We start from the raw sequence: 72,089 nt of genomic DNA, 5'->3' as shown, positions 1-72,089 counted from the left end.
CATGAGTCTCATGAAGATTGCAGGGGCGTTCATCAATCTGAACGGCATGACCAACCATTCGAAAAGGCCCTCCTTGGATTTGAAGGCAATCTTCCACACATCGAAGGGTTCAATAGGAACCTGGGGATAACCTGACTTCAATTCATTCTTGCTGGAATATTTGGCCCCCTTAAGCTGGTCCAAAAGGCCATCAATCTATGGGATTGGGTACCTATTCTCAACAACGATCTTGTTCAACACCTGATAGTCAATATAGCGTCTCCAGGCCCCATCCTTCTTTTGTACCAATACAATCGGGCTCCCACAAGGTGATGAGATTGGCCTAATGTGACCTTTCTGCAGTAGTTCCTGAATCTGCCTCTTGATATCATCGTTCTATGGAACAGAGCATTGATAGATCGGTCCATTGGGTAGCGATGCGCCCAGAGTTAGATCGATGGAGTGCTTGACCTGACAGTGCAGAGGTACCCCTGTGGGTGAGGTGAAAATGTCCCCCTGTACTCCTCCACAACCTTGTCCATCTACTGCTGTTGTGTAGAGGAGCCTTGCTTGGAAGTTGTGGCCACAACCTTCTTCTTGCCTTGGGGGTGAGTCATAAGGAAAACAAATTTCCTATTCTGGGAAATGAACTTACTGCATTGCTTTGAAGTGATCAAAGAGATGGCGGTAGGCGGGGCTGCCTCCGGTATCCTGTACAACTTATTAGCCAAAGTAATAATCACAGAGCGAGGTCTAGACTCATATATAGCATGTTGCTTCCACAAGTATGGTTGTCCTAAAATTACATTAGAAACTTCAAGAGGAGCAACGTCTCACAATACCTCATCCATGAAGGGCTTGATGCTCTAGGGAATGCAACACTGATGGTTGACGCGAAGATCTCCTCCTTGGTGAAGCCACCCAATACTGTACGGCTATGGATGTGCTATAGTCTTTAGGCCCAGCCGCTTCATGGCTTTTGCTGAAATGAGGTTCTTTTGGCTCCCATTGTCGACAATGAACTGCAGTGGGGAACCATTCACCCACATCTGTGAGTGGAAGAGGCATTCCCCCTCCTCTGGATCTTCAAGCTCAATTCTTTGGATCTTTGTGGTGGCCACGGTAACACTAGGCTCGGCATCAATGATCTACTTCCCTTTGTCATTCCCCTGATCAGGTTCTGATTCAGAGTCAGAACCTGCGTCTGATTCAGAAGCCTTCATCTCGGCCACCAATGATTGCTTGGCCCAACACTCACTTGTATTGTGAGTGGAGCTCTTATGGAACTCACACCATTTTCCCATGTCCTTCTTCGTCTTTGTGGTGTTGTTCTTTAATTTGGGCTTCGACGAGTTTTCCTGGGTAGCTCGCCTTGGCTTGGTCCCTTGTTCTATGGTTTGGGGGCGCCTTTTCATTGCTTTGGATTTGCAGCTCCAAAGTCCTACATCTTCTGTTTAAACTTCTACTCAATCTTTATAGCGTAACGATACACCATGTCAAGCGAGGAAATGTATAGGAACTCCATCTTGTCCTCGATTGACTTGTGTAGACAACTGCAGTACTTGAGCACCAAATGCCGCTCAGTATCCTTGATACCCAGCTTCGTGCGAAGGGTATGGAAAGTATTTGTGAACTCCAACACATATTGGTCCCTTCCCTGCCATAACATGGTCCACTTTATGCATTTATCTTCATAGCTCTCGACAGGGTAATATTGTTCCTTGATGGTGTCTTGGAAAGAATTCTAAGTGGGTGCAGCTGAAAAAAGCGAGGGTTCACTCTCTTCCTTTTGTTCACAGTAGGTTCCCCACCTGTCCTTTACGTGTGGGGTGACTTTGAGAAGTGCAAACGTAACCTTTTCCCGATTGGAAAAGTCATGAACTGAAAAATATCCTTCCAATATATTTAACCATTTATCTACGATGTTTGCATCTATCAGGCCTTCAAATATGGGAATATTGGAGTTAACTTGTACCTTAAAAGGAGTGGCGCCTCCAAAGTGGCTACTGGATGAAGATGCATCACCTGTGGGTAGTTGTCAAAGGATCTGGGCAAAGTTATCCATCATCGTGTCCCTCTATCACTCGAGAGCTTCCTCGAGCAACATTTTGAAAGGATCTCCTACCCCTTGTCTTTATTTTCTTCCGCCATGGGAGGTCGTTCGGTATTGCGAGGTTGATCCTGCAATGGTTCAACCAGATTGAGCCCTAATTCCTTATACCCTAACCTTGTTGGGGACATGCAAATAAAAACAAATAAAGAGCAGACCGCTCTGATACCACTGATCTGAACTTAAACATGAATGCAACAACTTACAAATATAATCATAAACACAGAGATGTGGTAGAAAAACACTTCATTTCATTAATGGAAAAATACTAAACTATGCTTACAAACAAAATGGAAATAAGATAGCTTGGGCGATGTTAACTTATCTCTGAGGAGTGATGTGGCGGCTACATGCCTCTGAACTATGTTACAAAGAGGCTCAAAGGCCTATTTATTATTGAGAAACAATGGAAAACCCTATACATCCAAAAACCTAACCCTATGAGATGAAGTGCCAAAACTGTGGGCCCCGTTTGGGTAAATTGGTACATCAACTTCCCGGGGTTGCAAATTTTTCATATGATCTCTGTTTAGATATCATAATACCTCATTTCAAATATCTCGAAGAGAAGGCCAAGAATAAACATGCGAGTTGATTTGGGACATTTTCAGTCTCTCTGTTTTCCCTAAAAACACCGTTTAGGGCCTCAAAACAGATCCAGAAGTTCAGGACCCGAAAAACTACCAAAAATAGGAAACTGTGCTACAACTAAGGAAACTAAAAGAGACAGTTTTGGGGGTCCAACTAGAATAGGCATGTGGCCACCAATATCCACCTAGATCATTTTCGTTTCCTTCCTTCGAATACCTAAAACAAGCAAAAAAACAACAACAACAAACATGATAGCATACAAATTTCATTCAACCTACTTAACAAGTCAAGGAACATTAAACCATCAAATGTAAGATAACACTTCAATGTAGGAAATCAATCAATAGTTGTATTCATATAAATTCAAAAAGAGATTACAACCAATGCCTTGACGTCGCTGGTGACCATACTGCTAATGTTCTTCTCGTCTCCTCAGATTCTCATGAACCGAAGAGTGACCCTCCTGTCTCAATTGTTCAGGAGAGTCCTTCTCCTATTCCTGTAGAGCATGGGGGAAATAATATGATACCCCCACCAAGTAGTTCTATCATTTCTTTTGATTGGAGTAAATTGACTGCTTTCCACCTTCCATCTTATGTGCCTTTCTAGATCACAGTACAAGCCTATAATATGGTAGTACAGGACACTATATTATATGAAGGCGCATATGTTAGCATCATGTCTTCTACTACTTGGCAAGCTTTGGGTTCTCCATAGCTTGTGCCTGTCACTGAGAATATGTTGGCTTTCAACGGAGGAACCAGTCAACCCTTAGGGATCCTTCCAAAGTTCCCTATTACTTTGGGGGGAAAGACAGTCTATATAGACGTGATGGTAGTCCAAGGTCCCTTAGATTTCAATATTCTCCTTGAACGTGACTATGTTTATGCTATGGGAGATCTTGTTTCTTCACTTTTCCGTGTGGTTTTCTTTCCGCATGAAGGGAGAGTTGTGAATATTGATCAACTGTCATTCATCGGTCACCAGGGGCCTCATTTGCAACCATCATCCCCTATCGGCTCTTGTTTGCAGGCAGTACTTCCCCGCCACAAGTCAATTATGTGGCTACCCATTCCGTCTCCACATCTGCTGATGATCAAACGGATTTAATTGTGCATTATGTATTGGGGGCATTGGAACCCGATCTGTCTTAGGTACCAAATCACATGTATTCCTCCCAAAGCGTGGTTCTTCCATCAAGTGACGACCTCTTGGGAGACATGCTCTCTTATGGGTCATGAACAGATGTCATGAGGATAGTTCCTAGTCTTGTGTCAACCTCGTTAAAAAATGAAACAAGGAGTCATGAGGGTGGTTCCTTGTCTTGTGACAACCTCATTAAAAAATGAATCAAGGAGTGCGAACATAGTTCCTTGTCTTGTGTCAAGCTCATTAAAAAATGAAACAAGGGTCTCGAGGATAGTTCTTTTACTGTGTCAACCTCATTAAAAAATGAAGCACCTCCCTTTTCCAAATCGAGTCTTTGATTAAGATCTCATAAAATCCCAGTCGAGTCTTTCTTGGATCTCGAAAGTGAACCTTCATTCCATTCACCTAGTTGAATGAAATGAAGCTTGGGGGGCATGTACCTCGAATTGAGTCATTATGTCGGGGGCATGCAAACTTATCTCAAGCATAGTTTTTCGTTTCAAGCTTGTGTAAACATGAAACTAAATCCAAGCAGAGTTCTCCATGGTTCAAGCTTGTGTAAAAATGAACCCATGCCCAATTTACATCTTGTGATTGTCGTTTTAATCAACTAATTTCTGCTAGATGAGCCTTGGTTGTTTTATTCCATCGCAACCATCTCATTGGCCCATCATATGCTTTCACTTGGTTTTTTTTCCTTTCCAGAGGAATTGCAGCAATGAGTGGTTTTATTAGCCAGCGTCTTGACCATTACATGTTTTAAGTAGTTCTTCCATTGTCGAAACCATTTTATACCCTTTATACCACTCATTCCTCCACGACGAGTCACCTTTAAGATATTTTCTACCTCGTAAAAGATGAAAGATTGTCGAGTATTTTTTCCCTTTTTTGACTCGTTAAAGAGAATAAAAATGGGGGGTCTACTTTCAGCTCTTTTCCGACTCTTAAAACATGAAATGTTATGAAACCAACTCACAAAAAGATAGAAAAGATAGATCAATGCCTTAGAATTCAGCCACTTCGAGGGGGAAACCTCCTTTACATTACACAAATGAACAATTCTTGGATGATTCAAATGAAAAAACCTCCTTCCTATATACAGGAGTCTAAGGGTTCATAATATAACCAAGCCGACATAACAATAATAATATAAAGGCACAAAAATAACAATACAGGGATTCTATGGGGCACAATAATAATAATATGGGGACAATAGGGGCACAACAATAACAATAAGGGATACAACGACGATAGTAATGGGGGAATCACTAGTATTCTAGGGACCTAACATGTCCCTCTCCTTCAAAAAAGTGTTGTCCTCAATGCTTGAGTAGTTCTAGATGCTTCTGTGTAAAATTCTCATCCTCCCATGTGGATCTTTAACAGGTAAGTTTGTCCACTTGATGAGATACTCTGAAATTGATTGATTTTGTAGCTGTCGAGTTCTTGTTTCTTTGACTGCTTTAGGTTGCAATATGATTTTTCCTTCTTCATCAAGTTCTGGCAATATTGTTTGAACTGGAAGCTTGTCACCTATAACCTTCTTTAAGCATGAAACATGGAAAACTGGGTGCACTCGGGAAGCTGCAGGAAGCTCCAATTTGTATGCAATAGTACCTATCTTTTGCAACACCTTATATGAACCATAATACTTTGGTGATAATTTATTATCCTTCTTAGCTTGCTTGAGGGACATTTGTTTATATGGTTGTAGCCATAGGAATACCCAATCACCTACATACAAACTTCTTTCGTTGTGATGTTGATCTGCCTGTTGTTTCATTCTATTTTGTGCCAAGGTGAGGTTATCCTTTAAGAGTTGGAGAACTTATTGCTGATGCTCTATGTGATCTTCCACTGCTTGAACCTTAGAATTTCCTCTTAAATATGATGTGATGGATGGTGGATGATATCCATAAAGTGCCATAAATGGGGTCATTTTTGTTGTAGTATGAAAGGAAGTGTTATACCACCATTTAGCCAGAGGCAACCATTTGACCCATTGTGTCTATTTATCATATACAAAGAAACAAAGATATCCTTCCAAACATTTGTTTACTATCGCAGTTTGCCCATCAGATTGAGGATGATAAGATGAGCTATGAGCTAACTGAGTATCAAGACAAGAAAATAATTCTGTCCAAAAATTTCCAGTGAAAGTGGGATCTCTGTCACTTACAATAATCTTTGGGTTTCCATGTAGCTTTTGAATTGTTTCCATAAATGCAGTAAAAACCATACTTTCTTTAAATGGATGAGATAATGCACAAAAGTGTGCATACTTGGTAAGTCTATCAACTACCACCATGATAACACTCTTTCCTTTGAACTTGGGTAAACCTGTGATAAAATCCATTGAAAGCTCCTCCCAACGTTGGCTTGGAATGGACAAAGGTTGTAAAAGTCATGGGGTCTTAATTGTTTCAACTTTATTTTGTTGGCAAACCAAACATTCCGCCACAAACTTTTGAATATCTGATTTAAGGCCATCCCAAAAAAAATCCTTCTTAACCCTGTGGTAGGTTTTTAGAAATCCTGAGTGCCCTCCTAAGGGAGAGGTGTGCAATTCCCTAAGAATCTTTTGTTTGAGTTGGGAATTCTTACATAGGTATAATCGATCCTTGTACCATAACGAATCATTTTTCCAGCTAAATGTATCATATGTACTGGGATCTTGTTGTATCTTTTGAATGAGTGCCCACACTTCCTCGTCATTCTTCCATTCATCCCTTGCTTCGTTTATCCAATCTGGTTGGACAATAGAAATGGCGCAAAGAAATGCTTCCACATCCTCATCCTTTCTTGAGAGTGCATCCGCTACAACATTTTGCTTCCCTTTTTTGTAGATGATTTCAAAGTCATAACCCAACACCTTTGTGACCCATTTTTGTTGCTCTTCTGAAGATAATCTTTGTTCTAAAAAGTATTTAAAACTATCATGATCTGTTTTTACCTTGAAGTGTCTTCCCATTAGGTAGGGTCACCATTTATTAAGTGCATGTAGTATTTCCAACATTTCCTTCTCATAAATAGATTTGTGTAAATATTTTCCTTTGATTGGACAACTTTCGAAAGCAATGGGGCTTTCTTCTTGCATTAAAACAACACCGATTCCATTTCCTGAGGCATCACATTCCACAATAAAGGTTTTGGTGAAGTCCGGTGTAGCTAAGACTAGTTCTTGGCACATTGCCTCTTTAAGATGTTCAAAGGCCTTCATTGCTTCTGGAGTCCTTGAAAATGCATATTTATTCAATAATGTTGTTAGAGGAGCTGCTATTCTCCCATAATTCTTAACAAACTTGTGATAATACCTTGTCAACCCGAGAAATCCTCGTAGATGCTTTATGGATGTGGGGATTTTACATTCCTTAATGGTTTTATTCTGCTAGGGTCTACCTTAACACCTTCATGAGATACAATATGACCCAGATATTCCACCTCTTGTACTCCAAAGAAACATTTGGGGATTTTTGCATATAATTGTTTCTCCTCCAATAGTTTGAGCACCATGTCAACATGTTGGACATGATCCTTCCAAGACTTGTTGTATATTAGTATATCATAAAAAAATACGAACACAAATTTTCTAAGGGTTTGAAAATGGAATTCATCAAAACTTGAAATGTAGAAGGTGCATTAGTAAGGCCAAAAGGCATGACCAAAAATTCATAATGACTCTCATGAGTTCTAAATGCAGTTTTTGGAATTTCTTCAGTCTTCATTATGATTTGATGATATCCTGAACAAAGACCCAACTTGGTGAAGTAAATTGATCCATGCAATTCATCCAATAATTCATCAATGACTGGAATGGGAAATTTATCTTTAATAGTGAGATTGTTGAGCTCCCTATAATATGGACACATGCGCCATGATTCATCCTTCTTGTGAACCAATACTATTGGAGTAGAGAAAGAACTTTTACTAGGTTGAATTATACCAGCCTCTAGCATTTCTGCAACCATACGTTCAATTTCACTCTTTTGGACATAGGGATATCTGTAAGGCTTGATGTTTGGAGGAACACTTCCTGGAATCAAATTAATATCATGATCATGATCACGAATAGGTGGGAGGCCTTTGGGAGTCTCAAATACCTTGAAATGATTGTCCAAGACTTTTTGGAGATCTGAAGAAATGGATGATTTCGATGTGGGAACCTCTAGTGAGCATAATTGTGTAATTATGCCTCATTGTTCTTTCTTTATAAGCTTTGTCATTCTGCTAGAGCTGATTATCTTTCCCAGTTTCCATGCGATACCCCTTAATTCAACTTCCTTTCCTTCTGAAGAGAATTTCATGAAACGTTCTTGAAAATTAAAAGCTATTATACCCAAGGAGTGTAGCCATTGGACTCCTAGTACAACATTAGCACCACCCATTGGAATGGAAAGCATTGGGCTATTCAATACATATTCTCCCATGGATAGCTTGATATTATGGCACTTTCCTGAGAAATTTATGGTTCCTCCACTTACAACCATCATTTGACACTCTAGTGTTGGATATAGGAAGCAATTCAATTCCTTGACTATCTTACAATGATTATGGGTACTTCCCGAATAAATCAACATTATTACCTTTTTCTTCTTGATATGCCCTTCTATCTTGATAGTTTGAGGAGTGGTAATTCCAACCAATGCATTACAAGATATGGTCAGATTCATTTCTTCTTTTTCTAGGGTTTTTTCCTGGTGTATATCCTCTTCTTTTGAAATTTATTGTTCATTTTCTTCCTCCTCTTCACAATCTATGTAAAATAATTTCTTCTTAGCAAACTTATGACCTTTAGTGTATTTGTTATCACAACTGTAACAAAGCCCTTTTGCTCTTTTTTCTTCCAATTGTTGTGGTGTCAACCTTGTAGGTTGTGGATGGCTAGGGGCAGTAACACTTCCATCTTTATGATTGTGAGTGGTAGGCTTCCTTGTTGTCATAATTTTTCTTTCCATTTTTCATGCCAACCTGAATGCCTTCTCTAATGAATCTGGTTCCCAAAGGTGAACCTCATGTTGGATGTTATCTTTGAAAATCCCTATGAACACATCAATCCTATGCTCCTCTGGAATATATTTTACCCTTATATTCAATTTTTGGAAGTCCTCAATGTGCTCCATCATTGAACCCTTTTGTTTGAGATTTATCAATTGGCTAAAAAAAGTGTTGCTTCTTGTATCCTCATAATGTGCTATCATTTCATCCGTAAAAATGGCCCAAGTGACAATTTGTTTATGAGAGCAAAGCCATTGATACCATACAAACTGATTTGGTTCCAAATATAAAGTTGCAATGCATACCTTTTATGTGTTTTGCACATTATGGAGATCGAAAAATTGCTCCATATGTAGTATCCATGTTCCGGGATCCTTTCCATCAAAATTCCTCATATCGATCTTTGGAACATGGTGATTCTTCGATCCAATGTTAGAGTCTATGAAATCATGATTAACATTTATTTTGTTCTCATCATGAGTTTCCTTTACTATCCTTTCGCCATTAGTAAGCATTTCTTGTAGAAACTTTGTCAAATCTATCTTCAAATTTGTCTGCGAATCTTCCATGCCTTTCTTTAAATCATCCATCTTAGCTTCCACGCCATCCATATTAGCTTCCACTCAGTCCATATTAGCTTCCACATCATTCATCTTAGCTTCTACGCCTTTCTTTAAACCATCCATCTTAGCTTCTACGTCTTTATTTAAACCATCCATCTTATTTTCTGTTACTTTTTGTGTGAGTGAAATTTGTTGGACTTGGTCTCGTAATTTTGATAAATCATGTTGCAATTCTTCCTCTTCTTCATGAGTCATGCTAGAGATTTCAGGTTGCTTACTAGGCGTTTCCATTTTATTTCTTCGGGGCATCAATTACCGATAATAATGCTTCACTATTCCCTTTGAATTCCTTCAAACTAATTTTTCAAACCAAGCTTATGCAAAAATTTTAAAAAAAACTACACACCTTTTTTTCACTTTTTAGGAGCTCGATATTGAATCTGATGTATTTCTGTAATTTTGGATCTCTCGGGTCTAAAATTGCTTCCTGCAGTAACACTCTGAGTAATCTCTCTAACCCTGCATGTCTGATCAAGATTGGATTCTCCAATGAAGAGTTATGCCAAATCTCCCACGATGACCTGAGTACAAACTGGTTCAGTAGAGCGAACTTGTACGACATGCCATGGGTCATTGTTTCACCCTTAGGTTCTAAAAATGATACCAAAACAAACTACAGTCTGTCCTCTTTCTGAAATTTCTTACAAAAATTCAATCTGATGCTCAGAGCGAAAGTTATGACAATTTTCCCAAGGTGACATGTTTGGAATGTAATTCGGGGGTTTTCAAAAACCCTAAATTCCTCGTATTATATCTCCGAAAATGTAGCGAGACAGGATCTGAAATTCGGAGCCAAGGTTCATATCGATTTCTTCTCAAATGGGTTTCTCTTTAGCTTTTGAAACTTCATAGTGAAAGAGTTATAGTGAACATTACACGATGACCTATTTTAGATGAAATTCTGGAGCTTGCAATAACCCTAACTTCCTTAGATCATATCTCCGAAAATATAGCGAGAAAAAAATTGAAATTCAAACTAGAGGTTTAGCAAGATTATTCTCAAATGAGTTTTTTTTAGCTTATGAAACATCGCAGAAAACAAGTTAGAGCGAAAATTCCACGATGTCCTGTTTGGAGCAGCAAAACCCTAGAATCCAAAGCTCTGATACCAAATGTTATGAAACCAGCTCACAAAAAGATAGAAAAGATAGATTAATGCCTTAGAATTCAGCCTCTTCGAGGGGGCAACCTCCTTTACATTACACAAATGAACAATTCTTGTATGATTCAAATGACAAAACCTTCTTTCTATATATAGGAGTCTAAGGGGTCACAATATAACCAAGCTGACCTAACAATAATAATATAAAGGCACAAAAATAACAATAGAGGGATTCTATAGGGAACAATAATAACAATATGGGGACAATAGGGGCACAACAATAACAATAAGGGATACAATGACAATAGTAATGAGGGAATCACTAGTATTATATGGACCTAACATGAAAAGATTGTCGAGCTCTTATTGTTTTTGAACTCGTTAAAGGTTGTGAAACATTATTTACCTAGTATACGTTTACCCCTTTTTTCGAGTTGGGATGAACTCTTTATGAAAAGGTACTCCTTGACTGAAATGGTCAAGCGGTTTTCTCAAGTATTTTTTTCTACCTGTTCGGGCTCGAAAGACCCAAATGTATGAAAAGGGACCTTGTGGAGTTTTCTTTTCCGTGTCTTTTTCAAACTCTCTAAACATGAAAAAGATGCCGAGTTACACCTTTGTCAGACTCATAAAAACATTGAACGACATCGGATTCATCACCATGATGAACATGAGCTTCTGTTTCCTAGGGCTCATTAAGCTTACTAGGTCAGATTCATCCGAAGGATGAACTTACAGTGCAAGCACATGTTATCCCCTTCAAGCTCGCGATTAAAAAATAATTGGGGTACCTGCCAAAAATGGTGGGGGGAAATGGGAAATTCTATCAGTTGTGTCGGCAGCTCACTCTTGAACATGACACTTTCTGCTTCGTGTCGGGTTGGGATATCCTCCTTTTCACCATTGACCTTCCTGGGTTGGGTCACTCATTTTTTCCTTGCATTTGATCTTTGCCATGTCATCATGACCACTTGCAGTTACACTGACTCCTGATTCTCTGTATCATCTGAAATCATTACATCCCTTTGTCTCATGTCAATGATGTGGGATACATCATGGGCCTCCTTCAACACGGTCACCTCCTCTCGACTTCAACTCATTATCCAGGATGTTGGCCGAGAGACTCCCTTCCAGTACCTTAGATCTTGCATGCCCTAATGGCAAGTTCTTCACACTTGACGACAAGTTTACCTCATTGGCTTTCGATCGGGTGATTTCATGGGTGTTCGACTTCAGTTCCTTTATTCACATTCCGTGAACTGTGCCGGTAGTACCTTGAGAGCCATTGTCACTATTGATGGTTTCTCTTGCACTTGTTAACAGTTCACATCATTGACCGGTAATCAAGCGACTTTCTACCATGTTCCACTTCAACACATTCATTCACATGTTAGGATTTGTACTTTTATCGGGTCGTGTTGGCGCACAAGACCCTGGGCTTAGATTACACAAGTCCAAGTTACAAGGCGATGTGACATGATAATGCTAATATACATGTCTCTTTCAGATGGATGGCTGCGACCATACCATGAGTTGTTATGTGATCCTTCTCATTATTGGATAGTTGCGACCATACCTTGGTTTCGATATGATCCTCTCTATTGGATGGTTGTGTTCATGCCTTGGATCCATTTACATGATCATTCTCTAGTTGGCTGCATCCATACCACGATTCATGTATCATTTGTCAGAGTTTTCAGTGATGTATATGTATCTATGCTTGCTTGTAGGTTTTCCGATGATGGACTCTAGTTCCTTGCATCTACTTGTAAAGCATTTCACCCCTCACTCTAGTTCGGCCTTCACGCTTTAGGGGGTATCTGTTACACAACATTTTTCATTGTCCCTGTACTCCCCGTTCCATGATCTTGGAAGACCTCTACAACGGACCCTACATGCTTTCCCATCATGAAGAAACTCCCAGTATGTCCCTCTTCATACGTAAAATGATTCCCTTTTGCATCATTTCCCAAGAATCTTCCTTTTACCCTAATTTACAAGATCGGTGCTAATGACCAGTTTCCTCCTCGCGCCGATTTCTAGAGATTAAAACCAATACTAGCGTTGTATGGCACTACTGAGCCTTTTCTGAGTCGCGCCAATCCTCTTTTGGCAAGTTTTTTAAATATGGAGTTGAAGCTTCAAAGTCCAGAAGCTTCGTAACGGAAGTATGGTAAATGGTTGGGCTGGATGGAGCCGAGGAAGTCAGTTTGGGCTCCTTTCCCCTATTAGGATGGAACCAATCCAAGAGATAAGGCCTTCTCCAATGATAAGAGGAACCATCTCCCCTCCATCCAAGCTATATAAACCCCTCCTTTTACAAGATACACTAGTTTTCAATCTTATTATTTTTGGAGCTTGAAGAATCAGTAAGACATCTATATCTTGTAGCTCCCTAGTTTATTTTTGAGGGAGAATTGTGTGTTTGGCTTGGTTTGAGACTAAAGGGAAGAAGCCTTAAAACTTCCATTATTGGGGCTATCCATGGAATGCTAGCAGAAGTATGGGAACCCAAATACGTCGGAGGAGACCAACAATGTCAAGGCATTGGTTGTAATCTCTTTCTGAATTTATATGAATACAACTATTGATTGATTTCCTACGTTGAAGTGTTACCTTACATTTGATGGCTCAATGTTCCTTGACCTTTTAAGTAGGTTGAATTCAATTTCTATGCTATCATGTTTGTTGTTGTTGTTTGTTTTCTTATTTCAGGTATTCGAAGGAAGGAAATGGAAAAGTAGCTGGAGTAAGGAAGCAGGATCATCACCAAGCGGAATAACATTCTAAGAGGTAGGCCCTCTTATTTGATTCTAGCTCAATGAATTTTTCCATAGATTGTTTGTTTGTGGCTAGACCCGCTCTCTCGGGCTAGAGGAATTGTTTGTGTCTGCACTGAGAATTTACCTGCACCACAAATTGGCGACTCTGCTGGGGACCCAATCCTTCTGTCTGATTGATTTTCATTTCATGGTTTTGTGTGAACTTTTCTAGTATCACCATTTCCCTTTAGTTTTCTCTGCTTTTCCTAGTTTACTGCTCTGATTCTTAAATTTACAGTGGCAAGTCTAGTTTTGGACTTTGATTTTTATTTTTTTCTTGAATCCCTCGATCAATGCTCTTTTTGGCCAAATAGTCGCATCGATCAGGCCTATCAACGCTAGTTGTAGTCTGTTCAGTCGTGCCAATCAGTGCTTGTTGTCAATTAAGAAGTAGTGTCGATTCCTGTAGGTGAAGATCAAGGTTTCTCCTAGATCATAACCAATGTGTATTCCCTCTTAATTTCCACCTATTAGCTCATTTTGCCTGTGTTCTCCCTTACCGAAAAGCTTCATTGGCTTGGTTTGTGTGCTTGTTTGGTTTTCCTTCTTTTACTTGATTTTTTGAGTCTTTGGATGGGTTTTGGCCCTAGGGCATCTAAGTCGTCATCCATTCAGTTGTTTGTGTGCTCAGCAAGTCAAGTTGTTGGTTAGCTGCTCCATGCATTTTCATTTTTTACTCCTTTTATCGCTTTGATTTCAATTAAACAACTTTGAAAAGTTTCGTTTGTTCTTCTCTTGATTACGTGTCTCTTTTTGGGCATATATTACATTTCTCATCTTGTTATTTATTGAATCATTGCATCATTGGTTTGGAAGGAATTCTCTTGTCATGCTTTCCATTTGATTGATGTTGATTGTTTTGAAAAAAATTCATTGAAGTGTATGTGAAAGATTCATATTATCATTCCAATGAAAAATGCATAATTCTAGTTTGATGAATCAATATGTTACATTAGCTAGCATCACTGAAGACTAGAGTCACATAATCATTTGTATTTGAAAAGAAATGAATTCTCTTTACTATTAAAAGGACTAGTTGAAGTGCATTCGATAGGAAGATTCAATGCATTTTGGAGATTTATTATTGAAATATTTTATTCTTTGATTGTTGCATTGATTGTGTGTTCTTATCTCCCAGATAATGTTAACTGTCATCGAAGACAAAGATTTCCTTCTCATATAGCTGCATCTAGGAGTTTTTTCAATTGACCGCGGTAGGGCCTTGTAATTGAAACCTAATTCAAGATCAACCGTTAAAATATATTGAATTAAACTAAGGAAGAATTGAAACTTAATGCTTATATTTATAGGTCTAGGCTATAGACATGTTCCAGCATCTTTAAACCTAGCAGCTGTCATTTGCTTCGGCATTAGACAGCACTAGTACAGACTTATGCTCCCTGTACCGTCACGTATATAAAGGGAGACCCCACTAGGTTTGCAATCATTTATCTATAGGAAGTCGAGTTTGTCGCCTTGTAAACGTGATACACCTAACACAACATAAAGGGAGATTGTTTGCTCTTACTTTTTGGTTAACCGAGAGGTATTCTGCAGTTCATGGTTACCTAGTAATCCATTTTGCCTAGATTATCCTGAGTAGTCATTTTGGTCTTTTTGACTCTTTAAATTTAAAAGATCACCGAGCGCTTGTCCTTTTCTCGACTCTTAAAATCTGAAAAGGCAAAGTTTTGTTTTAGTGTCTTAAAATTAACTACCCACAAAATATTCCTAGTTAAAGTTATCTTCCTTAGTGATTCTTTAGGGTTGTTTCCAATGGAAACATTTCCAGAGTCTACTAGTCAAGGATTCCCCTCAAATGGGAATCCTGGTCCTTTTCCTTCTTTTGGAAATGTTGGTGCTCCTTATATGGCAACGTTATCCCTCCCTTGGTTAACCATTGGTTTACCTATCTAGTTATTTTCGACCTCAGTGGTCCCGAGTGTCCCAACTTTTGTCTAGCCATCTCCTTCATCTGAACCACATCACGTTGATTCTAGGGCAAACCTCTCACCTTCTTCCCCTATTTACTCACTTTCCTCTTCTACTTCTCCTAGTGAAAGTTTGAAATCCAGTAACTAGGAGGCTAAGAAGAACAAGAAGAAGAATATAGATAAGCGAGAGGCCAACCGTGCAATTATTACTCCAAATGCACCTTCCATAGACAAACCTTCTAATCCTACACGAAAAGTAAAATTCCCTTGCAGGCTATGTAAGGGTGACCACCTCCTTCGAGATTGTCCTGGAATTCCTAAAGTCTTAGAGGTATGGTCTCAAGACCTAAATTGACCATCCCCGCTGACCTCTGGAGATCATGTCAATGCTACACCTTCAACTAATGATGGTAAGAAGAAGGGAAATATTAGATTCCCCTATAGGTTATGTGAAGGGAAGCATCTTATTCACCTTTGTCCTCTTATGGATAAAGCTTCCAAAATTTTGGAAAACCTTACAACTCCTCAACCCCAACTTCCTGTTGGTTATAAAAGGCTTTCTTCTAACCCTCTCCTAGTTGGTAAAGAGATTAATTTGGATTCATCTCTTTCCCATCCTAATCTTCTTGAGAATGACTCTCTTATGTCTGTTCCTAACCAACCATTGGTCGAAAAGAGTGTCGACTTGGCTCTACCTTCAGTTGTTCACTCTGTTCCTGAAGAGAGTGGTGATCATACTTCTCATGTTCTTCTCATCTCCTCAGATTCTCATGAATCAAAGAGTGACCCTTCTATCCCAGTTGTTCAGGAGAGTCCTTCTCCTATTCCTGCAGAGCATGGGGGAGATCATATGATACCCCCACCAAGTAGTTATGTCGTTTCTTTTTATTGGATTAAATTGACTGCTTTCCGCCTTCCATCTTATGTGCCTTTCTAGATCACAGTACAAGCCTATAATATGGTAGTACATGGAACTATATTAGACGAAGGCACGTCTGTTAGAATCATGTATTCTACTACTTGGCAAGCTTTGTGTTCCCCACATCTTGTGCCTGTCACCTAGAATCTGATGGCTTTGAACGGAGGAACCAATCAACCCTTAGGGATCCTTCTGAAGCTCCCTATTACTTTAGGGGGAAAGACTGTCTATATAGACATGATGGTAGTCCAAGGTCCCTTAGTTTTCAATCTTCTCCTTCGACGTGACTATGTTTATGTCATGGGAGCTATTTTTTCTTCACTTTTCCATGTGGTTTGTTTTATGCACGAAGGGAGAATTGTGACTATTGATCAACTGTCATTAATTGTTCACCAGGCACCTCCTTTGCAACCATCATCCCCTATCAACTCTTGTTTGCAAGCAACACCTTCCCCACCATAGGTCAAATATGTGGCTACCTGTTCCATCTCTGCATCTATTGATGATCACACAGATGGTATTGTACATTATGGACTGGGGTCATTGGAACCCAATTTGTCTTTGGTACCAAATGACATGTATTCCTCCAAGAGCATGGTTCTTCTGTCTAGTGATGACCTCTTGGGAGCCATGTTCTCTTATGGATCATGAACAAACATCTTGAGGATAGTTCCTAGCCTTGTGTCAACATCATTAAAAAATGAAACAAGGAGTCATGAGGATGGTTCCTTGTCTTGTGACAACCTCGTTAAAAAATGAATCAAGGAGTGCGAACATAGTTCATTGTCTTGTGCCAAGCTCGTTAAAAAATGAAACAAGGGTCTCGAGGATAGTTCTCTTACTATGTCAACCTCATTAAAAAATGAAGTACCTTCCTTCTACAAATCGAGTCTTTGATTAAGATCTCGTAAAATCCCAGTCGAGTCTTTCCTAGATCTCGAAAGTGAACCTTCATTCCATTCACCTAGTTGAATGAAATGAAGCTTGGGGGGCATGTACCTTGAATTGAGTCATTATTCCAGGGCATGCAAACTTATCTCAAACATATTTTTTCGTTCCGAGCTTGTGTGAACATGAAACTGAATCCAAGCAGAGTTCTCCATGGGTCAAGCTTGTGTAAAAATGAACCCATGCCTGATTTACATCTCGTGATTACCATTTTAATCAGCGAATTTCTGCTAGATGAGCCTTATTTGTTTTATTCCATTGCCACCATCTCTTTGGCTGATCATATGATTTCATTTGGTTGTTTTTTCCTTTCTTGAGGAACTGCAGTAATGAGTGGTTATATTAGCCAACCCCTTGACCATTACAATTTTTGAGCAGTTCTTCCATTGTCGGAACCAGTTTCTACCCTTTATATCACTTGTTCCTCCAGGACGAGTCACCTTTAAGCTCTTTTCTGACTCGTAAAAGATGAAAAAAATTCCAAGTATTTTTTCCCTTTTTTGACTCGTTAAAGAGAATAAAAACGGGGGGTCTGTTTTCAGCTCTTTTCCGACTCTTAAAACACGAAAAGGTTGTCGAGCTCTTGTTGTTTTTGAAGTCGTTAAAGACTGTGAAACGTCATTTACCCAGTATGCGTTTACCCCTTTTTTCGGGTTGGGATGAACTATTTACGAAAAAGGTACTCCTTGACAGAGATGGTCAAGCGGTTCTCTCAAGTATTGTTTTCTACCTTTTCGGACTCGACAGACCCAAATGTACAAAAAAGGACTATGTGGAGTTTTCTTTTCTGTGTCTTTTTCAAACTCTCTAAACATGAATAAGATACTGAGTTACACCTTTTTCAGACTCATTAAAACATTAAACGACATCGGATTCATCACCAGGACGAACATGAGCTTCTCCTTCTTAGGGCTCATTAAACTTACTAGCTCAAATTCATCCAAAGGATGAACTTACAATGCAAGCACATGATATCCCCTTCAAGTTTGAGATTAAAAAATAATTGGGGTTCCTGCTAGAAATGGTGGGGGGAATGGGAAATTCTAACAGTTGTGTCGGTAGCTCACTCTTGAACATGACACTTTCTGCTTCGTGTCGAGTTGGGATATCCTCCATTTCATCACTAACCATCCTGGGTTGGGCCATTCATTTTTGCCTTCCATTTTATCTCTGCCACATCATCATGACCAGCAATCCTATGGATCCAAAAGCTACCAAACTCCGGAGTCTTGTCGTCAATATGTTCAAGAATTAGTCCTTTCACAATTACACTTACTCCTGATTCTTTATATCATCTGAAATAATTACATCCCTTTGTCTCGTGTCGATGATGTGGGATACATCATGGCCCTCCTTTGACGCAGTTGCTTCCTGACGATTTCAACTCATTATCGAGGAAGGTGGCCAAGAGACTCCCTTCTAGTACCTTAGAGCTTGCATGCCCTAATGGCAAGTTCTTCACACTCGACGACAAGTTCACATCATTGGATTTTGATCGGGTGATTTCACGAGTGTTCAACTTCAGTTCCTTTATTCACATTCCGTGAATTGTGCTGCTAGTACCTTGAGAGCCATTGTCACTGTTATCACCCCAAGAAACTCTCCTAGGTTGTATATCAGAGATGCTCGGGAACATTACAAACTCAACAAAAAGTTGGATAAATTGGTGGATGAATGAAACAAATGCTGCATATTCAAGCCAGATAACCACTTCTACTGTGCTTGACCCCAGACATGGGTGAACACCCCCAAACTACAAGGATTTAGACCACTAATTACTCACATTTTGAGGATAAGGTGATAATGGAGAAGATTGACCACACCAGCAGATGCACAGGATCCTATGATGGTCGGCTCCAACCAGTTAAAAGGTCTGTAAATCTGTTTTCTAATACACAGACAGGATGATAGCAGTCTAGCATTAAAACAACAGAAACCTGCATACAAATTCAATGATACATGCTAAAACCTAACACAGAGGTGGGATGGCACCCCCTCTAATGCTAAACATTAACAGCACATGAATAAATGCAAAACAGGCACAACCTGGAACAAGAAGAAGAAGTGGACAGTGAGCAATCAACAACAAAAGAAGCTTGCATTGGCTGAAAATGAAGACTAGACGCTGCAGGTATCACAGAAGTTACAATCTCCAGAATTTGAACCTTACAGCAAAATAACACTCATCCAACACTCATCAACCCATTACATTTGTCTTCTGGATATATATAGAGGTTGGTTTACAAAATATCTCTGCTACTAAGCGTGGAGGTGTCTTAATGGACCACCAACCACATTTACAATATGAAATGGGCCTCTGCTACAATTCTCAGAGCTTTAATGGACAAAATGACCTTTAATGTTGTTCTGCGGTCCTTCTCTGGTAGCTGGATCGAATTATGGATTAAATTCCATGCCTGATAAATTCTCTTCACTCCTCGAAGTCGTCCTATTTGTCCTTCGGGTGCACTATCTCTTGAATGCAGTGGGTATAATTTTAACTGCACAGAGAGTAATGTAAATCACCCCCTTCATCCATCGGGTAAATAACATAGGTCAGAGGCACGAGAACAACATAGATGCTGCACAGGCGGGATAGGGAGGCAAAAATGACCATTGGATCATATATACAAACGACTGAGATTACTCTATGGAGGCTATCGGGAAGAACAGAGATGAACTGAGGGTTGTCGGATCATTTAGATGGATGGTCGAGATCTAATGTCAGGTAGCAAAAGGAAGACACAGAGGCGCTATTAAATATAAGCCATTGGATTTGTCAAATGAAGGGCTGAGATTAATTAATAGAAGAGATCGAGAGGTTTAACAATTGGGAAGAATGAGGGCCATCGGATCACCGCCAGGCAGATCCGACGGTGATCGCATGCGGAAGGCACACACAGGTTAATGGCCAGGGAATCGTACGAGAGGCAGTGCGAATGGAGACACGTGGGCCGTCACATCGCTGTCGGGCAGATCCGACGGCTATCGGGCAGCGGACTTGATCGACGGTTAATGAGCAAGGGACATATAAACAGGCGGGAAGCGGAATGAATGAGGGCCGTCAGATCATGGGATGGGCGATCGGATGGTCGACGGCAAGTTAACATGCATGGGTGATAACGCGCGGGGAAACAGGTACGACGATAGAAAGCGGTTCCCCCTCACCGCTTTTCGGGAGAAGGTGGTATACGCACGAGGGCGTGAGATTCAACAGATATGCGACATGTGGCAGATGGGACAGTGGGGAAACAGCTTTCCCCACTGGCTAATAGTTGCGCAGGTTATGGGAGCGGGGGCTGCGTAAAGCATTGGATCATCAATCGAAGGATCGGACGGCTCAGGATGATCATGCACGTGGCTTCGGGTGATGTGATAGGTACGGGCCCACCGGGTTATGAATTATATTATATGCACAATGTTATAAGTATTAGGACTTAAGCGCCCGAGAATAAACATATAATGTTTATGCGGGGTTTGAAGGCTTTTGGGATTTTATATAGGGTAACGGGTTTTAATAGCATTATAAACCAAATATGCCTGGCAGAAGATACAAAAGGGTTTAGGCGGGGCTTTAATACCAAAACAAGGATAAAGGGGTTAAAGGAGAATAAGGAGGATTTTATGGGAAGGAGGAAACAGAGGTTAGCGAGAGCTATAAGGAGAATGAAATAGAAAATGAACCGACTTCTGCGAGCCTTCATAAAACATGAAACAAGGCTGCCACCCCTGCTCTCCATCCATCAGTTGTCACAAAATGTAGCAGAGCTAACACTGGCTCCTTCTGGGGATGAGATCCTTGGTGGGCCCCAGTATTGTAGCAATAATGCTACAACTCCTGGAACTCCCTTCTTTAATTTTATCAACCTGGTAGTTCGTAACAAACTTGGAAGCGACGGTGCTCTATGCACAAGTACTAGCTCTTGCCGCAACTATCACTTGCTCAGCTGGCACAAGTCCGCTAGGGGCTTAAGCCAACCTCTATGAGCTCTTAGAAGAAGCTTTTTAACTGATGGATGAAAGCTAACTCAAAGGAAGCTAATCTACTTGCGGAAAGAAACTGAAAGCCAAAAAGAAACGCAAACCCTAATTCTACTAGCTAGTCCTACTGACACAAAGGAGAGCATGCAAACTACTGAAAGAGATGCCATTACTTCTATGAAGGTAAAATACATGTGTCTAGACTACCTCTATCTGAAGAAAACATATTTTTGTATTTTTGTTCAAGTTGTTGGAATTATCATGCATGTGCTTCTAACTGGCTCTTTATTGTGCAGGGGTAGATCAAGGGGAGAAATTCTTGGGAAAGGTTGGGAAGGTTCAGAGAGGGTCTAAGGGGTCCCTAACACCCTTCCGGAGAGTTTCACAAAGTTTGGCTGCCAAGAGACCGCGTTTATGAGCTTCTACAGGAAGTCTGCAGGGGTTCTACACGATGTTCTATAATTTTTCTACAAGATGTTTAGTAATGGAATTTTGGAGCATGGATGGAGGGAAAAACGGTGGAGGAATGAGTATGGAGGTGAAATAGGGGTGTAGGGGAGTTCAAGACTTGGAGGATGGAGTTGAGGAGAAGGTGTAGATGGTTGGACTTGTTCCAAGAAGGTTGGAATAATGCTGCACAAAAGGTAGGGTTATGAGGGCAGTGTGGCAATGTGAGGCAAGAAACCAAGTTAGGAGATGGAGAAGATGGGTTTGAGGGAGTCTGGTCAGATAGAGAAGTGGTATAGGTGCTCTGCAATTTGTGTTTCCAACTGAACCAACAAAGACATGCAAGAAAACAAAGATCTAGTTATGCTACCCTAATATGATCTAGCTAACAGTAACAAGAATGGACAACAGATTTATTTGCAAGGAAACCATGTATATTAACTATGCAATGAAGCATTCAAAGATCTGAACATGTAACCAACTTCTGCAAATGAAAACCAAACACTAATGATTGCATGGCAAAGCAAAGTCAGTGTTTTTGTGAGCAGCAAAGTCATCCTAGTCACAGCTCCTGATCCCACTGAGGGAGAGGTGAAACCATAGATGATTGTTGGCCCTTTTCTTGAAGCTTTTTCTGTTAACAACCTATCAACTAAATCTGAGCATGAAAAGCTATTTTACTCATCAAAAAACAAACTAAATAACAAAACAAGATTTAGATCTAAATAGCAGATTTTATTCTAAGAATACAACGAAAACACATAAAGATAATCAAAGGAGGTATTGGGCGCTTGAGATGGGCCCAACCCCAAGAGCTATAGCCTCCTAAGAGAGATTTAGAGCTGGTGCAAAGCTGGATTCATCTTTATTGAGCAAGAAAAGAAGAGTTACATCAAAACTGTCCACAAGGAGAACTTGAAAATGAGCTGTAAGCAAAGCTAATCTATTGCCTAAAAATCGAAATACAAACTAGCTAACTTCTGCCTACAAAATGACTAACCATTGGCTACAAAATGACTAACCACTAGCTAACCCAAATGAGGCCCTAAGCCTTCTTATTTATACAAATTGAGGACCCAACAGTCCTTCTAAACTTTAGGGACTCGGCTGCCCAAAACTTGTAGTTAACAACAGTCCTACTTGACTTGCTTCGCTGCCCTTGTGCTAATTGATTTGGTGGCCCTTAAACTCCAAGCTGATGGTGGAGAATTTGAGGTAAGGGCCCATAAATGAAGGGGACACCTTCCTACAAATCCTCTCCCTTGTTCTCCCACGAATTTGGCTACCAAGTGCTCATTAAGACCTTCAATTTTGTCTCTAAATTGACCAAAAAGGCGACACAAAGCACCCATTAGACTTGTTGGCATAATGACTAACCCAATTCACTCTATTAGCATAAATATAATAAAAAACATGCAATAAACTAATGAGAATGGTGGATTAAGTCGAATTAGGAGGTTGAATGAGCCCAAATAATTATCCATTTTTGGGGCTCATCATCACCCCCCTACTGAAAGTGTTGCTCATCCTCTGAGCAACCAATCTATCTCCTCATCTTTGATCGCCCTGGTGGCCTCCCTGTCATGCTAAGCTTCTGAAGTGATGTCCTCTTCTCGGTCATGAAATCATGCTTTTCTCTCTGCTTCTTCCCACCGCCTGCTCCTTTTCCTAGAGAATTCTCAGCTTTGGTATGATTGTGCAAGTATATTCAATCAGATGGTGGAAATGGTGGTGAAAGGAGATGAAACCAGTGGAGGATGGAAGAAAAGAGTGGTTGCATGCCTCCTCAACAGACTTCAAGCTTCAAATCCCTCTCCATAATTGATTCTAGCCTGCCCAAAGGCTTCTACAGGATGTTTCTGGTAAAAATACAGAACTTCCTGTAGAAAGTCTTGTAGCTTCCTGTAGAAGGTTGAACCATGACTAAATTGTGTCTGAACCCTGAAAACATGAGTGTTCATGGAGGGGATGGATGTGAGGATGCCTACGAACTTGGTAGGGACCCTTCTACTTGTGTTGGGAGGCCCCCTTTTGGCATTGTGTTCCTGCAACATCTTCAGCGTTAACTCCCACAGCAGCACATTGACATTGGTGTCTCCTGTAATGTTACCCAAAAACCTCTAAAACAACAGAAAAGGAGCAAGAACCATTCCCCTAAACCAAAACTTAAACAGCCCCTCTGAAAAATGGCCGCTGCATGCAGAGCCTCAGTCAATCTTCACTGATGAGTATATTGTCCACACAAACCAAAGGCATGCATAGAAACCTATTGTACCGGTCGGAACAAAAAATGAGTATGACATGATGGTCATGTAGCCAAAATATAAAATTCCAGAAACAAGCTTTGTCATCTCCATCTTGGTGAAGAAATAGAATGTGGCATAGAGAAACAAGTAAAATGCTGAGGAGCCTGCAGTCAAATAAGATCTCCACCACCAGTTGTAATCTTCACTGCACAATTGGAAGTAGCACAGGACAATGGTGATCTCTGCACATGTAACAATGAGGATCACAAAGACAATGAACAGGAACCCAAATATATAGTACAACTGACGCAACCATATTAAAGTTAATATGAAGAACAGTTCAATGAATACAGCTCCAAAAGGAAAAATGCCTCCAATTAGTATTGAGAAAATGGGCTGCATATACCAAGCTTGCTCTGGAATCTGCCTAGGGATTTTATTGGTCTTCACTGGATCCTCAATTGTAGGTTCTTATAGCCAAAGTAACTACCCACAAAGACCAATGGCACAGAAATTCCGAACCATAAAAGGACCAAGGCGAACATAGTCCCAAAAGGAACTGCACCAAATGAATTTTTTCCCCATAGCAGTGCATTGAGAATAAAGAAAATGCAAAAGGCAATGCCTGGAAACAAGAATGTTGTCTTCAGCGTGTTCCTCCTCCATTCTGTGCCCTTGAACATCTTATATAGACATGACGATGCATACCCTGCAAACAAACCCATAAACACCCATAATAGCAGCATAGCTGTCATTAAACCTCCACGGTTCGAAGGAGAAAGGAAACCAAGGACTGCAAATATCATTGTCACTGGTGTCATGGCAAAAAAAATGAACTCCAGTTCCCACATAGACACAAAGTAAGCTTGCATTGGTTGGGGCCCTGACCACATATCCATGGACCGACTTCCATCCTGTTTCCTCTTGAGCCTCATCCTGTGTTTCTAATTGGTTGCATTTTGAGATATCCCGGTACAATGTTTGCATCATGATCATTGCAACCATTCCGGAGAGAAATAAAACAATCATCAATGAGTTGATGATAGAGAACCAATGGATCTGATCATCTATCATAAGAAGGTAAGTATCCCAACGTGATGCCCATTTCATAGGGCTCTCCCGGAAAGTAACATCACAAGTGAATATAACTTCTTTCTCTTCTACAACTTCTTGGGGAATCTCAAAATTTGACACTGTATGCTTGGTATTTGGATCACAAGTTGTCAAATGGGCTTTGACATTATCCCATGGTTGTTCATACTCATGCTTTACACTCACTGAGAATTTCCACCCTCGACGTGAACAGTCCAAGCTTCTTCGTATGCTGGGTTTCCTGTGGCGCAGCTTGCTGTAGAAACACCTGTAGAGTGCCTGGCTTCTGTAGGATGTCTTTGCGCCTTTGAACGATCTTGGTATGCGGGAAAATTTTGAACAAGCCGAAAAACTTGGTGAAGGACGTCAGTTTAACAGAATTCAGAGGCAGAGGATTCAGCCGAAGAAGTTTGCAAGTGTAAATGAATCAGCAGTTAACGTGAGTCTTCAGCCGAGCATTCCTTTAATTACTGCGTGATTTGTGGTGAGGTGGCAGAGACGTGCACTGCTCATGCAAACTGTTGGTCCCCTGCAGTGCCATCTGCCTGTAATCCCTTACCCTTAGTTGCACTGGAGTTTAAAATATCCACAACTGTCTGTGTTTTTTCAAATTTCACGTGAGTTGTCTAACACATACATTGCATGATTCCTGGCTGATTGATAGAGAATTGTACAAGGAACTATCGGCTCAATCCTACTATATTCATGGCTCAATTCCACCATTCCATTCATTCATGCAATTTTTAAATTAGATTTGTGCAATAGAAGAACGAGTTTCAGTCACGTACCTAAAGTCAAATGGTTGCTGTGAGGTGCTGAGGCTAGTCATTGTTGCATGCACTGGTTTCTTTGGTTGCATGAGGGCTTGGATGATGATTTATGGTTGTTTTTTCCTTGTGCAAGTGTCCTCTGTCCGGATCCCAGCTGCAGGAGTTCATTTCCACGTTCAGATCTGCACCTTCAAGCTGCTGCTGCTGAATTTTCACAGGACCAGAACTTGTTTTCGCCATTGCTCCCAAACGGTAAACCGGATCGATCTGAAAATTTCCGAGCATGTTCCTATCATCATGATGCACCTCCCATAGCAAAATCGTGATCAATGGATGCACATATTTCGAGAAAAATGGAAAATGGCTGAATATTTCAGAGATCAATTTCTCGGAAACCGTGCATCGGAATTGGCTGAAACTGCTTGGGTAGGCTACTATCACCTATGTGCATCTCCCCATGAAACAGGTTTTAAAATGGATGCATGGATATGGAGAAAATGCAAAAATGGCTGATGGTGATGGAGGCTGATTTCTTGGAAACCGTGCACCAGAATTGGCTGAAACTGCTCAGGCATGTTACCATCACCCCTGTACAATTCCCCGTAAAATGGTGTTTCAAATGGATGCATGGTTTTCAAGTTATGGAAAAAAAAAAAAAATCTGTTCTAGGTATTTTTGCTTCAAGGCATTTTGCAGTTTTGTTGCATGGTAAGAAAAACGGAGCTTGGGTTGTGATGCAGGCATGGAGATGATGGAGGAGGAGTTTGAAAATACAGGAGGACTTCTGAACCCTTGAGGAAGCTACCATGTTCGCCATACCACCTTTTTGAAATCCATTTCTAGCTTCCTACAATTTCTACAGGAACTTCCTGTAGAAGCACAATGAAGAAGCACAATGAGGTGGAAAAGATGATGGAAAAGGGTGAGGAATGGGAAAATGGATGCTTGCAGGCATAACCAAGGGATTCCAAGCTTTAGATCCCCGTCCAAAATCAAATCTGGCTCGCTTGAAGGTTCTACAGGATGTTTCCTGTAGAAATATAGAACTTCCTCTAGAAGGCACAAAAACTCCTTTGTCTTTGTTTTGAGTGATCCTCCTAACCTGCAATGTCCTTCTTACACCCTGCAATTATTCAATGGAAATTAGCTTTATTTTTCTTTTCTTTTTCTCTTTTTTTTCTTTGAAAAACAACTAGGGCGCCTCATGGAGGTTTTCACCCTAATTGCCCGCCCTGGGCGCCTCCAAGGGAGGTTTTCACCCAGAGATCTTATTCTCTTTTCTCTTTTTTCCCAACCCATTGACCGCCTCATGAAGGTTTTCAATCAATGAGCCAATCTAAGGCGCCTCCAAGGAGGTTTTCACCTTAGATTTTTATTCTCTTCTTATTTTCATTTTTTTCTCTTTTTTCTTTTTTTTTTCCTCTACCCTACCCTACTTGAAAAACAAAATCATTTTCAAGTGTAAGAATACTTCCAATGGAGCCATGTGCACATCGAGATTAGAGACAAAATGATGTGGAGGCTCGAAATGCATGCTTGGACAGCTATCCGGATTTTAGAGACCAAATGATCTAACTTTGAAGGGATCAAACATAGCTGAGGAAGAGAGTACCGCTGCAACTTAGTGACCTTCTGAAACCATATCTCAACATAGCTTTGATATCCTTGGTCCTTTTGCTGATTTGGGTCATGTTTCATGTCACTTTCTACTATGACTTCCTCATCTTCCTCTTTTTGCTGATCTTTCTCTTGAATACATGGAAGATTTGATGGTAACCATGAGGGAACTCTCTCGATCTCTAATTTTGATGCCTTCTCTTCATCAAGTGCGGCCCATGGTTCTCTGATCTTTTCTTTTGAATCTTCTTCTGCTGGATGTGGTCCTTCAATGCTTGCAATATAGTCTCTTTTTTGCAATACTCTTCCTGAGCTATGGTGAAGATCATTGAGCTCAAGAGGAGTTGTTCAGACATGTTGTGCCTCAGCTTTGCAATTAGGTTGAGCTATTCCAATGTGCGGGTTTGGAAATGGTGGTATGGGTAGCTGAGTGGGGTTGTATATTTGAGATGGATGTGGATGGGGTTGTGGTTGGGCAGGCATTTGGGGCTACCTTGGTGGAGTAGGAGGTGATGGTTGTGGATGAGCAGGTGGTGGAGGAAAAGAAGTGGGAGGAGTGTTGTACTGGGGCCTCCACCCTTGATGAGGTGCATTCCACTGAGGTTGTGGCTGAGCATAAGAGTGAAACGAATGAGCAACTAGTTGGGCATAATATGGATCTGTGAAGGAACAAGGAGGAGGTGTGAACCAGAAAGGATGGGCAGGGGGACCCCAAGAAGGCATGAAAGTGGCTTGATAGGGGTCATAATAGGTCTCGGGTGTCCCTTGCAGTTCCTGCTGGTAAGATCTAGGTCCATGCAACCTCCTTTGGTTCATATAATAAAGTGATTCAGTGGCTCCTTTGGCTCTCTGATATGCAGCTTTGATTCTGGGTAAGGAAGGGCACTGATCTGTAGGATGGTATTCTTTACAGACAAAACACACTTCTATGGAGTACAATGGACATTCGTTCCTAGGATGCTTTCTAGTGCACCTAGGACAAAAAATGGCCAAAGTCCTCTTGGCTTCTTCTTGCTTCTTTTAGATCCGCAAGGTATCCAGTTGCATGGCAAGAAACTACCTCATATCACTCTTGAAATCTTCGATCTGATTTGCAAATTCATTTTTGGATAAGGTACTGCTCCCAACATTTCTGCTTGTAGCCATTCGCTCCGGAGGAATGTTTTCTTCTTCTTCTCCCCTAGAGGTTCTTTAAAGATGACTTGATGTCCACCTAGGGGTTCTTCTTAATCACAGCCATCGAAGAAGAGAGAAGGTTGGCTGTGTGAAGCAGTGGGGGGTGTTATGCAAATATTTTTCTAAATTATCTCTACTCCTACAAGGCAAGAAAGGAAATCTTTTTGGTTGTTTTTTTCTTTTTTTCTGCTTGTACCCACAAAAAATAAAATAGATTGAACTGCAACTAACTATCTTGCTGAAATGAAAATGAAATGAAAGCAGGAAATGACTGATCTATTTTGCTCAAATGAAATTGCAGGAATGAAATGCTAGTCTACGCTTGCGGAATTGAAATGCTAATCTACGCTTGCAGAAATGAAACTGCGGAATTGAAATGCTAATCTATGAAAGCGGGAAATGCTAATCTACTTTTGCATAAACGAAATTGCATAATGGAAATGAAATAAACTACTTAGCAGAAGATTGTAGTGGAAAATAGAATAAAAGCAGCAATCACCAATACTCTGACGCTTCTCCGGCAACGGCGCCAAAAAGATGGTGGGCCCCAGTATTGTAGCAATAATGCTACAACTCCTAGAACTCCCTTCTTTAATTTTATCAACCCGGTAGTTCGTAACAAACTTGGAAGCGACGGTGCTGTATGCACAAGTACTAGCTCTTGCCGCAGCTGTCACTTGGTCAGCTGGCACAAGTCCGCTAGGGGCTTAAGCCAACCTCTATGAGCTCTTAGAAGAAGCTTTTTAACTGATGGATGAAAGCTAACTCAAAGGAAGCTAATCTACTTGCGGAAAGAAACTGAAAGCCAAAAAGAAACGCAAACCCTAGCAAACCCTAATTCTACCAGCTAGTCCTACTGACACAAAGGAGAGCATGCAAACTACTGAAAGAGATGCCATTACTTCTATGAAGGTAAAATACATGTGTCTATACTACCTCTATCTGAAGAAAACATAGTTTTGTATTTTTGTTCAAGTTGTTGGAATTATCATGCATGTGCTTCTAACTGGCTCTTTATTGTGCAGGGGTAGATCAAGGGGAGAAATTCTTGGGAAAGGTTGGGAAGGTTCAGAGAGGGTCTAAGGGGTCCCTAACACCCTTCCGGAGAGTTTCACAAAGTTTGGCTGCCAAGAGACCACGTTTATGAGCTTCTACAGGAAGTCTGCAGGGGTTCTACAGGTGTTCTGTAATTTTTCTACAGGATCTTTAGTAATGGAATTTTGGAGCATGGATGGAGGGAAAAAGGTGGAGGAATGAGTATGGAGGTGAAATAGGGGTGTAGGGGAGTTCAAGACTTGGAGGATGGAGTTGAGGAGAAGGTGTAGATGGCTAGACTTGTTCCAAGAAGGCTGGAATAATGCTGCACAAAAGGTAGGGTTATGAGGGCAATGTGGCAACGTGAGGCAAGAAACCAAGTTAGGAGATGGAGAAGATGGGTTTGAGGGAGTCTGGGAAGATAGAGAAGTGGTATAGGTGCTCTGCAATTTGTGTTTCCAACTGAACCAACAAAGACATGCAAGAAAACAAAGATCTAGTTATGCTACCCTAATATGATCTAGCTAACAGTAACAAGAATGGACAACAGCTTTATTTGCAAGGAAACCATGTATATTAACTATGCAATGAATCATTCAAAGATTTGAACATGTAACCAACTTCTGCAAATGAAAACCAAACACTAATGATTGCATGGCAAAGCAAAGTCAGTGTTTTTGTGGGCAGCAAAGTCATCCTAGTCACAGCTCCTGATCCCACTGAGGGAGAGGTGAAACCACAGATGTTTGTTGGCCCTTTTCTTGAAGCTTTTTCTGTTAACAACCTATCAACTAAATCTTAGCATGAAAAGCTATTTTACTCATCAAAAAACAAACTAAATAACAAAACAAGATTTAGATCTAAATAGCAGATTTTATTCTAAGAATGCAGCGAAAACACATAAAGATAATCAAAGGAGGTATTGGGCGCTTGAGATGGGCCCAACCCCAAGAGCTATGGCCTCCTAAGAGAGATTTAGAGCTGGTGCAAAGCTGGATTCATCTTTATTGAGCAAGAAAAGAAGAGTTACATCAAAATTGTCCACAAGGAGAACTTGAAAATGAGCTGTAAGCAAAGCTAATCTATTGCCTAAAAATCGAAATACAAACTAGCTAACTTCTGCCTACAAAATGACTAACCATTGGCTACAAAATGACTAACCACTAGCTAACCCAAATGAGGCCCTAAGCCTTCTTATTTATACAAATTGAGGACCCAACAGTCCTCTTAAACTTTAGGGACTCGGCTGCCCAAAACTTGTAGTTAACAATAGTCCTACTTGACTTGCTTGGCTGCCCTTGTGCTAATTGATTTGGTGGCCCTTGAACTCCAAGCTGATGGTGGAGAATTCGAGGTAAGGGCCCATAAATGAAGGGGACACCTTCCTACAAATCCTCTCCCTTGTTCTCCCACGAATTTGGCTGCCAAGTGCTCATTAAGACCTTCAATTTTGTCTCCAAATTGACCAAAAAGGCTACACAAAGCACCCATTAGACTTGTTGGCATAATGACTAACCCAATTCACTCTATTAGCATAAATATAATAAAAAACATGCAATAAACTAATGAGAATGGTGGATTAAGTCGAATTAGGAGGTTGAATGAGCCCAAATAATTATCCATTTTTGGGGCTCATCATCACCCCCTTACTGAAAGTGTTGCTCATCCTCTGAGCAACCAATCTATCTCCTCATCTTTGATGGCCCTAGTGGCCTCCCTGTCATGCTAAGCTTCTGAAGTGATTTCTTCTTCTCGGTCATGAAATCATTCTTTTCTCTCTGCTTCTTCCCACTGCCTGCTCCTTTTCCTAGAGAATTCTCAGCTTTGGTATGATTGTGCAAGTATATTCAATCAGATGGTGGCAATGGTTGTGAAAGGAGATGAAACTAGTGGAGGATGGAATAAAAGAGTGGTTGCATGCCTCCTCAACAAACTTCAAGCTTCAAATGCCTCTCCATAATTGATTCTGGCCTGCCCAAAGGCTTCTACAGGATGTTTCTGGTAAAAATACAGAACTTCCTGTAGAAAGTCCTGTAGCTTCATGTAGAAGGTTGAACCATGACTAAATTGTGTCTGAACCCTAAAAACATGAGTGTTCATGGAGGGGATGGATGTGAGGATGCCTGGGAACTTGGTAGGTACCCTTCTGCTTGTGTTGGGAGGCCCCCTTTCGGCATTGTGTTCCTGCAACATCTTCAGCGTTAACTCCCACAGCAGCACATTGACATTGGTGTCTCCTGTAATGTTACCCAAAAACCTCTAAAACAACAGAAAAGGAGCAAGCACCATTCCCCTAAACCAAAACTTAAACAGCCCCTCTGAAAAATGGCCGTTGCATGCAGAGCCTCAGTCAATATTCACTGATGAGTATATTGTCCGCACAAACCAAAGGCATGCATAGAAACCTATTGTACCGGTCGGAACAAAAAATGAGTATGACATGATGGTCATGTAGCCAAAATATAAAATTCCAGAAACAAGCTTTGTCATCTCCATCTTGGTGAAGAAATAGAATGTGGCATAGAGAAACAAGTAAAATGCTGAGGAGCCTGCAGTCAAATAAGATCTCCACCACCAGTTGTAATCTTCACTGCACAATTGGAAGTAGCACAGGACAATGGTGATCTCTGCACATGTAACAATGAGGATCACAAAGACAATGAACAGGAACCCAAATATATAGTAGAACTGACTTAGCCATACTGAAGTTAATATGAAGAACAGTTCAATGAATACAGCTCCAAAAGGCAAAATTCCTCCAATTAGTATTGAGAAAATGGGCTGCATATACCAAGCTTGCTCTGGAATCTGCCTGGGGATTTTATTGGTCTTCACTAGATCCTCAATTGCAAGTTTCTTATAGCCAAAGTAACTACCCACAAAGACCAATGGCACAGAAATTCTGAACCATAAAAGGACCAAGGCAAACATAGTCCCAAAAGGAACTGCACCAGATGAATTTTTCCCCATAGCAGTGCATTGAGAATAAAGAAAATGCAAAAGGCAATGCCTGGAAACAAGAATGTTGTCTTCAACGTATTCCTCCTCCATTCTGTGCCCTTGAACATCTTATATAGACGTGACGATGCATACCCTGCAAACAAACCCATAAACACCCATAATAGCAGCATAGCTGTCATTAAACCTCCACGGTTCGAAGGAGAAAGGAAACCAAGGACTGCAAATATCATTGTCACTAGTGTCATGGCAAAAGAAATGAACTCTAGTTCCCACATAGACACAAAGTAAGCTTGCATTGGTTGGGGCCCTGACCACATCTCCATGGACCGACTTCCATCCTGTTTCCTCTTGAGCCTCATCCTGTGTTTCTAATTGGTTGTATTTTGAGATATCCTGGTACAATGTTCGCATCATGATCATTGCAACCATTCCGGAGAGAAATAAAACAATCATCAATGAGTTGATGATAGAGAACCAATGGATCTGATCATCTGTCATAAGAAGGTAAGTATCCCAACGTGATTCCCATTTCATAGGGCTCTCCCGGAAAGTAACATCACAAGTGAATATAACTTCTTTGTCTTCTACAACTTGTTGGGGAATCTCAGAATTTGAAACTGTATGCTTGGTATTTGGATCACAAGTTGTCAAATGGGCTTTGACATTATCCCATGGTTGTTCATACTCATGCTTTACACTCACTGAGAATTACCACCCTCAACGTGAATAGTCCAAGCTTCTTCGTATGCTGGGTTTCCTGTGGCGCAGCTTCCTGTAGAAACGCCTGTAGAGTGCCCGGCTTCTGTAGGATGTCTCTGCGCCTTTGAACGATCTTGGTATGCAGGAGAATTTTGAACAAGCCGAAAAACTTGGCGAAGGACATCAGTTTAACAAAATTCAGAGGCAGAGGATTCAGCCGAAGAGGTTTGCAAGTGTAAATGAATCAGCAGTTAACGTGAGTCTTCAGCCGAGAATTACTTTAATTACTGCGTGATTTGTGGTGAGGTGGCAGAGACGTGCGCTGCTCATGCAAACTGTTGGTCCCCTGCAGTGCCATCTGCCTGTAATCCCTTACCCTTAGTTGCACTGGATTTTAAAATATCCACAACTGTCTGTGTTTTTTCAAATTTCACGTGAGTTGTCTAACACATACGTTGCATGATTCCTGGCTGATTGATAGAGAATTGGACAAGGAACTATCGGCTCAATCCTACTATATTCGTGGCTCAATTTCACCATTCCATTCATTCATGCAGTTTTTAAATTAGATTTGTGCAATAGAAGAACGAGTTTCAGTCACGTACTTGAAGTCAAATGGCTGCTGTGAGGTGCTGAGGCTAGTCATTGCTGCATGCACTGGTTTCTTTGGTTGCATGAGGGCTTGGCTGATGATTTATGGCTGTTTTTTCCTTGTGCAGGTGTCCTCTGGCTGGATCCTAGCTGCAGCAGTTCATTTCCACGTTCAGATCTGCACCTTCAAGCTGCTGCTGCTGAATTTTCACAGGACCAGAACTTGTTTTCGCCATTGCTCCCAAACGGTAAACCGGATCGATCTGAAAATTTTCGAGCATGTTTCTATCATCATGATGCACCTCCCATAGAAAAATCGTGATCAATGGATGCACAGATTTCAAGAAAAATGGAAAATGGCTGAAGATTTCAGAGATCAATTTCTCAGAAACCGTGCATCGGAATTGGCTGAAACTGCTTGGGTAGGCTACTATCACCTATCTGCATCTCCCCATGAAACAAGTTTTAAAACGGATGCATGGATATGGAGAAAATTCAAAAATGGCTGATGGTGAGGGAGGCTGGTTTCTTGGAAACCGTGCACCGGAATTGGCTGAAACTGCTCAGGCATGTTGCCATCACCCCTGTACAATTCCCCGTAAAATGGTGTTTCAAATGGATGCATGGTTTTCAAGTTATGGAAGAAACAAATTCTGTTCTATGTATTTTTGCTTCAAGGCATTTTGCAGTTTTGTTGCATGGTAAGAAAAACTGAGCTTGGGTTGTGATGCAGGCATGGAGAAGATGGATGAGGAGTTTGAAAAGTGCAGGAGGACTTCTGAACCCTTGAGGAAGCTACCATGTTCGCCATACCACCTTTTTGAAATCCATTTCTAGCTTCCTACAATTTCTACAGGAACTTCCTGTAGAAGCACAATGAAGAAGCACAATGAGGTGGAAAAGATGATGGAAAAGGGTGAGGAATGGGAAAATGGATGCTTGCAGGCATAACCAATGGATTCCAAGCTTTAGATCCCCTTCCAAAGTCGAATCTAGCTCGCTTGAAGGTTCTACATGATGTTTCCTGTAGAAATATAGAACTTCCTTTAGAAGGCACAAAAACTCCTTTGTCTTTGTTTTGAGTGATCCTCCTGACCTGAAATGTCCTTCTTACACCCTGCAATTATTCAATGGAAATTAGCTTTATTTTTCTATTTTTTTTCTCTTTTTTTTCTTTGAAAAACAACTAGGGTGCCTCATGGAGGTTTTCACCCTAATTGACTACCCTGGGCGCCTCCAAGGGAGGTTTTCACCCAGAGATCGTATTCTATTTTCTCTTTTTTCCCAACCCATTGACCGCCTCATGAAGGTTTTCAAACAATGAGCCAATCTAAGGCGCCTCCAAGGAGGTTTTCACCTTAGATTTTTATTCTCTTCTTATTTTCATTTTTTTCTCTTTTTTCTCTTTTTCTTTCCCTCTACCCTACCCTACTTGAAAAACAAAATCATTTTCAAGTGTAAGAATACTTCCAATGGAGCCATGTGCACATCGAGATTAAAGACAAAATGATGTGGAGGCTCGAAATGCATGCTTGGACAGCTATCCGGATTTTAGAGACCAAATGATCTAACTTTGAAGGGATCAAACATAGCTGAGGAAGAGAGTACCGCTGCAACTTAGTGACCTTCCGAAACCATATCTCAACATAGCTTTGATATCCTTGGTCCTTTTGCGGATCTAGGTCATGTTTCATGTCACTTTCTACTATGACTTCCTCATCTTCCTCTTTTTGTTGATCTTTCTCTTGAATACATGGAAGATTTGATGGTAACCATGAGGGAACTCTCTCGATCTCTGATTTTGATTCCTTCTCTTCATCAAGTGCGGCCCATGGTTCTCTGATCTTTTCTTTTGAATCTTCTTTTGTTGGATGTGGTCCTTTAATGCTTGCAATATAGTCTCTTTTTTGCAATACTCTTCCTGAGCTATGGTGAAGATCATTGAGCTCAAGAGGAGTTGTTCGGACATGTTGTGCCTCAACTTTGCAATTAGGTTGAGCTATTCCAATGTGCGGGTTTGGAAATGGTGGTATGGGTAGCTGAGTGGGGGTGTATATTTGAGATGGATGTGGATGGGGTTGTGGTTGGGCAGGCATTTGGGGCTGCCTTGGTGGAGTAGGAGGCGATGGTTGTGGATGAGCAGGTGGTGGAGGAAAAGAAGTGGGAGGAGTGTTGTACTGGGGCCTCCACCCTTGATGAGGTGCATTCCACTGAGGCTGTGGCTGAGCATAAGAGTGAAACGAATGAGCAACTAGTTGGGCATAATATGGATCTGTGAAGGAACAAGGAGGAGGTGTGAACCAGAAAGGATGAGCAAGGGGACCCCAAGAAGGCATGAAAGTGGCTTGATAGGGGTCATAATAGGTCTCGGGTGTCCCTTGCAGTTCCTGCTGGTAAGATCTAGGTCCATGCGGCCTCCTTTGGTTCATATAATAGAGTGATTCAGTGGCTCCTTTGGCTCTCTGATATGCAGCTTTGATTCTGGGTAAGGAAGGGCACTAATCTGTAGGATGGTATTCTTCACAGACAAAACACACTTCTATGGAGTACAATGGACATTCGTTCCTAGGATGGTTTCTAGTGCACCTAGGACAAAAAATGGCCAAAGCCCTCTTGGCTTCTTCTTGCTTCTTTTGGATCCGCAAGGTATCCAGTTGCATGGCAAGAAACTGCCTCATATCACTCTTGAAATCTTCGATCTGATTTGCAAATTCATTTTTGGATAAGGTGTTGCTCCCAACATTTCTGCTTGTAGCCATTCGCTCCGGAGGAATGTTTTCTTCTTCTTCTCCCCTAGAGGTTCTTTAAAGATGCCTTGATGTCCACCTATGGGTTCTTCTTAATCACAGCCATCGAAGAAGAGAGAAGGTTGACTGTGTGAAGCAGTGGGGGGTGTTGTGCAAATATTTTTCTAAATTATCTCTACTCCTACAAGGCAAGAAAGGAAATCTTTTTGGTTGTTTTTTTCTTTTTTCTGCTTGTACCTGCAAAAACTAAAATAGATTGAACTGCAACTAACTATTTTGCTGAAATGAAAATGAAATGAAAACAGGAAATGACTAATCTATTTTGCTCAAATGAAATTGCAGGAATGAAATGCTAGTCTACGCTTGCGGAATTGAAATGCTAATCTACGCTTGCAGAAATGAAATTGCGGAATTGAAATGCTAATCTATGAAAGCGGGAAATGCTAATCTACTTTTGCATAAACGAAATTGCATAATGGAAATGAAATAAACTACTTAGCAGAAGATTGTAGTGGAAAATAGAAGAAAAGCAGCAATCACCAATACTCTGACGCTTCTCCGACAATGGCGCCAAAAAGATGGTGGGCCCCAGTATTGTAGCAATAATGCTACAACTCCTGGAACTCCCTTCTTTAATTTTATCAACCCAGTAGTTCGTAACAAACTTGGAAGCGACAGTGCTATATGCACAAGTACTAGCTCTTGTCGCAGCTGTCACTTGGTCAGCTGGCACAAGTCCGCTAGGGATTTAAGCCAACCTCTATGAGCTCTTAGAAGAAGCTTTTTAACTGATGGATGAAAGCTAACTCAAAGGAAACTAATCTACTTGCGGAAAGAAACTAAAAGCCAAAAGGAAACGTAAACACTAGCAAACCCTAATTCTACCAGCTAGTCCTATTGACACAAAGGAGAGCATGCAAACTATTGAAAGAGATGCCATTACTTCTATGAAGGTAAAATACATGTGTCTAGCCTACCTCTATCTGAAGAAAACATATTTTTGTATTTTTGTTCAAGTTGTTGGAATTATCATGCATGTGCTTCTAACTGGCTCTTTATTGTGCAGGGGTAGATCAAGGGGAGAAATGTTTGGGAAAGTTTGGGAAGGTTCAGAAAGGGTCTAAGGGGTCCCTAACACCCTTCTGGAGAGTTTCACAAAGTTTGGCTGCCAAGAGACCGCGTTTATGAGCTTCTACAGGAAGTCTGCAGGGGTTCTACAGGATGTTCTGTAATTTTTCTACAGGATCTTTAGTAATGGAATTTTGGAGCATGGATGGAGGGAAAAAGGTGGAGGAATGAGTATGGAGGTGAAATAGGGGTGTAGGGGAGTTCAAGACTTGGAGGATGGAGTTGAGGAGAAGGTGTAGATGGCTGGACTTGTTCCAAGAAGGTTGGAATAATGCTGCACAAAAGGTAGGGTTATGAGGGCAATGTGGCAACGTGAGGCAAGAAACCAAGTTAGGAGATGGAGAAGATGGGTTTGAGGGAGTCTAGGCAGATAGAGAAGTGGTATAGGTGCTCTGCAATTTGTGTTTCCAACTGAACCAACAAAGACATGCAAGAAAACAAAGATCTAGTTATGCTACCCTAATATGATCTAGCTAACAATAACAAGAATGGACAACAGCTTTATTTGCAAGGAAACCATGTATATTAACTATGCAATGAAGCATTCAAAGATCTGAACATGTAACCAACTTCTGCAAATGAAAACCAAACACTAATGATTGCATGGCAAAGCAAAGTCAGTGTTTTTGTGGGCAGCAAAGTCATCCTAGTCACAGCTCCTGATCCCACTGAGGGAGAGGTGAAACCACAGATGTTTGTTGGCCCTTTTCTTGAAGCTTTTTCTATTAACAACCTATCAACTAAATCTGAGCATGAAAAGCTATTTTACTCATCAAAAAACAAACTAAATAACAAAACAAGATTTAGATCTAAATAGCAGATTTTATTCTAAGAATGCAGCGAAAACACATAAAGATAATCAAAGGAGGTATTAGGTGCTTGAGATGGGCCCAACCCCAAGAGCTATAGCCTCCTAAGAGAGATTTAGAGTTGGTGCAAAGCTGGATTCATCTTTATTGAGCAAGAAAAGAAGAGTTACATCAAAACTGTCCACAAAGAGAACTTGAAAATGAGCTGTAAGCAAAGCTAATCTATTGCCTAAAAATCGAAATACAAACTAGCTAACTTCTGCCTACAAAATGACTAACCATTGGCTACAAAATGACTAACCACTAGCTAACCCAAATGAGGCCCTAAGCCTTCTTATTTATACAAATTGAGGACCCAACAGTCCTCCTAAACTTTAGGGACTCGACTGCCCAAAATTTGTAGTTAACAACAGTCCTACTTGACTTGCTTGGCTGCCCTTGTGCTAATTGATTTGGTGGCCCTTGAACTCCGAGCTGATGGTGGAGAATTTGAGGTAAGGGCCCATAAATGAAGGGGACACCTTTCCACAAATCCTCTCCCTTGTTCTCCCACGAATTTGGCTGCCAAGTGCTCATTAAGACCTTCAATTTTGTCTCCAAATTGACCAAAAAGGCTACACAAAGAACCCATTAGACTTGTTGGCATAATGACTAACCCAATTCACTCTATTAGCATAAATATAATAAAAAACATGCAATAAACTAATGAGAATGGTGGATTAAGTCGAATTAGGAGGTTGAATGAGCCCAAATAATTATCCATTTTTGGGGCTCATCAATCCTCCCTGTGAGGTCTCAAGAACTTGCAGATCAATGCCTTCATGCAAAATCAGCTTTAAAAACACTTGCCTAGTATCCATTGGGCATGGAGTCAAACTAGGTCTACTGCTAAACCTAAAAAAGACACTGCTTACAATCATTAAGGCCTGAAAACTTAAAATTTCAAAAACTGCCCATCTGCTGGGCCATCAAAATTGTTGCCTATCATCCGGTTCATCATAGATCAGCAAGACAGGATTTATTTTATCCTCTACCTCAAACAGTTTGGGAGATTTGAGTTTGGTGGGTAGATAGGGATCAAATTTCATTCCCTCTCTGTGTATTTTCCTCCTTGGATGATTTTTAGAGGAGCCTTTGTACACCTGCTGAATAGCCACTGTTGCTATGTACATGTCTGTGTCTTTTGTAGCCTGCACAACTAATATGAAAGATGCACCATTGTATTCCTGTGCAAGGGACACAGAGACATTTTCTGCTCCTTCATCTTGCTTTGAACAATCCTCATCCAAGGAGGGATTCCAATATTGCACATCTGCTTCTTCTATCATCTGAAAAGCCGCCCTTTCAATCTGTGTAGAGGCCATCTGAGCAGGTATTAAAATATCAAAACTGAGATGATTAGTTTCAGCCTTGAACATTGAATTTTGTTCTGCCTCAGTGTTCAAGGGGCAACTGTGAGGGATTGTTATTTGATCAGATAGAGAAACAAAAGATGATGGGGAGTTGTCCTCTCCCTTTTTAATCACTAAACTGGGGACAAAAGCGGGCTGAAAAATTGATAGATTTGCATAACCATGTGAATATGAGCTGGCTTCGGGCTTGAATTCTTGGAGGAAGGGATCTGTTATTGTCTGGCACTGCTAGGCAACTTGTTGTTCTACAGCTACAACAAATTGCTGAGTAGTGCCTTTGGACATTGCTTTCTCATAAGCAGCCCTTGCTAGGAAAGGGGCACCTTCTAAAACATGGACCTCCTCCTCTTCATCAAGATGCTCTTCCTCCATGACTATATTTTGGCAAAGGGTCTTCACCCTTCGATCTTCGTTTGTATCTCCTTTTCTCTACAAAATCTGCACATGCTCATGTGTTCCTCTACATAAATTTGGAGCTGGAAAAGAAATGGAACAATGAGCTCCTGCCTCAAAATGTTGCTTAGCTTTTAGTTTGGAAACTTTAGAGGTCAAAAACTCAATCATCTTAGCTAATTCATCTATTTTATAATCATAGGATGAAGAGAATTCATCTCCCTGCCTTCTTCTTTCATCATCACCTTCGAGTCTTTCTGCAGCAATAATGTTTGCCTCTACTTCAAAGGCTGCAGTTTGCATATCAGCCAAAGAATTTCATCTTCTTTCTCTTAACAGCAGGCAGAACTAAGAATCGAAGGCATTAGAATAAGTAATCATGGCAGAAGTAGGGGTGGGTTTTATTTCAGCTGGCATTTTGCTATACATATGATTAAATCTTTTGTTGAAATCAGACAATAGCTCACCATCTTCTCTCTGCAGGTTCCCAAATTCATCATGATAAAAGAGCAGATCTTTATTATTCCCCCATTGCTTTAAAAACGCATCATCTAAAGCATCAATATCTGCAATAGACCTAGGGGGTAAATTTCTAAACCATTTTCTAGCTTCCCCATCTAGGCTTTGAACAAAAACCCTTATCCATACATCCTCTTCATTGATATCCAGGTCATCAGCATAGCTATAAAAGGCTTCTAAATGCTCTTCATATATTACTCCTTCTGCACCAGTAAAATTTGGCATGAGCTCTTGATAATCTCTTACAGGCATGGCATGTAATGGGATAGGCAAGACCAGGGGTCCATACCTAGCAACAACTATTCGTTCTATCTTTGTAAGAGCTTGCTGGCCTACCATGACTGATCCTAGTGCTCCTTACTACGATATTTTCTTCTGCTAAACGATCTTCTCAAGATCAGGTACTGGTTCAGCTGATGGTTTCTGAGGATTTCTTCGAGTATGTCTCACAAACTGAGCCAGAACTTCAATGTGGAGTCGCCAAAGGATGGTATTCCTCCAATGGAGTCGCCAGATAGATGATTACAACCAAAATATGTGTTCAAACCTTGTCTATCACCAAATTTTGAAGCTGTGTTGTTCTCCCGGGGAAGCTAAGCTTTGATTCTCCTCTCCCCGGTAGAGGCGGAAATTAATGTTATCACCCCAAGAAACTCTCCTAGATTGTATATTAGAGATGCTCGGGAACATTACAAACTCAACAAAAAGTTGGATAAATTGGTGGATGAATGAAACAAATGCTGCATATTCAAGCCAGATAACCACTTCTACTGTGCTTGACCCCAGACATGGGTGAACACCCCCAGACTACAAGGCTTTAGACCACCAATTACTCATAGTTTGAGGATAAGGTGATAATGGAGAAGACTGACCACACCAGCAGATGCACAGGATTCTGTGATGGTCAGCTACAACTAGTTAAAAGGTCTGTAAATCTGTTTTCTAATACACAGATAGGATGATAGCTCTCTGGCATTAAAAAAACAGAAAACTACATACAAATTCAATGATACATGCTAAAACCTAACACAGAGGTGGGATGACAGCCCCTCTAATGCTAAACATTAACAACACATGAATAAATGCAAAACAGGCACAGCCTGGAACAAGAAGAAGAAGTGGACAGTGAGCAATCAAGAGCAAAAGAAGCTTGCATTAGCTGAAAATGAAGACCAGACGCTGGAGGTATCACAGCAGTTACAATCTCCAGAAGTTGAACCTTGCAGCAAAATAACACTCATCCAACACTCATCAACCCATTACATTTGTCTTCTGGATATATATAGAGGTTGGTTTACAAAATATCTTTTCTACTAAGTGTGGAGGTGTCTTAATGGACCACCAACCACATTTACAATATGAAATGGGCCTCTGTTGCAATTCTCAGAGCTTTAATGGACAAAATGACCTTTTCTGTTGTTCTGCAGTCCTTCTCTGGCAGCTGGATCGAATTATGGATTAAATTCTGTGCCTAATAAATGCTCTTCACTGCTCGAGATCATCCTGTTTTTCCTTCGGGTGCACTGTCTCTTGAATGTAGTGGGTGTAATTTTAACTGCGCAGAGAGTAATGTAAATCATCCCCTTCATCCATCGGGTAAAGAACATAGATCATAGGCACGAGAACAACATATGTGCTGCACAGGTGGGATAGGGAGGAAAAAATGGCCGTTGGATCATATATACGGATGGCCGAGATTACTCTATGGAGGCTATCAGGAAGAACAGAGATGAACTGAGGGTCATCGGATCATTTAGACAGACGGTCGAGATTTGATGTCAAGTAGCAAAAGGAAGACACAGAGGCGCCATTAAATATAAGCCATTGGATTTGTCAAATTAAGGGCTAAGATTAATTAACAGAAGAGATCGGGAGGTTTAACAATCGGGAAGAATCAGGGCCGTCGGATCACTACTAGGAAGATCCAAAGGTGATTGCATGCGGAAGGCGCACAAGTTAATGGTCGGGGAATTGTACGGGAGGCAGTGCGAATGGAGACACGTGGGCCATCGGATCGCTTTCGAGCAGATCCGACGGCTATCGGGCGGCGGAGTTGATCGATGGTTAATGAGCGGGGGACATATAAACAGGCGGGAAGCGGAATGAATGAGGGTCGTTGGATCATGGGATGGGCGATCGGATGGTTGATGGGCAGTTAACATGCGTGGGTGATAACACGCGGGGAAACAGGTACGGCGGCAGAAAGCGGTTTCCCCGCACTGCTTTTCGAGAGAAGGTGGTATATGCACGAGGGAATGCAATCCAAAAGATTTGCGACATGTGGTAGATGGGATAGTCGGGAAACATTTTTCCCCGCTGGCTAACAGTTGCGCAGGTTATGGGAGCAAGGGCTGCATAAAGCGTTGGATCATCAATCGAAGGATCAGACGGCTCAAGATGATCATGCACGTGGCTTCAAGTGATGTGATAGGTATGGGCTTGCTGGGTTATGAATTATATTATATGCACAGTGTTATAAGTATTAGGACTTAAGCACCCGAGAATAAACATATAAGGTTTATGCGGGGTTTGAATGCTTTCGGGCTTTTATATAGGGTAACGGGTTTTAATAGCATTATAAACCAAATATGCCCGGGAGAAGATACAAAAGGGTTTAGGCGGGGCTTTAATACCAAAACAAGGATAAAGGGTTTAAAGGAGAATAAGGAGGATTTTATGGGAAGGAGGAAATGGAGGTTAGCAGGAGCTATAAGGAGAATGAAATAGAAAATGAACTGACCTCTGCGAGCCTTCATAAAACATGAAATAAGGCTGCCACCCCTGCTCTCCATCCATCAATTGTCACAAAATGTAGTAGAGCTAATAGTCACCATTGATGGTTTCTCTTGCGCTTGTTAACAGTTCACATCATTGACCAGTAATCAAGTGACTTTCTAACATGTCTGACTTCAACACATTCATTCACATGTTATGATTTGTACTTTGATCGGGTCGTGTTGGAGCGCAAGACCCTGGGCTTAGATTACACAAGTCCAAGTTGCAAGGTGATGTGACATGATCATGTTGATATACATGTCTCTTTCAGATGGATCGCTGCGTCCATACTATGAGTTGTTATATGTGATCCTTCTCATTATTGGATGGTTGCGACCATACCTTGGTTTTGATATGATCCTCTCTATCGAATGGTTGCACCCATGACTTGGATCCATTTACATGATCATTCTCTGGCTGGCTGCATCCATACAATGATTCATGTATCATTTGTCAGAGTTTTTAGTGATGTATATGTATCTATGCTTGCTTGCAGGTTTTCTGATGAAAAAATCTGGTTCCCCGCATCTACTTGTAAAGAATTTCACCCCTCACTCTAGTTCGGCCTTCACACTTTAGGGGGCATCTATTACACAACATTTTCTCACTGTCCCTGTACTCCTCATTCCATAATCTTGGAATACCTCTATAGTGGACCCTACATGCTTTCCCATCATGAAGAAACTCCCATTATGTCCCTCTTCATGCGCAGAATGATTCCCTTTTGCATCATTTCCCAAGAATCTTCCTTTTACCCCAATTTACAAGACCGACGCTAATGACCAATTTCCTCCTCTCGCCGATTTGTAGAGATTAAAACCAAGACTAGTGTCATACAGTGCTACTGAGCCTTTTCTTAGTTGCGCTAATCTTCTTTTGGCAAGTTTTTTAAATATGGATTCGAAGCTTCCAAGTCTAGAAGCTTCGTAACGGAAGTATGGTAAATGGTTGGGCTAGATGGAGTCGAGAAAGCTAGTTTGGGATCCTTTCCCCTATTAGGATGGAACCAATCCAAGATATAAGGCCTTGTCCCATGATAAGACGAACCATCTCCCATCCATCCAGGCTATATAAACCCCTCCTTTTACAAGCTACAATAGTTTGCAGTCTTAGTATTTTTGGAGCTTGAATAATCAGCAAGACATCTATAGCTTGTAGCTCTCTAGTTTATGTTTGAGAGAGAATAGTGTGTTTGGTTTGGTTTGATACTAAAGGGAAGAAGCCTTAAAAATTCCATTGTTGGGATTATCCATGGAATGCTAGTAGAAGTGTGGGAACCCAGATATGTCGGAGGAGACCAACAACGTCAAGGCATTGGTTATAAACTCTTTCTGAATTTATGAATACAACTATTGATTGATTTCCTACATTGAAGTGTTATCTTACATTTGATGGCTTAATGTTCCTTGACCTGTAAAGTAGGTTGAATGAAATTTGTATGCTATCACGTTTGTTCTTGTTGTTTGTTTTCTTGTTTCAGGTATTCGAAGGAAGGAAACGAAAAGTAGCTGGAGTAAGGAAGCAGGATCATCACCAAGCGGAATAGCATTCTAAGAGGTAGATCCTCTTATTTGATTCTAGCTTAAGGAAGATTTCCATAGATTGTTTGTTTGTGGCTAGATTCTCTCTCTGGCTAGAGGAATTGTTTATGTCTGCACTGAGAATTTAACTGCACCACAAATTGGTAACTCCGCTGGGGACCCAATCCTTCTATTTGATCGATTTTCATTTCATGGTTTTGTGTGAACTTTTTTAGTATCACCATTTCCCTTTAGTTTTCTCTACTTTGCTTGGTTTACTGCTCTGAGTTTGAAATTTACAGTGGCAGGTCTAGTTTTGGCCTTCGATTTTTCTTTTTCTTGAATCCCTTGATCAACGCTCTTTTTGGACAAACAGTCGCGCCGATCAGGCCTATCAATGCTAGTTGTAGTATGGCTAGTGGTGTCGATCAATGCTTGTTGTCAGTTAGGAAGTTGCGTCGATTCCTGTAGGTGAAGATCAGGGTTTCTCCTGGATCATAACCAGTGTGTTTTACCCTCTTAATTTCTGCCTCTTAGCTCACTTTGCCTATGTTCTCCCTGACTAGAAAGATTCATTGGCTTGGTTTGTGTGCTTGTTTTGTTTGCCTTTTATTACTTGATTTTTTGAGTCTTTGGATGGTTTGTGGCCCTAGGGCATCTAGGTCATCATCCATTCAGTTGTTTGTGTGCTCAACAAGTTAAGTTGTTGGTTAACTACTCCATGCATTTTCGTTTTTTAGTCCTTTAATCGCTTTGATTTAAATTAAACATGAAAAGTTTTGTTTATTCTTCTCTTGATTACACGTCTCTTTTCAGGCATAGGTTACATTTCTCATCTTATTCTTGATTGAATCATTGCATCATTAGTTTGGAAGGAATTCTCTTTTCGTGCTTTCCATTTGATTGATGTTGATTGTTTTGAAAAAATTTCATTGAAGTGTTTGTGACAAATTCATGTTATCATTCCATTGAAAATACATAATTCTAGTTTGCTAAATCAATATGTTGCATTTGCTAGCATCATTGAAGACTTGAGTCGCATCATCATTTGTATTCGAAAAGAAATGAATTCTCTTTACTGTTAAAAGGACTAGTTGAAGTGCATTCAATATGAAGATTCAATGCATTTTGGAGATTTATTAGTGAAAGATTTTATTCTTTGATTGTTGCATTGATTTTGTGTTCTCTATCTCTCAATTAGTGTTAACTTTCATCGAAGACAAAGATTTCCTTTCTCATATAGTTGCATCTAGGAGTTTTTTCAAATGACAGCAGTAGGGCCTTGTAATTGAAACCTAATTCAAGATCAACTGTTAAAATCTATTGAATTAACCTAATGAAGCATTAAAACTTAATGCTTATATTTAGAGGTCTAGGCTAGAGACGTGTTCCAACGTCTTTAAACCTAGCAGTTGTTGTTCGCTTCAGCATTATACAACGCTAGTACGGACTTGTGCTCCCCGTACCATTGTGTATATAAAGAGAGACCCCACTAGGTTTGCAATCCTTTATCTATAGAAAGTTGAGTCTTCCGCCTTGTAAATTTGATACACTGAACACAACATTTGGGGAGATTGCCTACTCGTACTTTTCGGTTCATCGGGAAGTATTCTGCAGTTCACGGTTACTTGGTAATCTCTTTTGCCTAGATTATCCTAAGTAGTAATTTTGGTCTTTTTGACTCTTTAAATTCAAAAGATCACTGAGCACTTGTACTTTCAAGCTCGTTTTAAATCTAAAAGTGACTAGAGTCACCTTTCATCTCTTTCTCGACTCTTAAATATGAAAAGGCAATGTTTTGTTTCAGTGTCTCAAAATTAACTACCCACAAAATATTCTTGGTTAAAGTTATCTTCTTTAGTGATTCTTTAGGGTCGTTTCCAATGGAAACATTTCCAGAGTCTACCAGTCAAGCATTCCCCTCAGATGGGAATCCTCATCCTTTTCCTTCTTTTGGAAATGTTGGTGCTCCTTATATGGCAATGCTGTCCCTCCCTGGGTTAACCATTAGTTTACCTATCTAGTTATTTTCAACCTCGGTGGTCCTGAGTGTACCAACTCCTATCCAACCATCTCCTTTATCTGAACCACATCACGTTGATTCTAGTGTTGACCTCTCACCTTCTTCCCCTATTTCTTCACCTTCCTCTTCTACTTCGCCTAGTGAAAGTTTGAAATCCAGTAACCAAGAGGCTAAGAAGAAAAACAAGAAGACGAAGAAGAAGAAGAAAGATAAGTGAGAGGCCAACTGTGCAGTTGTTACTCCAAATGCACCTCTCGTAGACAAACCTTCCAATCCTCCACGAAAGGTAAAATTCCTTTGCAGGCTGTTGAGGCAAATTAATTACCTATCATTTAATTGTCAACTTGGGGGTTTTGTAAAAATTCTGAATCATGCGTGCACTATATATGCTAGAAATTAACTTCCAATTTATATCAATCTAACTACGAAACCAAATAATGAAAAACCAAATTCACCTATTCTAATTCAGCACTCAATTTAAAAGAAATTATAGTACAATTATAGTACAACGTGCGGAATTGGAATCATAATCTTTCAATCTTGCAGGAACTGAAAATCACACCACTCTTTCAAAAATGAAAGCAAAAAAAAACAATCATTTTTAACCTCTCACATAGGAAAAGATATGAAAGAAAATAAAAACAAATGCTCTTAACTTCTAGGTAGAAAGCAAATAAAAACAAATGCTCTTAACTTCTAGATAGAAAGCAAATAAAAAAAATCACTCTTTACTTCTCACACAAGAAAAGATATGAAAGAAAATAAAACAATCACTATTAACCTCTCACATAGGAAAAGATATGAAAGCAATAAATCTTAATCTATGAAAAACAATAAATCTCACACATTATAGGTCGCCAATCCAAAATCATGAGAGATGGCAAGTTGAGAGGCTCCAAATGCAAGCATAACCAAATCAAGGTGAACATCGCTCATGAGCATGGTGCCAAATCCAAATTCTATATTCAAAACATGAGCATTTCCCCAAACTTACACATGCCTTTCAAAGGAGAAGGCTCTTCTATTTATACAAAAGCATAAGAAGTTACCTCATTAATGGAGGTCCATTATTCTCTCCATAGATCCCTAGAAAATATCATAGATTTGCAACTCAATAGGTAATGATGAGACACATATCATCTTTGACCTTTATCCAAATCTTCTTCCATATCTTGAAGGTATTCGAATTTGAGTATTGGATGCCACATAAGGGTGCCTTGGAAGCTTCCAAATGACCTACACATGTCATGAAACTCAAGCCACTTTTAAGTATTAGAAAGTATATGTCATTTTTCTTAGTTTTAACCATTTAATTCACTTATAATACTAGAAATCATTAAATTTTGGAAAACACAAAGGTAACCCATATAATTATGAAAATGGAAGCTAATGAAAGGTTATATGGTCATGGAGTTGTGACATGTGAGTGAAATGGTGGTGATAAAGGTGAAAGTGGATGATATTTTGAATACATTTTGGAGACTCTACATTCCCCCCAAATGACATTATTGCATGTCCTCATACAATCTACTGCATTACTTAATCATGATTTGCTTTTGAATTAGCTTGGCTTATACCATATGTCCTTAAACTTTGCATTTGATAGTATTTGACAATTTTATTTCGTTTTGCAAAGTATTCCTTGTCATACATTGAATTGCAACATGTTTGATTGGTTCTTGTGTGACAACCAAATCTTAATTGGTATTGGTTCTTATGTTTCAATACCTTGTTTCTTTTGTTGTTGCAAGATTCATTAAACATATTTAAGAATGCATCTTTAAATCAACCATATAATATGCTCATCATTTAAGCATTTATTTGCAAATCACATAACTTTTGAACCATAATGCAATTATAACAATTAGGACAAGTATGTTAGGATGAAATGGGATGAAGTGATATGGATGTGATAATAAATGGATGTCCCTTCCCCCCAACTAAAGGTGTTTACGGTTTTTTTTCAAATGAGAAAGGAAATATGGTGAAGTATTTTCCAAAAATTATAATTTTAGTATTCAAGGAATTTTATGATTAAAAGCTAGAAAAGAACATACCTTTACCTACCTAGGAAATGGACAAACTGTGCATATGTAGAGAAGTTGTAGCTGCTGCTGGATCATGGAATAGAATGGAGAATTTCATCTGCTTCTTAGTTGCATAAATGGTGGATGAGGTGGTGAAAGTGGATTCTTTATTTCTACTGCGAAATCTATTGTATCTGCTGCAAAATGCTGAAATGATATAGTCTTCACCTGCTACAAAACCCGCTGGTACAATTATAGTCATGCGAATAAATGTGTTGTTGTCGAGCATGAAGAGAAGTCATTGGATTACCAGCCATTAATGAATGTCGTTAACCAATGCGAGGCAAACTCACCATTAATGTTAAGGAGTGCCAAGGTACCTAAGTACATCTTGCTAAGTGCGAATAGATGAGTTGATGTCGAGCCACTTGCAAGATCTAACGATAAAGGGACATTGATGTATTCCCACAGTTGTCAGTGAGAGAACTTGTCATTGATGCATACAAGCCTCAAGGTACTGATAAGGACTCTAGCCTTGAACCTAGATAATGTGCTTATGTCGATAGGCCAAGACTTGTTAGAAGGGAGGCCTTAATGAATCCTCCATCATCTAACGCGAGTATGAAATGATAATTTTGGAAGGACTATGAATGAAAAATTTTGCAGTGGATCAAATTTTATTTAATGGAAAGGACACTAACAAGAGGGTAAATAGGCGAACGGAAAGAAAAAGGACAAATCAGCATGTAAGCGAGTTGAATGTCTCTATTAATGGGTTAATGAATCGAAATTATGGAAAAATTAAGTGGAAAACATGCGAATCTTTGCAAGGAAAATGATGATAACGATGCTTAGCGAAAATGCTTGGGTAGTTTGTGAGTTTGGAGAGGAAAAATGATGGCATTTATGGATGATAGAAATGGATTTAATTGATTCATGTCTCTTGAAATTGGTCGTATAAAATCAATCGTGCACAAATTGGCCTCCTTCAATTCTCTGATTGTCCTGGAACTTAACAGGTTCATGATGTGTCTTCGTTTCAAATGGTTAGTCCAATTTCAAAATCATGATGATAAATCCAATTTCTAAAAGAAAACAATTTCCTCAATAAAAAAAATTCATCAATCGATCTTGCTGATAAAGCGTCTTCATAGTTCTTCTTCTTTCCTACATCATGCTTGAAAACATCATCATTAGACAAATCCAATAAATTTTGATCTTGATTTTCTGATTAGAATGCATTGTTGACAAATAGACCATTGAGTTAAATACATAGCTGCAGAATTGTGGTTCAGCTGCAAAATTGTGCAGTTTTTGTAGCTAAAATCTTGAATAGACAGTTAAGTACACATAGCTATGCATTTTTATTATGAATAAATGACCAGTCCAATCTTCAAATTGATCAATACTTCTTCAAGAAAAATTAGCAAATAGATTTTTTTTTCTTTATTTTTTATATATATATATATATATATATATATATATATATATATATATATATATATATATATATATATATATTTCTTTCTTTCTTTCTTTCTTTCTTTCTTCGACAGGTGTGTTTGAGTGGACCATCACAACAATATTTTTCTCAATTGCTCCATATTTCGCATCAAAAAAGAATTTCGACAATTTTTCTCATGGCAATTTTCTTGAAAAATAATAAAATATACAATCTAAAAAAAATTAAAGAAATATTTGCAAAATTAAAAAAAAAAAAACAAAAAAAAAAAAAGGAAAAAAGAAGAAAAGAAAAGAAGAAGAAGAAGAAGAAAGAAAGAAAGAAAGATATACACAAGAAAAACATAACAAAAAAAATATATCTACAAACTAAAATATATATACAAACAAATTTAAAAAATAAAAAAATAAAAAAATAAAAAATCCTATAACATAAATGTACAATCTAAAACATAACATACATAACAAAAAAACATAACATTATACATTAAACATTAAAACACATCAAAAAAAATGTAACATATAACATAAATATTATATAACATTCTTAAAAAAATACAACGTAACAAAAAAATACAACACAACAATGTAATCAAAAGAAAATGAAATTGCCATGAAAACCATTTTATCGAAGTCATAGTGGAAAATTTTCACTCCTGGGTTAAAACTAACGCGGAAGTGATTGGCATAAATTCTAATAGGGTTGATAGCTTTCCAAATCTCTGGACTTTATCCTTCCTGGGATGCAAACGATTGTTTTTCCAAATGGCAGCTGAGAAACTACAACATGTCTCCCCGGAGATACCGTTACCATTATTGAGCCAACCTTGTATGTAGTCAATTTGGGCGTAGAATTTAGCATCAACTTTTTAATATTGCCAACCACCACCGTTGTATGCCTCTCAGCAAGGAAGCCTTGCTTGACCTTAACATCCACAATATCTCTGACTGCAAAGATGTTGGTTTTCCCTCTTAATCGTAGGCAATCATCAACTTTCAGGTGCCCATCCTTATCAACAAAGTCTTTGAAAACAGATTCCTGAAGCTAAGAGGAGGCAACATGGTTTCCCACAAACATGAAATGACATTCTGCAGAGATAGTCATTCCACTTGATGTGGTATATGTGTTGTTTCATTCCAAGAGGCTTTCCAAATCAATGCGTTCATTCAAGTGCACCTCAATTTTTTTGGAAACCAACCAATCCAAAGCTTTCTGTGAAGCCTTTTCTCCAAGAAAGTTTATAAGTTTGTGACCTACATGTATGATAATTACCTTCTTATTAAGGAAATCTACTTTTATTTCTGCAGGTGACTCAACAATCTTGATCCTCGCTATACTTGACAACAAAACCATGATGTTTATCCAGAGTTGAGCCACCAACATCTAAGTATCGCCAGGGCAGATCTACCTCCAGTAGATCAAAATCATATTAGGGCCGCAACTTTCTTTGTACATTTATTAAAAATCGTTTTTTCTCATGCAATTTGCCAAATAAGGCTCCAGAGAACCACAGATATCTCTCAATCAGTTACGAATTTTCTAAAATCATTCTTGGGTTTTATAACTGACCTCGTTCTAAGAAAAACCCATGTTTTATTTTTTCCAAATTCATTTTCATTTGGCCATAAATTGTATTTTAAAACTGACGTTTTTAAGTTGTTGCGCTGGACAAGAAAGGATCATGGATCGATGGATGGCTTCTTGTTTAAAGATCGCAATGAAGCATACATTTATCCAACCACTAAAAAGGATTTTTTATGGCATCTGTCAACACTGAAGTATACTTTCGAGTAGTGGATCCCTCTTCATCATCCAAAGATCTTGAAAATTCACAGTCCTCCATGCCTTGAACCAGGGAGTTTTCATCATCGAATTTATTGTGACCGACAAGGAAATTCCAGCCAAAAGGGATCAATCTGTGATTTCCGCCCCCATGATCTCAACAAATCGATAATGATGCCAACAAATTACTAAAAAAAAGTTGCGATGGTTGTTTTTTTATCCAAGTTTGTACCCTTGGATATTTAAAACAGTAGCCACACCAAGCTCCCATCGCCACGCAGATCTCCACAAGTTTTGGAGCTCTCGATAAACAAGTGTGATTTCCTTTGGCTTCCAGCAGTCTTGATGCTTCAATTCCTTGCCAAGTTGCAGGAATTGTTGGATAGCAAAGTTCACTCCCACTGCACTGTCATCGTAGCAGTACACAGCAAAAAGCCTCCTCTTCTCTTCAGATCAAGGCTGATTGTGATCATGCTAGGCCTAAAATCAAAGTTCTTTTTAATTAGCTCCAGATATCGGCTACGAAGTGCCCTGTGAATTACCCTCAGATGCACAGTCCCAAATTTAAAGATTGTTAAGTACACCTTTGGATTATAAATCCTTGTGAAATCGACCATACCCACAACGCATCAAGTGATCCTACAGCTAAGTCTCGTGGATGGGTCAGATCAGGCTAGGCTTCAGAAACTAGCCATTTTTGCAGTTGTGCACATTCAAAGCAAGATTTTTTTATTTTTATTATTATTATGAACTTTGAATTTTGATTTTTAAGCTAATGCATTTGAATTTTTTTCTTTTCAGGTCGCATGAGCGCTTAAATTGTCAATTTGTCAATTCTCTTAAGAAAAATAATTGATCATTTTTATTAAAAATTTACATTTCCCTTATTCAAAAACATGAAGAATTTTTTTATGTTATTTTTTTTATTGAAATCTAACTTGATTTTTTTTTTTTAATATTTAAAGTTATATGATTTTTTTTATTGAAAATATTTTTGTAAGGTTAGTGAAAAAAAATGCAAGAAAATAAATAAAAATCTAAAGATTTTAAAGTCTAAAAACTTAAAAAAAAAAAAAGCAATCAAGAACCTTTTTTAAATGCAATCAAGCTTGATTTTGTTTTTCCTAATTTATCCTACTTGAAATATTTTATTTTTTTTATTTTTTAAGTATATTAATGTTTCCAATGGAGCCATTTATGGATTAGACTTTCTAGAACGTTCATATCCAAATATGCAAACTGTACCTGATTGTGTATGTGGACATGAGAAATTGTTTTAACCTTTAGATTTTCCACAAAGATCTCTTGAAGAATGGATGAATGTCATGGAGCAATTGCTTTCCAATACCATTCCTCAATGTATTCCTTGTGATCCAAAGAATGTTTAATCTTCATTCTAGATCCTTTTTCCATAAATGGTTAGTATCAATTTTTATATTTTTATAAAATTGATATGCAACTAAATGATTTATGCATCTACATGCTTTAATTATGCATCTAGAAAAAACTGAAAAAAGAACTCTAGACTGAAAGATAGTTCATATGCACACTTCCCCGGCAACGGCGTCAAAATGTTGAGGCAAATTAATTACTTATCATTTAATTGTCAACCCGGGGGTTTCGTAAAACTTTTGAAGCACGCGTGCACTATATATGCTAGAAATTAACTTCCAATTTAAATCAATCTAACTACGAAACCAATAATAAAAAACCAAATTCACTTATTGTAATTTAGCACTCAATTCAAAAGAAATTATAGTCCAATTATAGTACAATGCGCGGAATTGGAATAATAATCTTTCAATCTTGCAGGAACTGAAAAGCACACCACTCTTTCAAAAATGAAAGCAAAAAAAAAAACAATCATTCTTAACCTCTCACACAAGAAAAGATATGAAAGAGAATAAAAACAAATGCTCTTAAATTCTAGGTAGAAAGCAAATAAAAACAATCACTTTTAACCTCTCACACAGGAAAAGATATGAAAGCAAATAAAGCAATCACTCTTAACCTCTCACACAAGAAAATATATGAAAGAAATAAATCTTAATCTATGAAAAACAATAAACCTCACACATTATAGGTGGCCAATCCAAAAGCATGAGAGATGGCAAGTTGAGAGGCTCCAAATGCAAGCATAACCAAATCAAAGTGAACATCACTCATGAGCATGGTGCCAAATCCAAAATCTATATTCAAAACATGATCATTTCCCCAACTTTACACATGCCTTTCAAAGGAGAAGGCTCTCCTATTTATAAAAAAACATAAGAAGATACCTCATTAATGGAGGTCCATTATTCTCTTCCTAGATCCCTAGAAAATATCATAGAGTTACAACTCAAATAGGTAATGATGAGACACATATCATCTTTGACCTTTATCCAAATCTTCTTCCATATCTTGAAGGTAATTCGAATTTGAGCATTGGAGGCCACATAAGGGTGCCTTGGAAGCTTCCAAATGACCTACACAGGTCATGAAACTCAAGCCACTTTTAAGTATTAGCAAGTATATGTCATTTTTCTAAGTTTTAACAATTTAATTCACTTATAATACTAGAAATCGTTAATTTTTGGAAAACACAAAGGTAACCCATATAATTATGAAAATGGAAGCTAATGAAAGGTTATATGGTCATGGAGTTGTGACATGTGAGTGAAATGGTGGTGATAAAGGTGAAAGTGGATGATATTTCGAATACATATTGGAGACTCTACACAAGCTATGTAAGGGTGACCATCTCCTTCGAGATTGTCCTGGAATTCCCAGAGTCTTAGAGGTATGGTCTCAAGACCTGAATCAACCATCCCCATCGACTTATAGAGATCATGTCGATGCTACACCTTCAACTAATGATGGTAAGTGGTTGAAGGGAAAATACCCCTAGGGTCCTTTGGGCTAAGACTCTACCAGACTGAAAATTGCTTATTCAAAGAAACACACACACACAGCCATCATTTTACTTTTAAGCAAATTCTAATGTTTAGGGCACATACCTAAGGTCCTACGTTCGAGAAGACCGTTAGGGTGCAAACCCTCCTTGGAGTTCCCTTCTTCTTTCTTCGACCTGCAAGACAAACAAATCAAAGAACACAACAGTACATGTATAGAAACTTATCTATAAATCATCTTCATGCTATAAAGTTAGTTATAAAAAAAATCTTTAAGTAACCACTTTCATAAGAATTCAACACAAGAAACTCATAAGCATAAAGAAAGATTATTCGGGAACAAAGACGTGTTTCTTTATATATAAAGGCAAATAAAGCACATATATCGGAAAGATATCACCTGAACACCTTCAGCAGGCTCCAAGCAAGCTTCCTCCCGGATTCGTTCCAGCCTCAAGCCTCCGACAAGAGCTCCTTCCAAGTCTTACTCAATGATGATATCAAGGATGAATGATCACCAATACACATGGAAACAAGGGTTTCCTATGCAAGATGGGGGAAGTGCAGAAAGCACCAAGGACTTCAGACCTGGTCTAAAGGGGAAAATCTCAGCATAATAATCTTGCTCTCCTTTCTCTCTCCCCTTGGCCTTCCCTTTGATGTCTTTTTATACCCTCTCCAAAGTAGTTTTTTAGTTAGGAGTTGGTTGGGAACAGTTGGGCCACGGGCACTAACAGGTGATCCAGCAGGTAAACCCGCGATCACCGCCCGAAAAAGAGGAATTTATTATTTTTTTAAGTGTTTTAATAGATACACGCGGGTTGGGTATGACAGACCCGCGTGTACACGCGTTTAACACAGGGCAAAGTCGCATATAGGGAATAAAACACTGTTTTTTAAATTTTTCGACCAGGTCCGGAAGGAGGGGTTGCCCTAGGCCATAAGTGCAGCATCACAAACCATAAGAGTGAGATTTGGAGCTATAACAGATGCCCCCTAATGTATGAGGTCAGAAGGGGAACATGATGGCCGAAATATATTAAGTAAGTACAAGGAAAGGAACTCTGCCGAAAAATCGAGGAGGACTTCACCAGAATTCAGCCTGCCAAGCCACCGAAAGGAGATCAGAAAGAAACACTGTCTGAGGCGGGCATACCCATGCTCAGGAAAAGTAAAGCATGTCCGCATATCAAGTACAAGAGGATCCACTAAGTATACAAGTATAAATGACTGTAAAATACATAATGGATCATCTGATCATAATGAGTAAGTACATGTCTGAATATCACATATAAAACTGTCAATGATGCTGAAAGATGCAACGGATCACTGAAATCAAAGACTGATCCCATAAGGTACCAACTGAACATGATGGAATAGGATGGTACTACACTGCAAACTAGCAGCAACAGGAGCAACTGTCAAGTGAACCAATGAATGCTGATACAACCTGAGGTCTTCACCGACCGCCGTGGTACATTTCTACACCATGGGAATAAATGATCTGAAGTCGACCATGTGAGAAATCGTTTGATTACCGGTCATTGATGTATACCGTTAACAAACGCGAGACTACTCACCGATAATGATAATGAGCGTCAAGGTACCCAGTACAATCTAACAAGTGTGAATAGATGAGCTGAAGTCGAACACCTGTAAGAATCTATCAATCAGGAGACAATGATGGTTTCCCACTGTCGATAGCGAGGAATCTGCCACTAATGACTGCAAACCCCAAGGTACTGCCAAATGGACTCTAGATCTTTGCCCCAGAGCAATGAGTCGGAGTCGATAGGGAAAGATCCGCTAAAAGGAAGGCATTAAGGCATCCTCCATCAATCTAGCGCGAGTGTAACCCGTAGGCCAATAATGTGGAAGGAATCGGACGAAAAAGATGTAGTAACCCAACCGAAGTACGTTTCCGGCGTACACAAGATGTGGCTAGCGCACGGCAGAAACCCTCTGAACCAACCAATAATGAAAGCTGACACAGAGGTGAGGTATCCACCAATAGGGTCAAATGGAAACCAAGGTACTGCACGAATCCCAATGTGTGATAATGCATGCTGATGTCGAACACAAGGGAAACCACTCAGTCAAAGACCCATGATACTGATCGATGCTGAGCACAAGGTGACCTATCAATAATGAAAATAGGGCCAGGGTGCGGTCTCTAGGTCTGCCCTCAGAGCAATGTGTCGTCGTCGATAAGGACAAGACCCGCCAGCAAGAAGTCAATGGGGACCTTCTCAAACCGGCACGAGTGAAGGACCAATATAACTGATGTGATGATAGACATGACACTGACAACCAGGGATGGCCGACTGAAAAACGAGTCAAGAGACACCGCAGAAAGGCCGACTCAGGCTAACTTCCCTTGAACAAAAGCACGACTCAATGTGACTATGTGGCAGCATATAATGAATCTGTATAAGTTCGTCATGCAGGAGGCACAAACGAACCCTCCATATGATTGGAAGAGATAACCAATCGGGGGAGGACTGACTCGATAACAAGGTTATGGCTTACCTAAGTCAAACTAAATCCCACCCATGCGGAGGAGACTTTGTTTTGAGTGCTTTGTTCAAGGGCGACACGACTGACTCTAGCTGCCAACAATAAATGGAAATAATGTCCCTGTTCCCGCTCTTTTTGGAATATTTAATTTTTTTGTCTTTTTTGATAAGCCGGAAAAAGAATAAAAGAATGCTATGGTACAGTGGAAAGAACGAGTGTCGGTGAAACAGATGATCTAGTTCCTGGGAAAGGAACGTTCCTATGCTCAATGCAGGGAGGTGAAAAATTGGTCAGTGACACTCAGAGGTATGTTCCTTCCACGGATCTGGGTATGTCAAGTTGCAGAGGTCAAGGGTATGCAAGGTTGATTTTGCAGACGTCATGGTCAAAAGTGGGCTTAAACACGAGTCCAAGTGAAGCCGGCTATGGGCCAAAAGGTGCAAAGGGTCAACATGCAATGCAGAAGTACAACTCAACACACATAGGAGCCTCTAGGGTATAAGGCCAGAACGAAGCGAGGAAGCAAGGAGGAATGAGTCTTCAACGCATAAGTCATGGCGGGACTAAAGAGGACTCCCAAGCCTAGGGATGAAAAATCAGCATGAGTGCCAAGAGACAAAAAAGGTACTAACTAGGGCACCCATGATAAGGTAGGCTCTACCACACAAGTCATGATACTTCTAAGCAATGAGAAGGTTCCGCACCATAACTTGGTGGGGTCGATCCTAAGGCAAAAATGGGAAAGGAAACTGATAAATGCACAATGCAGGTGGAAAAACCTAACCTATATGCCAGTTTCGAGAACCAATACCTGTCAGAACGGACCAACCATAAACTTCCAGAGGAGAAATCTTCCAAGTTCTGTAAACATAAATAGGAACACTAGACACGAAGTTAATACATCCCACATATAAACTTCATATAATATCTTTGTGTTATAGAATACAAAACTTGAAAATGCGTACCTCATATATACAATATGGTACAGGGAACCACGCAGCCTTGCGGCTTACACATCATAGTTCTGCTGAACAAACCCCTTGCAGGGCTCAGGCCAAGGGCTCCTTTGGTAGTCATAACTCATGGCTTCCAAGAGTTCCTCCTGTGAAGGCAAAGCAAGATCTGAGAAATCATGAGAACTACAAGGATCAAAAGAGGGAATTAAAGGGTCCCATGTCCCTATAGGAAGAATCTCTCGGTCAGCAGCCGGGAACAAGTCCCAAGAAGGAGAATAATAAGTCAAAGGATCCTTCTTAGAAGCAATTGAACATTGAGGATTCAATGCCACATAATTGACCCGTGGCGGGGTAGAGTCTACTTGAACACTTGGAACAAACCAAGGGGCATTCTGCAGTAAAGTCGAATTAGGGTGATGATTATCAGATGCAAGCTGATCAATAGTGACAATATTCCCGTTATGAGGAAAGCACATTACTCGAAAGAGTGAAGACACCACAGCATTCATAGCATAGACATAATCGCGCCCAAGTAGCATATTAAAGTCTAAAGGGCTATCAACCACCATCATATCGATTAAGACAGTCTTCCCACCTAAAGTGATAGGCAATTGAGGAAGAACACCCATAGATTCACCAGGTCTTCTATCATAGGCTAACAACTGACTCTGAGCTGTCAACAACTTTGGGGAACCCAAAGCTTTCCAAGTCAAAGAGGATATAATACTTGTAGAGGATCCTTCATCCACCATACATCGATAGACATTTGTGGAATTAACTCTGACCTTTATTTGGAAAGGTACAGTGGAAGGAAGACGAGGCTCAACAAGACTATCCCAATCAAAGGAAACACTCTTAGCACTTGGAGGGGGAACATTCGAAGAAACCGGAATGTCCCCTATACCAGAAGACTCTGTACTAGAGATCAAACAGACTCTTTTGTTAGGCACTTCACCCCCCAAAAGAGGAGTGTAATCGGCCAGCGATTGCACTGACTCTACCACATTTTCAACCGATGGTTGATGGGATTGATGAGAAACCATATCAGGTCTAGGAGTAGAAGTACTTTCAGACTCGGACCATATCCTTTGAACCTCTGGAATACCAGGGCATAAATGAGTAAGATGGTCTCCCTTGCATATCTTACAAGGGAACTTAGGTTTAAAACTTCTACGTCCAGGTTTCTTATCAACCTCCATTCCGCCAACATGACTAGCAGTGGTTTGCGGAGAGTCCTGAACATGACTTGCAGAGGTCGGTGACTCTTTGCTAGTATGACTCGCAGTGACTAGACTCATGCCCCCAGCATGACTTGCAGCGGCTGAAGACTCATCTCCAACATGACGCGCAGAGGTTGAAGATGAAGTGCTAGTATGACTTGCAGTGACTAGACTTGTGCCCCCAGCATGACTTGCAGCGGCTGAAGACTCATCTCCAACATGACTCGCAGAGGTTGAAGATGAAGTGCTAGTATGACTTGCAGTGACTAGACTTGTGCCCCCAGCATGACTTGCAGTGGCTGAAGACTCATCTCCAACATGACTCGCAGAGGTTGAAGATGAAGGGATAGAATTATTCTTCTTCTTTGACATCCTTTTTCTCCTCTTTTTAGATCTCTTATTACAAGAAGGAGAAGAAGAAGGAATCCCAGATTTCTCTTTGAAAGAAGATGAACAATTAGCACCCATATGATGCCCCTGAAATAAAGCATTCATCTGAGAAGCTTCAAGAGCATTCGGAATATTCGGAGTGGACCACAGCCAAACGGGTAGTCCAACATTCAACCCAGGAATATTCAAAGTGGCCATCAAGGGAGTACCAACGTTTCCAAAGAAAGGAAAAGCACAAGGATCCCCTTTTGGAAGGGTACCTTGGTTGGTTTCCACAGGAATATTAGCCATATCTAACTGATCCAAAGACCCTTTCCCTTGCGGGAATATAGAAATAACCCTTCAAAGAATATGGATAAGCAATCAAAACCTTTGCCCTTGAGGAGGCAACTCCACAACTTCTGAAAGAACGACCAAAAGCCTTTCAAGATCGGTAGAGTGGCAAGCCAGTCACTCAGAACACAAAGTCCAAATGTGACTAGACAAAAATACCTAAAGCCAACTATATACAAGGAGCAAAGAGCACTCACTATAAATTCCCTAAAGAAACAGCCAATCAAACAACTTCCAAGTATTTCCGCTCTCGGTGGTGAGGACCGGACACCAAAATACAAGAAAGTGGAGTCAAAGGGCCTTCCGAAGATAGTCTGGGATGATGAGGGCCCAGTCCTATCAGCGAAGGTATCAGAGGAAGTTACGCTGACCTCCTAACAACAGCCTGCGCCGGTGCAAGCCCCCAAGCTTCGCAAGGGTGCCCTCCAGAAGTACTGTCGAGAGTGATACAACGTCGACCTCAGGTGCCACGGGATTCCCCTCCGCAGCCACCTATGCAGATCCCTAGGAGAGGCAACTATGGGTACCAACTCGTCGCAGAAGCCAGGCGGAACAGTCGTGAGGTGAGTTCGGACAAGTAGGAGAGGGGGTATCTCTCTTCCCTGTCTTCACAGACCCTCGTGCTTAACTCCCAGATCCGGAGCTTTCCTGGTCTTCCTAACGCTATTGGATTTACTCTCTTTAATCAGACTCTTATGTTTGACGTTTTGTGTGGCCTTGGAGAGTTAACTCTCCACTCGCCTAATCCAAGGCCCTAAAATCCTAAACTTGTTGGTGTAATAACTAAAACAAAAATTTCTAGTGGATTTTAATTAAGCGCTTGATTTTATTAGGCTGTTCTTTAAGTCAAAGGTAACGGAAGTGAAACTTGTGGTGTTTTTAGGACGCAAAAAGAAACTATCCTAACTACATGCACATGCACTTTTTCGTTTCGATGAAGAGAAATTTCTATGAGGTTCAGATGTACTTCAAATTAAACAAAGTTTTTTGCTTTCTTTTCAAAGTCCACACTCACAAAAGCTAACAAAACTATGCATGCCTAAAAGAGGATGCAAAGCTATGCTAATGCAAGAACTATATGTGAATGCAAGATTTTAAGACTACTCTGCAAACAAAGAAGGAAAGTTGCTGCTTTACCAAATTTTGTCTTGCCACTAAAATGCTTAGATAGAAGATGATGTGTTACCAATCATTTCGTCCAAACAATAAAAACAAGTTTTAAGATAAAAACAAAGCACTTTCACTTCGCAAAAAGGAAATCAAATGAAAAGCAAGTTTAAGAAAGCGAAACTCAAAACTTTCAAAAGATTTTCTTTCAATCAAACCAAAAAGTCTTTTTCAAAGGAAAGCTCTCAAAAATACTGACACCAATGATTGATAAACAAGCAACCAAACACTTTTGTGAATTGACACCTTTCAAATGATGAGAACTCAACAAAAATAAAATGTGTTCGAAATCGCTTTTGACAATCAAAAGCAGCAATGAAAGTCCAAAATATCAAAAGACAAGTTTCAAGAAAATGGTAACAAACAAATTTCCCGAAATGAAGGAGCAAATGGTCATAAAAATGATTTCGTTAAGCAAACAAAAGTGTCATGAAAATAAAATGGACACAAAGATTGAACACAATCTTCCCACTCTGCCGAAACAGAGCAATCAAGATTCTCAAACAGAAATCTTGTGTGTCAAAAATCAATGACGCTTGCAATCAACGAAAAACAAGACTAGTACTCCTTATAACTAGAGAGAGTTCAGAACAAGATGCCCCCTGTTAAACAGAGAACTGTCACAGGGAATTGACTGCTTTAAACTGACCCAAACCACCAGACAGACATTCAGCAAAAAGAAAAATTATAAATCTTGAAAATTATGGAATATACGTGTCTGCAATTATGTGCAGAATGCGTGTACACGCGACTGTAACTAAAGAAACCTGCGTATACGCGGGTTTACTTAGTGCAACTTGCGTATATACGCTTCTGTAATCCAGAAAAAGTGCGTATCTGAAGTCTTTCAAGAAAAATAAAAAAACACAAACTGAAAAACTGGAAAAGCTTGGAGTTCAAGAAAATATCAGACAGTCAGAACCAACAAACAGAGGGACTGAGCCTTGATTGGCTTGAGGACTACCCAAACTAGGAACAACAAGAATGTTGTCCCCAGCGGAGTCGCCAATTCTGGTTGAAGGGAAAATACCCCTAGGGTCCTTTGGGCTAAGACTCTACCAGACTGAAAATTGCTTATTCAAAGAAACACACACACACAGCCATCATTTTACTTTTAAGCAAATTCTAATGTTTAGGGCACATACCTAAGGTCCTACGTTCGAGAAGACCGTTAGGGTGCAAACCCTCCTTGGAGTTCCCTTCTTCTTTCTTCGACCTGCAAGACAAACAAATCAAAGAACACAACAGTACATGTATAGAAACTTATATATAAATCATCTTCATGCTATAAAGTTAGTTATAAAAAAAATCTTTAAGTAACCACTTTCATAAGAATTCAACACAAGAAACTCATAAGCATAAAGAAAGATTATTTGGGAACAAAGACGTGTTTCTTTATATATAAAGGCAAATAAAGCACATATATCGGAAAGATATCACCTGAACACCTTCAGCAGGCTCCAAGCAAGCTTCCTCCCGGATTCGTTCCAGCCTCAAGCCTCCGACAAGAGCTCCTTCCAAGTCTTACTCAATGATGATATCAAGGATGAATGATCACCAATACACATGGAAACAAGGGTTTCCTATGCAAGATGGGGGAAGTGCAGAAAGCACCAAGGACTTCAGACCTGGTCTAAAGGGGAAAATCTCAACATAATAATCTTGCTCTCCTTTCTCTCTCCCCTTGGCCTTCCCTTTGATGTCTTTTTATACCCTCTCCAAAGTAGTTTTTTAGTTAGGAGTTGGTTGGGAACAGTTGGGCCACGGGCACTAACAGGTGATCCAGCAGGTAAACCCGCGATCACCGCCCGAAAAAGAGGAATTTATTATTTTTTTAAGTGTTTTAATAGATACACGCGGGTTGGGTATGACAGACCTGCGTGTACACGCGTTTAACACAGGGCAAAGTCGCGTATAGGGAATAAAACACTGTTTTTTAAATTTTTGGACCAGGTCCGGAAGGAGGGGTTGCCCTAGGCCATAAGTGCAGCATCACAAACCATAAGAGTGAGATTTGGAGCTATAACAGTAAGGAGGGAAAGATTATATTCCCATGTAGGTTATGTGAAGGGAAGCATCTTCTTCACCTTTGTCCTCTTATGGATAAAGCTTCCAAAATTTTGGAAAACCTTACAGCTCCTCAACCCCAACTTCATGTTGGTTATCAGAGGATTTCTTCTAACCCTCTCCTAGTTAGTAAAGAGATTAACTTAGATTCATCTCTTTCCCATCTTTCTCTTCTTAAGCATGACTCGTGTGTTTGTTCCCAACCAACCATTGGTTGAAAAGAGTGTCGACTTGGCTTCGCCTTCAGTTGTTCACTCTATTCTCGAAGAGAGTGGTGATCATACTACTCATGTTCTTCTCATCTCCTCAGATTCTCATGAATCGAAGAGTGACCCTCACGTCCCGATTGTTGAGGAGAGTCCTTCTCCTATTCAATGAAGAGCATGGGGGAAATCATATGATACCCCCACCAAGTAGTTATGTTGTTTCTTTTGATTGGAGTAAATTGACTGATTTCCGCCTTCCATCTTATGTGTCTTTCGAGATCACAGTACAAGCCTATAATATGGTAGTACATGGCACTATATTAGATGAAGACGAGTCTGTTAGCATCATTTCTTCTACTACTTGGAAAGCTTTGGGTTCCCCACAGCTTGTGCCTGTCACCCAGAATCTATTGGCTTTCAACAAAGGAACCAGTCAACCCTTAGGGATCCTTCCTAAGTTCCCTATTACTTTGGGGGAAAAGACTGTCTATATAGACGTGATGGTAGTCCAGGGTCCCTTAGATTTCAATCTTCTCCTTGGACGCGACTATATTTATGTCATGGGAGCTCTTGTTTCTTCACATTTCCGTGTGGTTTATTTTCCGCACGAAGGGAGAATTGTGATTATTGATCAACTGTCGTTCATTGGTCACTGGCGCCTCCTTTGTAACCATCATCCCCTATCAGTACTTGTTTGAAAGCAATACCTCCCCTGCCATAGGTCAATATTGTGGCTACCCGTTCTGTCTCTACATCTACTGATTATCACACAAATGGTATTGTACATTATGTACTAGGGGCATTGGAACTCGATCTGTCTTTGGTACCAAATGACATGTATTCCTTCTAGAGCGTGGTTTTTCTGTCTAGTGACGACCTCTTGGGAGCCATGTTCTCTTATGGGTCATGAACAGACTTTGCGAGGATAGTTCCTAGTCTTGTGTCAACCTCTTTAAAAAATGAAACAAGGACTCATGAGGATGGTTCCTTGTCTTGTGACAACCTTGTTAAAAAATGAATCAAAGAGTGCGAACATAGTTTCTTGTCTTGTGTCAAGCTCGTTAAAAAATGAAACAAGGGTCTCGAGGATAGTTCTTTTACTGTGTCAACCTCATTAAAAAATGAAGCACCTCTGTTTTCCAAATTGAGTCTTTGATTAAGATCTCGTAAAATCTCAGTCGAGTCTTTCTTGGATCTCGAAAGTGAACCTTCATTCCATTCATCTAGTTGAATGAAATGAAACTTGGGGAGCATGTACCTCGAATTGAGCCATTATCCCGAGGGCATGCAAACTTATCTCAAGCATAGTTTTTCGTTTCAAGCTTGTGTAAAAATGAAACCATGCCCGATTTACATCTTGTGATTTATGTTTTAATCAGCAAATTTCTGCTAGATGAGCCTTGGTTGTTTTATTCCATCGCCACCATCTCTTTGGCAGATCATATGCTTTCACTTGGTTGTTTTTTCCTTTCCCGAGGAACTGTAGCCATTAGTGGTTTTATTAGCCAGCCCCTTGACCATTACATGTTTTGAGTAGTTTCTCCACTACTGGAACCAATTACTACACTTTATACCACTCATTCCTCCAGGACGAGTCACCTTTAAGCTCTTTTCTAACTCGTAAAATATAAAAAGGTTGCCGATTATTTTTTCCTTTTTTGACTCGTTAAAGAGAATAAAAATTGGGGGTCTGCTTTCAGCTCTTTTCCGACTCTTAAAATATGAAAAGATTGTCGAGCTCTTGTTGTTTTTGAACTTGTTAAAGGTTGTGAAACACCATTTACCCAGTATACGTTTACCCCTTTTTTCAGGCTAGGATGAACTGTTTATGAAAAAGGTACTCCTTGACTGAAATGGTCAAGCGGTTCTCTCAAGTATTGTTTTCTACCTTTTTGGGCTCGAGAGAACCAAATGCATGAAAAGGCACCATGTGGAGTTTTCTTTTCCATGTCTTTTTCAAACTCTATAAACATGAAAAAAATACCAAGTTACACCTTTGTCAGACTCATTAAAACAGTAAACGACATTGGATTCATCACCATGACGAACATGAGCTTCTCCTTCGTAGGGCTCATTAAACTTATTAGGTCGGATTCGTCCGAAGGATGAACTTACAGTGCAAGCACATGCTATCCCCTTCAAGTTTGTGATTAAAAAATAATTGGGGTACCTGCCAGAAATGGTGGGGGAAATGGGAAATTCTATCAATTATATCGGCAACTCACTCTTGAACAGGACACTTTTTGCTTCGTGTCGGGTTAGGATATTCTTATTTTCATCATTGACCTTCCTGGGTTGGGCCGTTCATTTTTGCCATCCATTTGATCTCTGCCACATCATCATGACCACCGATCCTATGGATACAAAAGCTGCCAAACTCTGGAGTCTTATCGTCGATATGTTCAAGAATTAGTCCTTCTACAATTACACTTACTCCTAATTATCTGTATCATCTGAAATCATTACATCCCTTTGTCTCATGTTAATGATGTGGGATACATCATGGCACTCCTTCGACATGGTCGCTTCCTATCGACTTCAGCTAATTATCCAGGAAGCTAGCCGAGAGACTCCTTTCTAGTACCTTAGAGCTTGCATACCCTAATGGCAAGTTCTTCGCACTCAACGACAAGTTCACATCATTCGCTTTTGATCAGGTGATTTCACGAGTGTTCGACTTCAGCTCCTTTATTCACATTCCGTGAACTGTGCTGCTAGTACCTTGAGAGCCATTTTCATTATTGACAGTTTTTCTCATGCTTGTTAATGGTTCACATCATTGACCAGTGATCAAGAAACTTTATAACATGTTTGACTTCAACACAAGCATTCACATGTTAGGATTTGTACTTTGATCAGGTCATGTTGGAGTGCAAGACCCTGGGCTTAGATTACACAAGTTCAGGTTGCAAGGCAATATGACATGATCATGCTGATATACATGTCTCTTTCAAATGGATGGTTGCGACCATACAATGATTTGTTATATGTGATTCTTCTCATTATTGGATGGTTGTGACCATACCTTGGTTTTTATATGATCCTCTCTATTGGATGGTTGCGCCCATGCCTTGGATCCATTTACATTATCATTTTTTGGATGGTTGCGTCCATACCACAATTCATGTATCATTTTTCAGAATTTTCAATGATGTATATGTATTGTTGGGAACGGGATCCCCCAAGGACAGTTTTGGGGCTAAAAGCCCATGTTTTGGTCAAATTTTGTAATAAACTTATAAAGTCTTCACATTTTGTGGTCGCAGATCACGAAGGTGTCATGAGTCATATAGGGTTTTCCACCCTTAGTTTTGTAAAGTAAAGTCGGCTGTAAAAGATCTACCCATGGTCCGCGGACCATGGGATTGTATAAAAAGAGCTAAGATATAAGTAATTTTAGAGGGAATCATGGAAGATAAGTCTTAGAGAGTCATAGATCTTAAGGAAGAAGTGTAATTTTCAGGTCGTAGCATAGGTAGAGGCTCTGCAGTTGAGTGCGTGGACCCCTGCAGCTATGTGCGCATGGTGGACAGAGTCTGTAATCGTTTAAAGATATCAATAAAGAGAATTATTCTGTAATTTTTGATTCTTTGTTATGATTAATGCATCTTGTCATTTTATGTATGAATTTCCTTTATAATGCTTATATGATGCGCGAATGAATGCAATTACATTGGAAAACTGAACGCAATTAAGGATATCTATTTACGCGGTGCTAATTATAATTGTTTAAAGAGGTAAGTAAGACACTTAGAATATTTGGGAATCTACATGGTACACTTCCATAACAGCGCAAAAGTGCCTGAGCCACAAGCTAGGGCTACGCGAAGGTCGATCATACCCTTTCATGGAGGTATTGAAGGATGGAATAAAGGGCTAGTTTGGCAAGCCCTAGAGCTAAGTAACCTGCGCAAAGGAGGTAATAGAAGGAATAAACCGACATCACAACCATCTCAGGGTCTGGAAACTTGGTTCTAGCATCCCTCCATACTGCTTTGAGTGAGACTTCGGTTCGTGCTCTATGGGCTGATGTCGAAAGGGCCAGTAGTGTAGGGTTTTGTTTGGCTAACGAACGCTGAACCTGGCTTAGGCCCCCACAAGCCAAAAAATGGTTCCATTGTCGGGAACAAAATCTGCATAAGAAATGTGTGATGTCGTATCATTGGAATCCAACTAAGAAAGACATCGGAAACTGGTTGGATAGGAAGATCCACGAATTTGCGGTGCAGGAGAGCAGAAACCGTTGAATGACAAAGCAATAGTGGTTGGACAGATACCTATATACAGAGATCCACAAAATATTTTTCTTCTCCTTTCGGGTTGAGCTATACGAGTGGATCGCGAAGCTAGAAAATAGCCAAGGAAGGTGGAGACTTGATGGTCCTATTGTTTGGACCCCAGAGCTAGTACAAAAATTGGAAGCATATGAGGACAAGATCACTCGCATTGTTGATCATTGGCTTGATCACGTCATAGGAGGATTTGTGACTAAATTTGCGGTTGATACCTCAGTCAGCTACAAGGAGGCAGAGCAACACTTTTTCAAAGTACTCTGTTGTAAGTACGTGAAATCTTTGAATACCTGGATTAAAATGTTATTGTGCAAAAAGTGGGTTATGCAGTGTTGGGTCCCTATAATACTAGTGATTACCCCATTAATATTGTAGTTCCATCCCTTATTAATATTGTTGTGCCCCTATTATCCCCATATTGTTATTACTGTGCCCCATAGAATCCCTCTATTGTTATTTTTGTGGCTTTATATTATTATTGTTAGGTCGGCTGGGTTATATTGTGACTCCTTACACTCCTATATATAGAAAGGAGGTTTTGTCATTTGAATCATCCAAGAATTGTTCATTTATGTAATGTAAAGGAGGTTGCCCCCTCGAAGAGGCTGAATTCTAAGGCATTGATCTATCTTTTCTATCTTTTCTTGAGCTGGTTTCATAACATTTGGTATCAGAGCTTTGGATTTTAGGGTTTTGCTGCTCCAAACAGGTCATCGTGGCATTTTCGCTATAACTTTTTTCTGCGACGTTTAACAAGCTAAAAAAAAACCCATTTGAGAAGAAATCGCGCTAAATCTCAGGTCCGAATTTCAGAGCTGTTTGTGCTATATTTGCGGAGATATGATCTAAGGAAGTTGGTCTTCTTGCAAACTCTTGAATTTCATTCCAAACAAGTGATCTGGGGAAAATCGTCATAACTTTATCTCTGAGCATCTAATTGAAATTTCGTAAGAAGGTACAGAAAGAGGATGGGCTGTAGTTTCTTGTATATATTTTTTAGAGCCAAAGGTCGACACAGTGACTCGTGGCACGTCGTACACGTTCGCTCTACTGAACTAGTCTATAATCAGGTCACTGTGGGAGATTTTGCATAACTCTTCCTTGGAGAATCCAATTTGGATCAGATTGGTGGCATTGGAAAGAGTACACAGAGGGCTACTACAAGTCGCAATTTTAAAACTGGATGATCTAAAAGTACAGAGATACATCAAAGGCAATATCGAGCTCCTACAAAGTGAAAAAAGGTGTGTAGATTCTTTTAATTTTGCTTAAGATTGGTTTGAAAATTTATTTTGAAGGAATTCAAAGGGCATAGTAGAGCATTATTATCGATAAAGGATGCCCCGAGGAAAGAAAATGCAAACATCTAGTAATCGACCTAAAAGCCCTAGCATGACTCATGAAGAAGAGGAAGAAATGCTACATGATATATCAAAACTACAAGAACAAGTGCAACAAATGTCACGCTCACAAAAGCTAATAGAAGCTAAGATAAATGGCGTGGAATCTAAGATAAAAGGCATGGAAGCTAAGATGGATGATTTGAAGATAGATTTGAAGACAAATTTGAAGAGAGACATGGCAGATTTGAAGACAAATTTGACAAATTTTCGATAAGAAATACTTAGTAATGGTGAAAAGGTTGTAAAGGAAACTCATGATGCGAACAAAAGAAATGTTAATCATGATTTCATAGACTCCAATGTGGGATCGAAGACCCACCATATTCCAAAAATCGATATGAGGAAGTTTGATGGCAAGGATCCCGCAACATAGATATTACAGATGTAGCAATTTTTCGATCTCAATAATGTGCAAAACACACAAAAGGTACGTATTGCAACTTTATATTTGGAACCAAATCAGTTTGTATGGTATCAATGGCTTTGCTCTCGTAAACAAATAATAACTTGGGCAATTTTTATGGAATAATTGACAGCATATTATGAGGATACAAAAAGCAACATTTTTTTTAGCCAATTGATAAGTCTCAAACAAAAGGGTTCAATAATGGAGCACATTGAGGAGTTCCAAAAATTGAACATAAGGGTAAAAAATATTCCACAGGAGCATAGGATTGATGTGTTCATAGGGTCTTTAAAGGATAATATCCAACATGATGTTTGCCTTTGGGAACCTGATTCATTAGAGAAGGCATTCAGGTTAGCAAGAAAAATAAAAAGCAAAATTATGGCAACCAGGAAGCATACCACTCACAACTATAAAGATGGAAGTGTTGTTGCCCCTAGTCTTCCACAACCTATAAGGTTGACACCACAACAATTGGAAGAAAAAAGAGCAAAAGGGATTTGTTACAGTTGTGATAGCAAATACACTAAAGGTCATAAGTGTGCTGAGAAGAAATTATTCTACATAGATTGCGAAGAGGAAGAAGAAAAGGAGCAAGAAAGGTCAAAAGAAGAGGATATACTCCAGGAACAAAGCCTATATAAAGAAGAAATGAATCCGACCATATCTTGTAATGCATTGGCTGGAATTACCACTCCTCAAACCATCAAGATAGAAGGACAAATCAAGAAGAAAAAGGTAATAGTGTTGATTGATTCGAGAAGTACCCACAATTTTATTGAGTGTAAGGTAGCAAAAGAATTGAATTACTTCTTATATCCAGCATCAGAGTGTCAAGTGATGGTTGCAAATGGAGGAACAATAAATTGCTCTGGAAACTGCCATAATATCAAGCTATCGATGGGAGAATATGTATTGACTAGCCCAATGCTTTCCATTCTAATGGGAGGTGCTGATGTTGTACTAGGAGTCCAATGGCTACAATCATTGGGTACAATAGCTTTTAATTTTCAAGAACTTTTCATGAAATTTTTTGTGGAAGGAAAGGAAGTTGAATTAAGGGGTATTGCAGGGAAACCGGGAAAGATAATCAGCTCTAACGATATGACAAAGCTTCTAAGAAGGGAACAAAGGGGTGTAATTGCACAATTATGTTCGCTAGATGTTTCCACATTGGAATCATCTATTTCTCCAGATCTCCAAAAAGTCTTGAACAATCATTTCAAGGTATTTGAGACTCCCAAAGGTCTCCCACCTATTCGTGATCATGATCATGCTATTCATCTGATTCCAGGAAGTGTTCCTCCAAACATCAAGCCGTACAGATATCCCTATGCCCAAAAGAGTGAAATTGAACGTATGGTTGCAGAAATGCTAGAGGCTGGTATAATTCAACCAAGTCAAAGTTCTTTCTCTACTCTAGTAGTATTAGTGCACAAGAAGGATGGATCATGGCGCATGTGTCCGGATTATAGGGAGCTCAACAAGCTCACTATTAAAAATAAGTTTTTGATTCTTGTCATTGATGAATTACTGGATGAATTGCATGGATCAATTTACTTCACCAAGTTGGATCTTCGTTCAGGATATCATCAAATCAGAATGAAGACTGAAGACATTCCGAAAACAACATTTAGAACTCATGAGGGTCATTATGAATTTTTGGTCATGCCTTTTGGCCTTACTAATGCACCTTCAACATTTCAAGGTTTGATGAATTCCATTTTCAAACCATTCATTGAAAATTCGTGTTAGTATTTTTTGATGATATACTAATCTAAAACAAGTCTTGGAAGGATCATGTTTAACATGTTGACAGGGTGCTACAACTATTGGAGGAGAAACAATTATATG

General features: G+C 39.8%; 3 pseudogenes; all 3 read right to left on the bottom strand.

Moving 5' to 3' along the window:
• Positions 1-23,781: 23,781 nt before the first annotated feature.
• On the bottom strand, positions 23,782-26,337 carry LOC149240792 (transmembrane 9 superfamily member 7 pseudogene; annotated as a pseudogene).
• Positions 26,338-31,882: 5,545 nt separating this feature from the next.
• Positions 31,883-39,835, bottom strand: LOC149240791 (transmembrane 9 superfamily member 7 pseudogene; annotated as a pseudogene).
• Positions 39,836-51,295: 11,460 nt separating this feature from the next.
• LOC149240790 (uncharacterized) lies at positions 51,296-51,955 on the bottom strand (annotated as a pseudogene).
• Between the last annotated feature and the right edge of the window lie 20,134 nt (positions 51,956-72,089).

Source organism: Pinus tabuliformis, chromosome 8 (assembly GCF_031772625.1).
Source record: "Pinus tabuliformis cultivar Carrire ecotype Pingquan chromosome 8, CPIR1, whole genome shotgun sequence".
In the NCBI taxonomy this organism is placed as follows: domain Eukaryota; kingdom Viridiplantae; phylum Streptophyta; class Pinopsida; order Pinales; family Pinaceae; genus Pinus; species Pinus tabuliformis.
Note: the sequence above shows the minus strand (reverse complement) of the source record. Positions and strands in the feature narration are given on the sequence as shown.